The 68,400-nt window shown below is 32.1% G+C and overlaps 2 protein-coding genes and 1 long non-coding RNA gene across 3 annotated transcripts; 1 reads left to right on the top strand and 2 right to left on the bottom strand.

The window, feature by feature from the left end:
• Positions 1-4,767: 4,767 nt before the first annotated feature.
• On the bottom strand, positions 4,768-9,465 carry LOC132731096 (uncharacterized). Its single transcript, XR_009625833.1, has 3 exons — positions 9,173-9,465; positions 5,538-5,691; positions 4,768-5,266 (listed from the first exon to the last, which is right to left on the bottom strand). It is a non-coding gene; the product is annotated as an uncharacterized LOC132731096 (long non-coding RNA).
• Positions 9,466-27,620: 18,155 nt separating this feature from the next.
• Positions 27,621-41,710, top strand: LOC132731098 (uncharacterized). Its single transcript, XM_060717212.1, has 2 exons — positions 27,621-27,873; positions 38,215-41,710. Exon 2 carries the CDS (start codon positions 38,220-38,222, stop codon positions 39,660-39,662), a length of 1,443 nt encoding a protein of 480 aa, XP_060573195.1. The 5' UTR covers positions 27,621-27,873; positions 38,215-38,219; the 3' UTR covers positions 39,663-41,710.
• A 3,589-nt stretch (positions 41,711-45,299) lies between these two features.
• LOC132731097 (actin nucleation-promoting factor WASL-like) lies at positions 45,300-53,730 on the bottom strand. Its single transcript, XM_060717211.1, has 9 exons — positions 53,616-53,730; positions 53,235-53,324; positions 52,688-52,760; positions 50,474-50,518; positions 49,980-50,125; positions 48,887-49,034; positions 47,084-47,914; positions 46,618-46,797; positions 45,300-45,572 (listed from the first exon to the last, which is right to left on the bottom strand). The coding sequence occupies exons 3-9, from the start codon at positions 52,701-52,703 to the stop codon at positions 45,493-45,495; spliced, it is 1,446 nt and encodes a 481-aa protein (XP_060573194.1). The 5' UTR covers positions 52,704-52,760; positions 53,235-53,324; positions 53,616-53,730; the 3' UTR covers positions 45,300-45,492.
• Between the last annotated feature and the right edge of the window lie 14,670 nt (positions 53,731-68,400).

Below are 68,400 nucleotides of genomic sequence, written 5' to 3'. Positions count from 1 at the left end.
TTCGGAGGGTCCCATGCTGCACATTTTCCTCATTGTGACATTTGGCCACTAACAGGGAGCTGTGAAACTACATGATTTAAGCTCAAGAGTTTTATTTACATTGCTATGTAACATTGTGAAATTCAAAGACAAATTTCAATATAGAGGGGATTGAGTATATGTCATGGTTCAAAACTGTCCACAATTTTAGGGAGATAGCTCAGTCGGTAAATTGCAGAACGGTATTCCCAGGGTCCAGGGTTCAAGTCCCTGTCAGGCTGCACATTTTTCTCACCCTGTGACATATTGATGAAAAGAAATCAGAAATAGACAATTTAAGAAAATTCAGCAGCTGAAGGGTGAAATAAATCTATGATAGAATGGATGCAGAAGTTCAGTGGTAACACTGTATTACTAAACATCCAGGGGTTGCAAGTTTGATCCCTGCTATCCAAACTCTCTTTCAGACGCGAATTCAAAATTGAGGCACTTAACTCTTAAAATTTTCATCTAGACAGTTCCAAAATTGAACGGCCAAGTCCATTTAGAGAATTCAGTAAAGGTAAATATGTTTTTTTTTTAGGATAACAAGCAATATATGTGTCATGGAATGCAAAAATGGGGTTTCTTGACCAAATTTTTGATTTTCACTTTTTTAAATTTTCTGAATCTATGAAATATCAGAAGTAATTCCTGAAAATTTGAAGGTCGTGTCTTTCTTATTTACAAAGTTATACATAATTTTGTGTGTATGGTGTCCAGTAAGTAATTAAAGATACACATAAAAATCTTTGATCTTTGTGATGTTTAAAGGTGCATGAGGAAAAAAACTTTTGAAGCTAAAATGAATTTTGTGAAAAAATTGTTTTATGTTATTAAAGTTAATAAATGTTGTCGAATATTTTTGGAATACAGCCACCATAATTAAAGCATTATTTACATTATGTTGCCTAGCAACGGACCTATTCCTGGGTTCTTCCTGGCCTTTTTCATGTAAAAAGTTATGTGCTAGGTTTATTTTATAACACTTGCAAGTATCAATACGAAATATATTCTTCTTTCACATTTCCAAATGGTTCTATTGCATTTCTACAGAGTTAACAGGACATATTACTGTTGAGAGATATCATAATACAACTCCAAAAGAACTAAACACAGTGTCCATTTATCATTCATTTATTAACTTTATTCAGATATTTACTCTGACAGCAGACAACAGTTTAATACAACAGTAAATGAAAGATGACTCAAGTATAACATCATCAAAGGTAGTAACACTAAATAAAGGGCATCAATACACAAATGCAACATGAAGGAAGCTATATTCTGTTACCTAGCAACCATGGAAAATCCTAAATTTTTGTAATTTATTTTGTAAATATACAAATTTCTTGGTAAAATACAGCTAAAAAAGCAGCATAGATCTAAATAAATAAATTTTCAATAAAATTATAGACAATGCCTATTAATTACTTTTCAATAATTTTCCATTGAAGATATATCATACAATCCATGTTCTGTACACTTGACTAGTGTAAGTAAGTCATGCAAATTTTAGCAGAAACTCAGTATTTTGCCATGTATATTGCTCTGTATGTTTTACAATAACCAATAAGCATTTGATCAAATCACTGTTACTTTCCATATTACATAAATATATATATCTGCTGTATAACTGATTTACATAATACCTAAGCAATAAATAAAAATTAATCAGTGTTGCCAAGCAACCACAATATCTTCCATAATTTCCTTTTAAATTTTACAAATTTTAAGTTTGATTAAAAAATATCTCAAAAAACCATGAACAAAGCAGCATGATTACAAAAAACAAATTACAACTATTAAAACTGCAAATACAATCTTAATAATAGGTCTTGGATCAAAGTATCCTTAAACTCACTTTACTATAGGTTTTGAATTTATATAGATAATATACATAATTTCATAAAAGTATGTTCAGTAACATCTGGTGTTAACTACACTGTTTCACAACAAAGTAAGGACTTTGAATTGACTAGCATTATATTTAATTAAAATGACATAAAGATAATTCCTACAAAAAAATGTTCCTTACTTAAAACTGTCTCTGTATATAATTAGGTTGCTAAGCAACCAATGAATATTTTTTTTTATAAATTTCTAAATTTCCAAATTTTTACAGGCATACAGGAGATTACAACTTAGTTACAAAAAAGCAATTTGTGTTATTATAAAAAAAATGAAAACAATCCTACAAATAATGTGTAACTGAACTTAATAAGGTATTCAGAGAACAGCCTGCCTCACCATTCCTTAATAATATAAATTAAAAATGATACTTCTAATATCATGTTCACAACATTTATTTTCAGGTACATTTAAGGTTCTATATTTTGATATTTTATGACTTAGTGGTGATTATTTTTCAATTATAGAGTTACAATGAGATCAAACATATAAAGTATTTTTATTATGATGCACCTGTTTAAAATCCTTCCCAACTGAAGGGGATATTGGTTGCCTAGCTACCATTGAATATTCTTTGATTTTGCTGCTTCTTTTAACAATTTTAAGGATTGGTGATAATTAATACAATGTGATTCTACACTAATATCAACATAAAAATTCAACTGACCTACCATTGTTATAGATAAAGTATTTTTCATATTCTACAACTATAAAATGTTTAAAATTTGACAACAAGTACTGAAGCTTAATGTTACTTTACATTTTCATACAGTCATTTTCAATCTAGATCAAAGCTTAAGATCAGTTGACAGTTGATCAATTCATAACATGCATAGGTTCAATAGAATTATATAACTTAGAGTAAAATGACAAATGTTGTATTACACTAAACTTAATCTGATAAACATTTTGTAAAATGATGGAAATTAGTAACTGGTATACTGACATCCAAAAATAATATAGGCAACCATTCATTAATATCTATACATCAATGATCCACACACTTGTAAATATAGCATTAGTCCTTAGAGCACCAGTTATGCAACACACTTGCAGTCATATCTTATGAAGCATCTACTTGTATCATAAGCTATATTTGAAATGAAGAAAATAATGACAGTCCATACATGACCACTATGTTATAGGAACTCCAACTAGAACTATCGCTGAATGCGATTCATACCCCCACCAATGTCCTTGACAGAAGACAACTTGGAAAGGTGGTTAAGGGAATAACTTAAGTGGCACAAATACATAAAAAGAAATTATCTCTGGTGAAAAAAAGACTAATTGTACAGGTAATAGTAAAAATATCTATTATCAAATCATGTTCGAAACAGTTACAAATAACCTTTCATTTTCCCAATATACTAAACTTTTATAAGTCAATTTTGACCTTCAAGTGTGGCCTTGACCTTCAGCTGGCACAAGGGTATGATGGGTTCTGCACATCGCCCAATTGGAGAGAACATTTGAGTAAAGTTTGAAGAAAATCCTTCCATTAGTATAGAATTTATAGAGCGGACACAACATATTGTCTAGTATTGATTGTATGTAAATTTAAAGACTTAAAAAGGGGGATAACTTTGTCAAAATGCAATACAGAGTTATGAAACTTGACCTGCATATCGTAATTGTGACACCTCATATATCTTTTAAGTTTCAAGCAAATACCTATGCTAGTTTCCGAAATAATTTCAAGAACATGTTTTAATCTAAGAACATTTTCTAAGTCAATTTTTGACCTTCAAGACTGACCTTGACCTTTAGCCTGCACAAAGGTGACATGGATTCTGCACATAACCTTGTTTAGGTGAACATTTGAGAAAAGTTTGAAGAAAATTCTTCCATTAGTAAAGGATTTATAGAGCGGACACAACATATTGTCTAATATGTGATTGTATGTAAATTTGAAGATTAAAAAGGGGCATAACTTTGTTAAAATGCAATACAGAGTTATGAAACTTGACCAGCATATCTTAATTGTGACACTTCATTTATATTTTAAGTTTCAAGCAAATACCTTTTCTAGATTCAGAAATATTCAGATATATGTTAAAATTAAAGAACATTTTCTAAGTCAATTTTTGACCTTCAAGTGTGACCTTGACCTTAAGCCGGCAAAAGAGTGACATAGGTTCTGCACATAACCTTGTTGAGGTGAACATTTGAGCCAAGTTTGAAGAAAATCTTTCAATAAGTGTAGGACTTACAGAGTGGACACGACATACTGTGTAATATTTGATTGTTTGATATTTGACCTTCAATTGTGACCTTGACCTTGAGCTGACACATGGGCAACATGGGTTCTGCACATCCCATTGTTGAAATGAACATTTGAGCCAAGTTTGAAGAAAATCTTTCAATTCGTGTAGGACTTACAGAGCGGACACGACATATTGTGCAATATTTGATTGTTTGATATTTGACCTTCAATTGTGACCTTGACCTTAAAATGACACATGGGCAACATGAGTTCTGCACATTCCCTTGTTGAGGTGAACATTTTAGCCAAGTTTGAAGAAAATCTTTCAATTATTGTAGGATCTACAGAGCGGACACGACATACTGTCTAATATATGATTGTGTTTGATATTTGACCTTCAATTGTGACCTTGACCTTGAGCTGACACATGGGCAACATGGGTTCTGCACATCCCCTTGCTGAGGTGAACATTTGAGCCAAGTTTGAAGAAAATCCTTCAAGTGGTATAGGAGTTATAGAGCGGACACGAAAATGGAGACGGACGGACCGACCGACCGACCGACCGACCGACCGACGCGACAAAGCGAATCCATTATAGCCCCCCCCACATTTTGTGGTGGGGGTATAATTATACTCAAGAGTAAAAGACTGCTCTTTCTCTTTCCACCTTTTTCACATAATTGTCAATATCCAACTTTATTTCTGTTTTCGGGATAACTGGTTTTGGCCACACAGTATTTTATCTATGTCAGATTTGAAGAACTGCCCAATTGTTCAAATAGATACTAATGTCTTGCTGCATCATTACTGTACTTCAGGTAAAAGACCTCTGGGAGGCAATTGTTTCAGTAAATACATTTTTACTTCCACAGAGTTAATATATTCTTTACATGTTATAACACTTGGCTCCATTGCACTTGCACAAAAATGGTGGTATTTTGATAACAGTTTGAGGGGTTTCACATAAGAAGTGACTTCCTAGGGATTTTCTGGATCATCTATAAGCTGTAGGATCTTGTGCCCATGTCTTGATGACTTCAGGACAGTACATTTAGGCAACCTTTTGCATTGTTTTTCACTTTCCAGATATAAAAGTACCAAGCATGTTGAGACTGACACTTCCATGAAGTCCTAAAATACATATAAATTGGAAATTTAAAAAGTTTGCATAGGATATAAATAGTACTAAAGTAAATAATACTTAAAATTAAGATTATATTTAACTGAATATTCTTTTTGCAACTGAAAGTACTATGGCATAGGAGAAAAATAATAAAATTCATGGCAAAGGAACACATCTGACAAGAAAAAAAAATATAGAAATCTACCTTGATATTTTTAAACATGTTTTTACAATATGCACATGAAAAAATATGTCAAAAAATGTTATGGGCAAACTAACCTGATCCCTCTACACAAACACCAAACACATGGAACTTTCTTGGTGTCCTAAAACATATTGGACCAACCGGTTGAGAATGATGGGGAAAAATGCACTTGTTTGGCATAATCCCAAGGGTTGGAGTACTTTAAATCATAAGTGCATGGTGAAGTGCCTGAAATGTACAGTAGTTAAATTTATAGATTATGTTTTATTGATTTACAGATTTTACAATTTATAAAACAGTCAGATTTTCCTGAGGTCCTAAAATTTTGCTAATAAGGCACCTGCAGATATGATTCCTTAAATATGTATCCTGTCTAGAAAGCTTGTCATAGGGCTGTGACTTTTTTAAATTCAAATATTAGTTAAATCATTTCAAACAAGTTCAGGCTTAGGTATTCATTGATGTGCTTCTAAATGTGAACAAACATTTTGATGTGACATCAAATGCCTTACAGAAACATACTGGTCAGAGACCATCAACCGGACACTTTTTGAACATTTTTCCATACTGATTTAATAATTTTTAACCTAGATACCAAAACATTTGACACAGTTCAGCTAGGTTGTTCTCCTAACTAACAAACTTGTTTGTTTATTTCTGATTGTATTGACACTTGTATCTGAGGCTCGACAAGGAAGGTATCAAAATTACCTAAATTGTCTACACTACAGTACCATGTGTCCGGATCGACAGATATGTACATGATGTGATTTAATTCAAATAAAAGCATGGGTGTTTTGATTTTTTATTTGTAACATGATATATAATATGTCAGCAACAAATGCTGAAGTTTTGGATATTCTATTATTTACTCTGCAAATGATTATAGCTTATATATGAGGTCAGGCATTGCTTTCTTGACCCCCAAATTTCAATGTTAACATTCTTGAAATAGACATTAAAATATTACCATTTACAGAGGTTCAAATAAATTTATTTACTTAATTCTAAAAGAAACATGCACTTAATGTTGATAAAAAATGTGACTGACAACCACTGAACAAAGAAAATACTGAATTAAGCATTTTCGGGGCCGTCCGGAATTGGTGGTTGTCCGGTTTTGGTGGTCCCCAACCAGTAGTGTAAATACATGTTAAGTGTAAGCGTTACACTATAGTCTAGTTGTGTCAATAAAAAACAAGAACCGGTTGAACCGGGTGATGCTCCCCGAGAAGGTTCTGGACACAGGAAAGTATAAAAAAAATGAACAAAGGGCAATAACTCCAAAATTACACCAGGCTTTGTTTAGGTTCTTGAAGCGTTGCAGTTCTATCCAATTATATCTAGCTACCTACAAAGTTTCATGTTGATATCTCTAATAGTTTTAAAGTAATGTCCAGGACAAAAGTCAAAAAGTAAAAATAAACAAAGGGCAATTACTTCAAAATAAGGCAAGGCAGAGTAATGATTCTTAAGCACTGCACTTCCACCCAATGAGACCTATCTATCTACAAAGTTTCATGTTGATATCTCTTATAATTTTAGAATAATGTCCCAGACAAAGTTCAAAGTGTCAAAATGAACAAAGGGCAATAACTACAAAAGTAGGCAAGACAGTGTTACAGTTCTTGTGCATTGCAAACTTACTCAATGAGATCTATCTACCTACAAAGTTTCATGTTGATATCTCTTATACATTAAGAAATATGTCCCGGACAAAGTTCAAAGTGTAAAAAATAAACAAAGGGGGATAATTCAAAAATTAGGCAAGGCAGAGTTAAGGTTCTTGTTCACTGCACACCCTACTCAATGAGATCTATCTACCTACAAAGTTTCATGTTGATACCTCTTATACTTTTAGAGTTATGTCCCGGACAAAGTTCAAAGTGTAAAATTAACAAAGAGGGATAATTCAAAAATTAAACAAGGCAGAGTTACGGTTCTTGTGCACTGCACACCTACTCAATGAGAACTATCTACCTACAAAGTTTCATGTTGAATACCTCTTATACTTTTAGAGTTATGTCCCGGACAAATTTCAAAGTGTAAAATAAACAAAGGGGGATAATTCAAAAATTAGGCAAGGCAGAGTTACAGTTCTTGTGCACTGCACACCTACTCAATGAGATCTATCTACCTACAAAGTTTCATGTTGATACTCTTATACTTTTAGAGTTATGTCCCGGACAAAGTTCAAAGTGTAAAATAAACAAAGGGGGATAATTCAAAAATTAGGCAAGGCAGAGTTACGGTTCTTGTGCACTGCACTTCTACTCAATGAGATCTATCTACCTACAAAGTTTCATGTTGATACCTCTTATACTTTTAGAGTTATGTCCCGGACAAATTTCAAAGTGTAAAATAAACAAAGGGGGGTAATTCAAAAATTAGGCAAGGCAGAGTTACGGTTCTTGTGCACTGCACACCTACTCAATGAGATCTATCTACCTACAAAGTTTCATGTTGATACCTCTTATACTTTTAGAGTTATGTCCCGGACAAAGTTCAAAGTGTAAAATAAACAAAGGGGGATAATTCAAAAATTAGGCAAGGCAGAGTTACGGTTCTTGTGCACTGCACTTCTACTCAATGAGATCTATCTACCTACAAAGTTTCATGTTGATACCTCTTATACTTTTAGAGTTATGTCCCGGACAAAGTTCAAAGTGTAAAAATAAACAAAGGGGAATAATTCAAAAATTAGGCAAGGCAGAGTTACGGTTCTTGTGCACTGCACACCTACTCAATGAGATCTATCTACCTACAAAGTTTCATGTTGATACCTCTTATACTTTTAGAGTTATGTCCCGGACAAAGTTCAAAGTGTAAAATAAACAAAGGGGGATAATTCAAAAATTAGGCAAGGCAGAGTTACGGTTCTTGTGCACTGCACTTCTACTCAATGAGATCTATCTACCTACAAAGTTTCATGTTGATACCTCTTATACTTTTAGAGTTATGTCCCGGACAAAGTTCAAAGTGTAAAAATAAACAAAGGGGAATAATTCAAAAATTAGGCAAGGCAGAGTTACGGTTCTTGTGCACTGCACACCTACTCAATGAGATCTATCTACCTACAAAGTTTCATGTTGATACCTCTTGTTGTTTCAAAGTTATGTCCCGGACAAGAAAAGGGGACGGACGGACGGACGGACGGACGGACGGAAAGACGGACGGACGGACGGACGGACAAGGCGGCGACTATATGCTCCCCCGAAATTTTTTCGGGGAGCATAAAAATAGACCTATGCACTCATTCAATACCCTCCATTTATTGAGTCTGGTTATGAGAAATTATGGAAAATGCAACATCTCCATATTTCTAATTTTAAAGATCTGAAAAAATTTAAACAGCTCAAACAAAGGAGCCAGAGATATATTTTCACTTTTGGGATACAAATTTTCAACAGCTCAAATTTTTATTCATATTCATGTCTACCGTACTGTCTATAGTATGCATGGAAGAAAGTAAAGATTAAAATTCTTGAAAATCTTGAATTTCATCACTTTGATGATTGTTTTATCTAAGAGATTAATAACATAAATTTTGGTATTAATTGCTTTGAGTAAATAATTACTTGGCTGCCATTTTCCATGTTGCTATCAACAAACCGTTGTCCAGGAACTGCAATTGTTTTACTTCCGGGTATAATTATTTTCCGATAAAATACATATTAAAGCAAAAATACTAGAAATAATAAATACTTACCTAACCCGAATAATCCAGTTTTATATAAGTTTTGTCAAAGCAGACGTTGTCAGTGTAGAATATTCTTTAAAACACCGAAAAACATCGAATCAATTCACCAATATTTTATCAACAATCAATGTCAGATGACGTAATCAGTTGTCCTCGTAAAAATCTTTTCCCGTGATAATTTTACTTGCTGTCATAGGATGAACGGTAGCAAATTATTTTTGCCGTTGATTACTCTGTATGAATCGGGACCCCATGTGCTGACAAGTCATTTATTATATACTTAAGCGCTGTTTTACTGCCAGATGAACGGAAAAAAATGAGGAAAAAAATGGCGTCAAAGATCTCGCAATTTCTCGATAACGACGTCAACGTCAAGAAGCCCCATTTTTGCATTCCACTACACATATAAGCAATACATAACATCACATTAAACCTGACATTCAAAATAAGAGCACATCAAATTAAGCCATGGCAATACAAACAGAATGCAACCTTGTTAGCAACAATGATCAAAAAATCTTTAAAGAAGGGAACAGACTTTGCATTCATGAATTTTTTTAAAACATGTTTATATTAAAAATCCTCACTATAACAAGAAATTGTAACAAAACAGTTTATTTTCAAATTGTAAAGCTCCATATTGTACCTCTTGTTTCTCTTATTATATGATAGATATATTATCCTGTTTATTTCTGAATTGAAATTTTAGATTCCAAAAAATGTTTTTAACAAGAGGGCCAAGTTGGCCCTAGATCACTCACCTGACCCATTAAAATCATCTGAACAATTACTTAGATAAGCATTCTGACGGGTGAGTCAAAAATGTGACCACTAGAGTGTTAACAAGGATTATCCATATTTGAGCAGTGTGACCTAGTTTTTGACCCAAGGTGACCCATATTTGAACTTGACCTAGAATTCATCAAAACAAGCTTTGGTTTAACCATATTTATTTTAGCTTGATTGTGAAACAAGTTCTTGCAACTTATATTAATCACTTTCGAGTCCGCTCTCTGGAACCAACCAGTACTGGTGTCATATGAAGAAACATGGTCGTGACCCGAGTAGGGCTCGAACCCATGATCTCTGGGTTGAGCGGCAGATACCTTAACCACTAGGCCACGGCTCCCCTTTCAGACCAATTTCCAGGGTATTTGGATCAAAACAGTGGCCACTAGAGTGTTAACAAGGTTTTTCTATTTTTAGCTCCTGTGACCTAGTTTTTCATCCGAGATGACCCATGTTCAAACCAATCCGAGCAATCACCTAGACAAGCATCCTGACAAAGTTTGATGATAATTGAGTCAAAATGTGACCACTAGTGTTAACAAGGTTTTTCTATTTTTAGCTCCTGTGACCTAGTTTTTTATTCCAGATGACCCATGTTCGAACAAGTGTGGACAGACGATGGACGACAGACGACGGACATTCAACGATCCTAAAAGCTCACCCAGAGCTAGCTTAGGTGAGCTAAAAAAAAACATAAAATATACATGTGCCACAAAAGCAGAAAAAAATCCATATTGGGCTTTCATCCACTTGCTTCATGACTGTAAAATACATTACAGTATGTACAGAGTACTCTACCTTTATTTAATGTATACTAAGAAAGTACTATTCTCCCTTGAATATTTTTATTTAAATATAAAGATTTTAAATGACTATGTTCAAACTTGACCTTAAACAGAGGAGGATGAAACATGAGTTCTTTACACATTTATTGCCTCCTGAGTTAACATTTCTGAAAATAGTCTTAATGTTTCTTCTATCAGTTCATAAAATACAGAGCTGACAGAAAACATTGAAATTTACACATATAATGATCCACAAAGAGTTACACGAGTTGACCATGGTCCATGGAAGCATAAACCTTTGTGCGGCACATCGTCTCTATGGTTAACATTTCTGTCAAATAGTTTCAATTTCATCCCATTCAAGCTGCATCAAAGATGAAATACAAATTGTATTGAAATTCATAAATAATGACTAAGTGCAAAGTAGTTTTTATATCCATCTTGCAGTTTAAAAGGTATAAAGAAAGATAACTTATTTAGCAACATTTCAGACTTGCTATTGTGTTACTTCCCTTTAATTGATATATCTTAAATGCTATGTAGCATATTATATATATGAAATACAAACATTATGAGCCAAAAATTCTTTCAGGCATATCAAAACACTTCAGTGCATGTCATGATCATTAATACTGCATATAATCTGAGAAAATGAAAAAGTACATGTACATGTAATTTATGTAATGTTTCTCTCCCAGGGGAAACTGTACAGGATCACCAGTAAATGCTGTATACAAAATGTATTTTAATTTTGTTCCGATACTTGCAGTTTTTGATATGGATTTCATTTTTAAAATCTGCTTTTACTTCTATTTTCTTACCATGATTTATATCAAATTTGTAGACGATGATGATCACCTATGATTTGTTGCAAGACTAATTCTTAGTGCTGCTCAAGAACATTAACTCTTTCAATGAACAATGTAGCTTATGTTGGGCTGGATTGGCTTTGAACCATTCAGAAATAATTTGATTGTTAACCATACGATAAAAATTTGATTATAGATAACAAAATGTTTGCTTCCAAGGAAGGACACATTCATCAATGATAGACCTGATAAAAGACAACATCATCATATACCACAGCAAAATTTCAAATTGGTTCATCAATGGGTATAAAGTGTACATCACAGTCAAAATCTAAGACACCATTATAAGACTCTGCATATCTATATAATGCCAAAAAATCTGGTTTATGGCGGCGTAGCCCAGTGTTTAACACTTCACACTAGTAATGTGAGGATTGATGGCTTCTGGTTTCTATGAGCAAGAAACTTTACACTCTTGGTTTAGTACTGATTGGTCCCAGGTATGGATTAGAGATTGTTTCACTCATTGCTTGGAAATGGTTGGTTCCAGGAACAGGTTCCATATAAGCTTATAGCTTCCAACACACAAACAAACTAGATTTTGTATTAAGTAAATCTGGTTTCTCCAAAACTAAATTTTTCATAAAGTAAATATGGTTTCTCCAATGTCAATGATCCAACAAGGTTTCACTAATTTGTGTATTTCTTAACTTCATTCAATAAAACACAATTAATTTTGCTACCGGGCTTGCACAAGTGCAACTGTGAGGATACACCTTTGTAAGATGAAACACAAGGGCCATAATGACCCTGAGTCAGAATACATGTTTTGATAAAAAAAGTTCGACAAGAAAATACAAGAGCCGCAGCTGCATGGCTGCAACACTCAACTTTTTTACTTTTTTTAAGGTTTAAGCAAATCTTGAAAAAGAAAGTAATGAAAAAGAATGAGTTATTCCTTTTTTAAATTTTGACAGGTAGGTCTAGTCACACTTATTGTTTTGTCCAAGTAAGAATCATTGCCATAATATGCATGGTCCGAATTCATAGCTGTACATTAAAGGACAAGAAAATAAGTCACTTCATCAAAATCTAGGTCATCTGATATTAAAGTTCAGTTTTACATCTAAAACTGCCCGTGATATAAATTTCATAGCTGTACATCAAGGGAAAAGAAAGTAGGTCACTTCATAAAAATCTAGGTCAGCTGAAAGTTCAATTTTTAATTTACATCTAAAACTGAGCGCAGGGTCTAAATTTCATAGCTGTACATGAAAGAACAAGAAAGTTGGTCACTTAGTCAAATTATCTAGGTAAGTTGATATCAAAGTTCAATTTTACATCTGAAACTAAGCACATGGTCCAAATTTCATAGCTGTACATCAACGGACAATAAAGTAGATCACTTGTTATCTAGGTAAGTTGATATCAAAGTCACTAGTGACACTAGGTACATGGTCCAAATTTCATAGCTGTATATGGAGGGTCAAGAAAGTAGGTCACTTCATCAAATTATCTACATCAGCTGTGTTTAGAAGTAGGTCACTTCATCAAATGTAGGTCAGCAGATATCAAAGTTCAATTTTACATCTAAAACTGTGCACATAGTCCAAATTCCAAATCTCATTGCTATAGGATAAAATAAGAGAAATTCATTAATTTGACCTTGATAGTGAATTATTCAAATTTGTTTGGTAGAAAATCTTGTTTTGTTCCAGTATAAATCAAATCTGTACATAAAAAAAAATTATGACCAAGGTCATTTAAAGCTTAAGGTCAAGGTCAGTTCAACCATTTAGAAGGTCTTGTCCAAAAGGTTGATTTGTCCAAGTATGAAGATAATCCATTGCTTAATAACCAAGTTAAAGGCCAATTAAAGCAAAAATCAGTGAAAATTCAATAAACTGACCTTCAAGGTTAAAGTCATACATGAGTCAAGGTCAATTTGAGTTTGTTATATCTTCGGCTTAAAGATGATGTGTCCAAATATGAAGTTAATTCCTTGCAACTAACAAAGTTATGGGAAAAACAAGAGAATTTCATTAATTTGATCTTGACGGTAAAGGTCAATTAAAGGTACATGTCACATCTAAATTACTCAATCTGTTTGTTTGGTAGCAAGTCTTATTTTGATAACTTTGTCAAATCTACCTACTTGGCAAAAAAAATGTGAGAAAGGAAACTGTACCGTTGCTTGTTAGTCCTACAGCATTGAAGTAATTTTAGTGGGTTTGGAACTTTTCGTCAACGGAGACAAACTGTGCAAGAAGCCAACAACAATGAACAATGTCTTCCTTTATTTTCTACTTTTTTCCTGTGTGGACGCCATGTTGATGTTGTTCTTTTTTCCGAATTTTGTGACATATAGCGGGAAAACCGAAGAACAGTAAAATAAATAGTTCCCAACATTGACTTCTCTATATTTTGATTTTTAACAATATTTAATGTTAAAAAGTTCAGTGTAAAATTATACAAGACAAATCAAATTATTTATCTTAGAACAAAAGTTTTTGGAAAATTTTAATTTTATCTGGTTTACACAAATTACTCCGCTTGTATTAGGTTTAATAGTACTAATTTAGTTCTGTCTCAGTTTGATGTAGGATGAACGGCAGTAAATTAAATTTGCTATAGATCTAATAATATTTATCAAAATATATATTTAAATCATAAATTTCTGACACTTGCAGCACATAGCCAGGCCTATTTTTAAAAAGGAATTACTACCCATGTTTTGAAATGACATATAAACCACCAAAATCACATATAACAGGACTAGGTAGTATAATGAGATTAATGAGTAGAGTTCGTTATAAAAGAAAACACTTTTCACGGTAACAACAAATGGGATATAAATGTAAAAATACTTGTACAATAACAAACTAGATCTATATTTAAGACATTGAAACGTGTAAATAATAATCTGGACGAGAGTCCATTGCTTTTCCTCACATAGACTAGATAGGCGTTGAGGTGCAAAGATTTTGGATTCACAAATTTATGATGAGACCAATATGTTTCAAAAGTTGCCACTGCACTTCCATGCGGCAAATCAAAATTACAAAAGGGTGCCACGATGGCCCTGAGCCCATCATCTGACTGGAAGTAGGTAATTAGATGAAGGTCAAAGTTTATACTACGGCATGACATACCTTTTAATCTTGGGATGGGGAATGTTTAAAGTAGAACAAATGCAATGGTTGTTATTTGGGTCAGCACTGTGGATTTTATATTATAGTCTCAGATTCTTTCAGAACAGCAGTAGACAATTTTGTGATCTGACCAGTGAGTTTCTACTGTACCTACAGTAGCATCAATATTTGTTATTAACAAGTCTAATGTAGTTAAATAATGAGTTGTAGTATCATTAAGATTTAATCATAGCTTAAGCTTATCATACAAATACTGCAAAACACCCAGGGCCTATGGCACTTTAAAACATCATCAATGTTAAACTCACCCAGAAATACAAGAGGCTTATAATATACCAAACGTGGAAAGAGTTTCTCTGTCCGCACAAAGCAAAAGCAGAAACAAACATTGTTTTGATTTATATAATACCACAAACTTGCATTTCAGCTAAATCGCTTGCAACATTCAGAAGAACAAATCCAAATACTGGCAGATTTTATTAAGACATCATCTTTGACAAAAAAAAGTAATCAGTGTGGAAGTCTTTCAGATGTTGATGTAGTACATTGGTCATTGGGTGTTAAATAGTATCCCTGTATCTGATAAAAAGTATCATTAGCGTTGTCATGTAAACTACATGTAGTTTCTGCCAGTCCAATAATATCACAAGACAAAAATCCCTGATCATGTTTCACATCAATGAAATGCTTGTTTAATGACCTAATATTGTTGAATGCAATTTTAAAATCCATTGCCTGTTCATTAAATTTGAGAATTTGAAGCTGCTCTCTACTAAATGCAACATAATGAACTTTTCGTGTTTACCTTTGGGATAAGACAATAAAGACACTATCAAGTGTTGTTCCTTGTGCCCTATGAAGTGATCTCCAAGCAGAAGGTTATACTGAACACTGGATTATTTCAAAAGCTTTTTGATATTATGTGAAGGTCTTTGAGATATCAAATGTTGGTGTACAAATTTATATATTTGTTCGTGATAAAAGCCTCATTTTTTATATTTTAATCTAGTTTCACAACCAGCTTTGAAATCACCAAATTGTACCCATATGATAATAGGACGTTGTGTTTCCCTCGATATATACCAAATGAATTTTACAACATATAAATTTTATGCACCATTTGCAAGGCCACCTCCGGTATTTGTATCGACAGTTAAATTATACAAGAATATCCAATGAACAACGATGATAAGCAGTCCTATTTGTATCTGTGGGCAATCTTTTGATAGCCTCTTCTTGTTTATTCTTGGATAATTTTGGTGAAACAATTATACGAGTAGAATCATGATACGGAATGGACACTTTTTGATTGTTTGAACTGTTTAGAAGTGTGTCCTTGAATATATTCATGTAATACTCGTAGTTTTCAGCAAATAAATTTGGGGAGTTTACTTTGTACATGTTAGCACTGGATTCAATTTCATAACCTTGCGTTCATTGAACGCCGCCTTTCTTTGTTGATCTTGTTTATCATATTTTAAGAACCATTTTATCTTTCATTTATTTCTGGATTTTTTTTGTACTGTTTGAGATATTTGTCCTTGTCATTTTCACGTTCGGTACGTTACGATACCGAAATCAACTTGATGTAGAGGTGGTCGCTATATGTTTCCGTAGAAAACATTTCGGTATATGAGACAAGGTGCTTTGATATTATTATTACCAAATTGCTTATCAGTTGTTCCAAAGATGTATGCAATTTTTTGATGTCCCGGATACTTAACTAATATTCTACTTATTGAAAAAGTGTTTAGTCATGATTTTATGTTGATCGATTTAAAATCATCTTAAATTTCATATCTGTAAACAGCATAAATTTATGGAATGACTGATATATATTTATATGATGGAAAAAAATTGAACACTTTATACTGACAAATTTCAATTATGAAATGTTGTAACTTGTACGAATATATGACATGTTGTGTATTACTGTATTAAGTAAGGTGTGAAGTAATTAAGACAGGAGGTACAGTTGACATACAATGTATGTTAAAGATAAAAAGATTATATAATGAACCATCGGTTTATTTTGTAATAAACATTTAAATAAATGACTAAAATATAAAAAATATTATAATAAAGAGTCCCCATAACCACGGATTTATATTTAAATCCGTGCCATAACATATGTTAGCGATTTGTTAATATATAGTTTAACTGTTCAATAAAAGAAAGACACAAACTTTCCAATTTCCAATTTTACTGCCTGATACATTATACAATTTTTATTGAACATTTTTAGAGCAGTCGAATTATATATATCTGTATTCAAATTTATAATAGAAAATCATAAACTTCCGGTTGAAGTTAGATATTTTTTCTTCATAAAACATAAACATGTACAAAATTTATAATTATCTTTAACTCATATTACAGAGTATTATATTTTTCCATTATAGTCCGATCATAGATTTTTAAAAATACGATTTGATTAGAAAATTGTTATGCACGACAATCACATGCAGTAATATGGCAGTATCAAACTTTTTCTTAAATCATTATATACATTGCATTCTAGTATGAAATGGTATTCGTCTTCTAAGACATTACATGAAAAACATTTTCTATCATTTAAAGGTGTACTATTTGGTTTAGTCCATCTACCTGATTATGTCTATGAGATGATACTCCTTAACCTAGTGAGATCTTTACAAAACCGTTCAACATTGATAGTATTTAGATATGGTTGAAACTTAAAAACAGAAATATGTCTATAAAATACAGCTCTACTAGTTTTCTAATCTACTACATGTATCTACTAATCAACATAATTTAAACTTCACAACTGATTTCGGTAATGCTAAACACATAACGGGTTGTTTAGAACAAAGGGAAGTAACTCAATAATTTACATTTTTTGTTAATAACATCATTAAATAAAAATATTTTCAATAGATTTTTTAACTGAAAGTCTGTTTCACTAATTTTTCATCAAATAATGAAGAATAATAGCAGTATTTTAACTAGGTTGGTTTTTACAAGTTGATTTTCGGTAATGAAAAGTTGATTTCGGTAATTTTCCCGAAATCAAGTTGATTTTTGGGTATCGTAACGTACCCTTTTCACGTTTGTCTAACACATTTTTGCGACGGACGCGCCCTCAGGCGCTTTCAGAGCTAAGTCATCTTACACATGGGGTTTCGTCGGCTACAATCGCGCAAAGGTGTCCTCAACCGGATTAACAGCCCAAGAAATAGTACATGAATTTGATCCTTTAAAACTCCCATACTTTGTCGGGATATCTTAATATCTTCCATATTTAGCCTTTTCAATTTCAAATTAAGTTATCCAAGTTAAAATATGAATGTATATGATTGATAAAAACGTTGTAAGTCCAGTAGTATTATTGCGCAATATGCAAATTACTGCCGAAACGATTTACGCTGTCGAAAAAGTAGGACAGCAAATTATACTATAAATAAGGTGTAAGCTCTGAGTTTCCAAGAATTATTAGTAGGAATAAATATATCTACATTATACAAAACATTAATCAAAGTTTTTCGTGACTCTAGAATAACTCGCGCATTAATAAAAGAAGAACTATTTTTCGTGACTCATACCGCGGTTTAGACTGAATATTCAGCAGTTATTAATAAATTAGAACAGTTACAATGGTTAGTATAAATATCTATTTTTGAAATGCATGTAACAAGAAGCGATTTCAACACTTTACCAAAATGTAGTCTTTCATGGTTATCTTTATTGAAGGAAGTTATAAAATCAGTTCTACTTCGATTCTTGTGGTTTGTTAACAAATTAATTTCTAGTTCACGATATGAGTTAACCTTCGCTATTCTAAAAATAGATTCTGCTTCACTTATGCTGATTTATGGACAGGCGATTAGTACACATTATACATGTAATAACCAGCGGATTACATGCAATACAAATGACTTATATTTTAATTATTGTCTATATGCCCACTATGATAACACGAAGCAATTCTAAATAGATTCTCACATGTATAATGTATTATGCTTGAAGTTTATTTGCATGGTTTTTTTTTAGAAATATTTCGTTGTCAGTTTTTTCTTCTATTTACATATCATTTCTAAATCGATAAGGACACTGATTTACAAGTTTGACCAGAGTTTTTAGGCATAAATTTCATTCTGTATTTAATGCTTGAAAGTAGAAAATCTGAATTATAACAGTTTGGGACACAAAATATATTGCTCTACAAATCTCGAACTTGTATGGAACAAATTTTCTCTGTTATATATTTTGTGTTCTGTTATATATTTTGTGTTTTGTTTTATTTAAAAAAAGCCTGAATGTCTCTCCGGTTGCATGTCCGTCGCATTCAGTGCTGCAGCACTTTGATTTGTAGAGGTGGTCATGGATAACCAAAACAGCATATCCGATCTTGATTTTTTTTCTACACGTTCTTGAATGTTTGTGAATTTCGATGTCTGTCAATGCCCCGCGTATTTAAAGTACTGGTTGACATATACTGCTATCTCTTCATTTGAATCTAGACTTTTAAGTCTACAACTTTTCTAACGCTTCTAGTAGCCTTTTCGCATATTTTTAAAACTATTGACGATAATTGCTTGAAATTTTCAGGGCAGTTATTTAAGAAATATATCAGACAGTGTTTGGTGGAAAACAAACAACAGGCGTATGTGTATTTTGAAGATTTTGAATTATATTTGATGCAACACCCACTTTAGAAAGTCGCAAAATTTATAGGATAAATACAATAACTTATAAAAATATAAGTCGTATTTATGAAGCAGACGTATTACTGATGTGTGGTGCACGTTCAGCAGTGTTGCAACCTGTAAATGAACAAAATTATATACTATAAAAACGTCTGATCGAAAATGAAATTATAATGACTGGCAAAATATAGATGAACGAACACTTAAAACATTGCAACTGGAACCACCGTGGATTAGAGCTCTTGCTCTTTCTTGGTTTTACAGTTTTTGGCATTTCAAAATATAAAAAAAATATTTCCTAATAACTGCTGCAAATGTCAATGAATTTAAACGTTTATTTTTAAATTAATTCAAAATTACATGTATTACCTACCAGTAAGCACACAAGTTTCGTCTCTCAAAAAATAATAATAAAATCGATGCCCACATGAGCAATTAAACAGTTTCTGATCGTTTTTTAGGGGTCATCTACTGGTCAAGTCAATTGCACCTACCAAGGTTGAGGGCCAACAGCCCATGGGTTGTCAAGTTATTGATCTGAAACCGGTTTCTTAAATGTAACCTTGACCTTTGACCCCTTGACCCCAAAATCAATAGGGGTCATCAGCTTGTCATGAACAATCATCATACCAAGTTTGAAGTTCCTAGGCCTAAGTGTTCTTTAATAATTGATCGGAAACCGTTTTTAGCTACAAGGTAAATGTGACCTTGACCTTTGACCCCAAAATCATTAGGGGTCATCTACTGGCCATGAACAATCATCAAACCATGTTTGAAGTTTCTAGGCCTAAGTGTTCTTTAGTTATCACTAGGAAAACGTTTTTACCTACAAGGTCAATGGGACATTGACCTTTGACCCCTTGACCCCAAAATCAATAGGGGTCATCTGCTGGTCATGAACAATCATCATACCAAGTTTGAATTTCCTAGGCCTAAGCGTTCTTTAGTTATCACTCGAAAACCGATTTTACCTACAAGGTCAATGTGACCTTGACCTTTGATCCCAAAATCAATAGGGGTCATCTACTGGTCATGAAGAATCATCATACCAAGTTTGAAGTTCCTAGACCTAAGTGTTCTTTAGTAATCACACTCGGAAACCATTTGGTCTACGGACCGACAAATGCAAAGTAATATACCCAATACTTCTTTGAAGGGGGGCATTATAATGTTAAGTTCTGAAATGTTGGCTAAATTTGTGCCTTTGAAAAACAGGGTTTCGTTGAATAATGAATAAAATCTGTTACTTTTAGACTTATTGAATTGTAAATTTTATATCAAACAATGGCATCTGTATTGACCAATATTTCCTGATTTAAAGTTATTTCGAAAATGCTACTGGTAGCGTTAGAAAAGTTAAGTGTACATTTAATTTACGGAGCAATTTCTACCCACACAATCATATGAATATGTGGAGATCCATGTTGTTGGGATTCAACCCTTTAATAATCACTTTACCTAATAGTTAATGATCACTTTTAAGAGCAGAATTCTTTGGTCAAAGAAACTTGAACGAGTAACTGGATGTGATTGAATCAATTTTATCTTTTGTTCTCATGTGAGGTTTTCAATTTGTTCATTGCTGTACTTATCTTTTTCATTCAGATTTACATGAACTTTAAGATCTGTCAATCAGCATAAGACAAGGATATAAACTAAGTTGGTATACTTAACTGTCTAATCATTGCATCAACATCTTTTTTTCTGGATTCTAAGTATGCTGGACTGTTTCTCAGCTTTTTGAACAAATAGTCATCATATTTTTCAATTGTATCCATGCATTTCCAATGTTTCGACTTGGCAGCAGATCATCTGTTTGTAACAGTCTGAATTTTTTTTTATTTTTGCACAGTCAATTATTTCACCATTACAGTCTTCAAAATCAACAGTGCTCAGTGTTTTACATAGCTTAATATTTTCTTTACAATATTTGTGCAATGCTTGGGAGACATCATAACTAGAACAACGAGTATCATTCAATGCATATATATTATTATCAGTGTCACACTCCTGAACGATTTCCTTTATCCATTGCTGATCAAGGTCAATATTTGTATTTTTATAAAGAGCGCTTTTGTTCATCAGCCAATGTAAAGCAACAAGTCATATGACAAATTCTTATTACACACTGTGCTATAGAGATCGTGAGGTGGTAAATATAAGCAGAAATGTTCTTAATTACTAAAAAAAATAATACATTTGATGATAAAAATTCATAAACATTATCTTAATCAGTTCCAGAATTATACCAATTTATCCTGAGTCAATAGTATTCACGTTAAATTCTAAACAGTGGACATTTATGTTAAAAAAATCAATATCCATCAAGGAGTGAACACAATGAAATATTAAACATCATTTGTAAAAATAAATCAGAACTCATGGAAATTTAAAATCATTTATTTGTATCAATAACACAAATTGTATAATAAAATACATTGCATTTCTAACCAAAAAAAAAATCCTTAAAATATTTATCATTAAAAGTATGAAATCCTATCCCCAAGAATAATAGCTGCCTGGATTTAAAAATCACTTACTTAGTAAATTAAAACTGATCCCGAGATAATCATTTTACATATTAAGCTATGAATCTATATACCTACAGGGTATTAAGTTATCAGTATTGGAATAATTACCTAATTCACAACATACACATATATTATAACTCTATTTACCTGCTTTTCCAATAGGAAAGTTTCATGTAGCCATTTAAAGCTCATATTAAGTGAATATTTTGTTTATAAGATTAACCATTTAAACTAATGGAAATAATGGCAGATTGACGTCATCATTGTAAGGCCACCATGTAGATGCTCTGCACGTATATACTGACAATATATCCTTTACGTCAATGCCCCAGAGTGGGTTATGTACAGTATTGGAAGAAGAAGAAGAACACTTTACTCTCGTCTGCTTAATTGTAATATCTGTTACTGAAATCCCTTAAAATTCATTGGACATTTCAGTAACAAAATAAAAACATGTCCTTATTGCAAAATTAAAGCGATAAAGTTCATAGTTAAGACCAATTGTATACTCTTACAGCATCTGTCCAATCCAATGATTGACTAACAACAACATTTGCAACACAATTCTTATGTAAATTTACAAGTCCTGATATCTTCAACAAGATAGACACTATTTCCATCACCTTTTCTTATATATACATGGTTTTAATTCTATCTCTTCAATAGTTTTATCTTTACATTCAGCAGTCTTCCTAAATTCCATCGTAACAAACATCTTGATCCTGAAATATTTTGTTATATCAAAATTATAAGTATAGGCAAATACTGTATAGTAAGTATTTCAAATACTGTATAGTAAGTATTTTAACCTAAAACTATGTGAAGAAAATGGTACTATGCAATAACAAAGCAAGAGTATTATATGATAGTTTACATAATTAATTCAGTGTTATGTGAACATTCTAGAACTTTTGAAAATGCTTTAAAGAACTATTTGATTTGTGATTTAACATTCTTGATATTATGATAAGAACAGTTGATCCAAATATTGATTCTACATTTTTCCATTTTGATCTGATTATTTTTGAATTTGTATTCTTATTCAATAGAGGTTTATTTCTTTTAAAAAATCTTGTTTGTTTAGAAAAAAAATAAATAAACAAATGAACATATTGTGTTAACTTCACCGTGTTGTTGATCCTGCCACATTTGTGCGTTGAAAATAGAGGAGTTATATTATTTTGTTCATTTCAAGTTGATTCCAATCCATTCAATTTTTGAGAATATTTGGATAAACTAATAACAGTTCAAAGGATAATAGCTCTTGATCAGTAGACAAAATCATTTTTGTTAGCTTTTAATTTTTATTACCCTGTCATTATCCCCTGCCATGATAATAGCAAGTGACATATGACTGTGTTTCCCCTATACGTCTGTACCTGCCTGTGTACGAAAACCTTGTCTGGTCTGTCATGCATCAAGAGATGTGAAAATCATTTGGCACAAATGATGACAATAATTGCTTTAATACATTTGTTAATTATTTACTAAAGAAACATATTAACATAGATAGTACGATGATATTTCACTTTTATTAATAAGTGACAACTATAAGACATACACAAGGTAAAAATCATAGGTTAATAATTAGAACAAAACTCACTCCTTATGACAGTTTATAGACAATAACTAATAGATGAACCAAACACACACACAGATACACAAGTGACTATCAAAGGACTGTACTGAATTGAATACATGCGCCTTTGTTATTTGGTAAGGAGAAGAAAGTATTTGTATTTGTAATAGTCAGGTGGTCTTAAAATCTGATAAAAAACCTTTGATATCAGAATAAATTTGTCATAATAGCTAATGTGATGGTGAGGCGGGCTCTATTGTAACTTGGCGCAAATGTGTAGCATGATGAGACAGTGTGTAATGCAATAGAGCAATAGAGCAATAATCTTAGCTCCAAAGTCAAGGTCAGACTAAGAGGTCAAAGGTCAGCAGTTAAAAAATCTTGTCTGGTTCATATCTCTGTCATGCATCAAAGGATTTTGAATTTGGAAAAAGTGTTAGGCATAATGAGTCCTTGTTTAATGTGATGTGATAATCAGTTCTTTACTTTGGCAACAGAAATAAATGTTGCTTATGCGAAAAACTATTGAACATCTATTTTTCCAGTTCTACGCTCGAGTACAGATTAAAGGAAGAGATTTGTGCTCTTAATTCCTTAAATTTTGCTGAAATTGACTTTAACTTTGTTATTAGAATAATGGATATTGTATTCATACTTGAACATAACAACTCTTATTACATTACCCTTAAGTAGGTCAAACTCAACTTGACCTTGACTTTTGTATGACCTTGACCTCTATGATGAAATAATTGAATTTTGCTAACATTGGCCATAAATTTGTTCTTAAGGGATTGATTTGATTCATGCTTTGACAAAATAAAACTTATCACAACCACCATGTTAAACAACTTGTGTTTGACCTTAACCTTGAAGGTCAATTTATTGAATTTTGCAAAAATTGAACAGTATTGTATTTTTAATAGATTGATTTGATTCATACTTGGACAAAACAACACTTGGTATAAGACAATTATTTAGCAACACAAATATGACCTTTACCATCAAGGCCCAAGTGTTGAATTTAGCTCAAATTTACGATTAGATGTATTCATTTTCGGACATAACAACCTTGAAATACATACCTGCAAGTAAGTCAACCTGCACTTGACCTTGGCATTTATGTTAAAATTATTGACTTTTGCTCAAGATGCCCATTACTTTTTAATTTGGATGGATTGATAAATACTTGGTTAAACCAACACTAGCCTTACAATTGTCATGTTAAGCAGTTCAGGTTTGACCTTGACCATAAAATGACATTGACAATTATGGCCAAATCATTGAATTTTGCAAAAATAACAACAGTTTTGTTATAAATAGACATATTTGATTTATATTTGGACTTTACCAACACATTGATTAAAGTCATCAAGTTGCAATTAAGTTCTGACCTTGATCTTTAAAGTAAAATAATTGATTTTTTCACAAAATTGGTCAAATCTTTGTAATAAAAAAATATTATCATTTATGAGCTATATTTAGACATAACACTTTGGACAAAAACTTGTTTACTTGGAAAAAACAACACTGGGCCAAACTTTCAAATTGAGTAAATTTCACCTTTGACATTCACTAATAATGGCCTCTGATACAGTTAGTTCTATACATTTTGTCTGTATTGCTTGGAGCTAAATGACCTCATTGGTTATTTATTAACAAAAAAAGGAAATGTCCTTTGAAATGATATCTATCTGTCTGTTCATCCATTAGCAATTTGGTATTGATGTAAGCTCTGAATCTTTTGAACTGATAAAAGAAAATCGAAACCACTTTGCAGAAATGTTATGGATTGGATGAGAGGATGTGCAGAGCAAATGTTTGGACTCCTGGAAACAAGGTCAAAGCCACTCTTAGTCATAATGTGTGCATTTCAACTTCATATCTTTTCAACCTATGGATAGAAATTAAATCACCATGAGGTAATGTGTAGCGCACAAGTTTTGGCTTCTTCAGCTCAAGGTCACATTGAACTCGTTCAAATTTCCTTAAAGGCAGGGTTGGGGTTCTAACAATTGTTATGCCCCTTTCAAAGAAATGGCAGTATATTACTTAGCATAAATTTGTCTTTTGGTCTGTCCATAGACCAAATGGTTTCCGATCAATAACTAAAGAATGTTTAGGCCTAGGAACTTCAAACTTGGTATGAGGATTGTCCATTACCAGTAGTGACAGATACGTACAAAGCAGAATTTATCAAATCTACAGAAAGGTCATGAAGAGAAATGAGTGATACATACCTGATAAAATGCAACATAACGAAAGTTTTGGTAAACTGGAAAGTTTCTTTTGTAATAATAATAAAAATAATAATTACTTAATAAGATTGATATTAGAGGAATTGACTAAAGTTAAATATGCAGGGAAATTGGACGGACGGAGAATCTTGTGCTTGTGAAGTGTGTTTGTTGCATTTTACGCCTTTTCCCAACAGTATTAAATTTTCAGTCATATAGGCGGGTAGTTTCTTAACCATCGTTCCTGGAGAGTTACACAAATACTAGACTACCTTCCTCCGTGTAAACTACCAAAGCATCTCCCGAGGATCAAACCCAGACATGTGTATTCCTCCAAAGTAAAGATGGAAAAGTAGAAGTAATACCAGATCTACATACGTCTCAGGAGGAAGCCGATACCAGAATTATGCTACATATGCAACATGCGGCTAAAAATGATGACAAAGCAATAATTTTACTTTCTCCTGATACTAATGTTATGGTATTACTTCTAACGTAAGCAGTCTATCAACAGTTTAATACTATTTGACACTGGTGCGGCTAATAATAGAAGACTGTTAAAAGTAAACAAAATCATTGATAGACTAGGAGAAGATCTTTGCAAAGCATTGATTGGGCTACTTAGTTTCACCGGATGTAATACCACGAGACAAAAGTTTAGACCAAATGCAGACATACTTACAATTACCTATGCTATTGACTTGCGTTCAATACCACCATTTCTTTACAAATTAAAGATGCATATTTTTAGAACTAATTACTAAGTGTTTGTGTGGTGAAATGCCTTTTGTCAATTCCCAACTATTCCAATTCCTGATAGATATGGGTGGAATACTAGTACAACCGGAGGTCTCACATATACATTGTACCTGGACAGAGGGAAATATACTACTACCAGAATTAATTGAAATCATAGCAAATAAAAATGCATGTGAAGTGAAGATGATTTTAATGAAGAAGGTGATCCGGAGGAAATTGAGATAGAATTTAATATAGATGTCATTTTCGAAGAAGATTTCGAGTAATAATTAATATGTGACAAAAAGCTATTTTGTAAAACATTGGAAAAAAGGGGGGCGGGTAATTTATATCCTTTAATAGCATTACAATTAAACCCAATTGAACAACAAAAAGTCTTTTTAACTTCTATAATATTTATACAAACAATTTTTTTTATAATTAAGTGATTTTTGCTTTTTTTCAAACAAAACCACAAAGTTTATATTAAAATATCAATAAAATAACAGGTAAATGGCGGCCATTCTGAATTTGGTGGCCATTTTGAAAAGTAATAACATCAATTAATTATGAAGTAAATCATTTTAGAGACCTTGTCTATGATCTAAAACAAAAACTGACCCCATAACAATGCATTTGGTTAAAAAATTAATGGTTATTTCAATTAGGCTGTTTAATAAGAAATTGTGACAGGGGCAGATAATTCACATTGGCTTGTGTCTTAATGGTAAACGTTTCAGTCAGACAACAAGTTGCAAATGTCTTCCTATATGTTTATTTTTAAAACTGCATGGGTCCCATAAAATACCTTTTCCATTTCTAGTTCATACTCTAATTACTATGTTGTAAAAAATACGAAAGGACGGCGCTATCAGCGTCAATGTTCACGCAGTTTAGAGAAATGCCTTGTTTTTGGTTGAAAAATAATGTTGATCATTAAAAAGGTTAATGTTTAGTAATACGCGTTAACAAAAATAATTGCAGGCATGGGAGACCAATTATTTTTTGTTTATACGTATTATTAAACACTAACCTAATTAAACCTATACATAATAACAAGCACCTGTCACAAAATTTGTCTTTTCGCTGACAAGACCGTCTAATTAAGACGGAAATGTAAAGAGAAATATGTGACTCTTTGTTGTTCCGTTTTAACGTATCTGTTCGACATACAAATTTTATTAACAAATCTTTATCTGCTATATATTATTTATAAGAATGACTTGCAAATGACACCATGCCGCTGATGAAGAGCTATTTTTATTTTCAATTCGTTTGTAACTTAAGTCAAGCAGAAAATAATACGGAAGAAAATGTTATGGTATCACGTGGATTATGACGTGTGTGAGCTAGTTGTTATAAAATATAAAACGGTTCGTTACTTTCGTCGCGGTGCAATATTTGTGGAATATAAATTGTATAAGAGGTATATTTTACAATTATTATTTTTGTTTCGATTTAATTAAAGTGACTGGTTTGTATTAATCCGGTATCTTCTATGAGACATCCTCTACCATTTCATTTTTATATCATTTAATGTTAGAAAAAAGTTCAAATGTTTCAAGCGTGTGTCTTTTTTCCCGAGCTGCTGTTACATGTATCTGATTATACTTTATGCGAGTCTGCCATTTAAAGGTTTTCAAATTAAGCTACAAAAAATATTTTTATAATTGTGTTTATAAAAGCATTGTAATATATAAGCATTGCACATTTTCTGTGATATTACTAGAAACTTTATAAAGGGCACAATCAAAGTTGCTGTTGTCGTCTATGTTTCTTAATTTATCCAATTAATACCAATAATTCTGCTGTCCTTTCTAAGAGATAAAGCCCAAATTCAGTATTGTCGTTGCTCTTATGTACCGGTACATAATGGTGACAATTGAAAAAGTAAAGCGGTTGCAAATATTCTTGTTATATTTTCATCTATAGAATCAGTGTCAAAACATAAAAAAATGTGATAACTTAAATTACACCACACATTTATCTGTAAGTCCAATGTGGATTTAATTGTTAATGTGCAATATAATTCAGTACACAGTCATGATCATGATCGTGCAATGTATTGTCACAGTGGCTGTCTTGCGAGAATATGCAAATCAGTGTATACCATGATAACCAACACCTGTCATAAAATCTGTCTTTTCGCTGTCTAGACCGTCTGATTAAGAAAGAAATGTACAGAGAAATATGTGAACATTTGTATTTTCGTTTTTACTTTAAAAGTAGGAGGAATGTGTTCGACATAAAAATTAAATTATTTTTTTTTTGTCTGATACATATTCTTATAAGAATGAGTTGCCAATGACACCAAGCCATTTCGGTAGGTTATGATGAAGAGCTGTTTTATGACAATATTTGTATTTTATGTTTAATTTTAAATTCGTTTTTAAGTTAAGTCAAGCAGAAAAAAATGCGGAAGAAAATATTATGATATCACGTGGATCATGACGTTTGTGATCAATACCGTTGTTATATAGCTGTTGTACAGAATATACATTTCATTACATTTATACGCCTTGGTGCAACTTTGAATACAAATTGTGTTAGAGGTATATTCTAAAATTATTTTTTTTTTTAATTATATTCAGTTGACACTCTGATTAGTATTAATCGTGCATCGTCTGTGAGGCATCCTCTACCATTTCATTATCGATATCATCTAAAATGTTAGCGAATGTGTTTAATATTTCAAGATTGAGTTTTTTCCTGCTAATATATACTTAAATTTAAATGTATTCAAATTTAGCTAAAAGAAACTATTGTAATTGTGTTTTCCAACGTCGAAGGCTAATGATTTTAATAATTATTGACGTGTTATCATATTTAGGGGGGGGGGTTATCAAGAAAAAGTTATAGTTCATATTAAAGTAAACTATTTAAATTTCCTAGCATATGCTATGTGTATGTGCTATGTGTATTATAAGTATGTAAACGTTATACTAAAACAAAGAAAAGCAGTGATTTAAACAAAAAATGTTAGCGTCAAACTAGGGAATATATTAAATTATGTTGCTTCGGTAATTCAATATTCTACATTTTGTACGGTGTTTGATGCTCAGTAACTGAAACATAAATGCTACAAATATCTGAAATATGATTTTATTGTAATCATTAACAAAAAATAATATTTTTGTTCGACATGTTTGTTATGAAAATATGTCAGCATTTGATTTTTTTTTAATTTTGCACATTATCTACTACTAAAATTAATTTGTTGGGAGTCAATGGTTCTATTTTCTTGAAATTAAATGTTATGTGCAGTTTTTTTTCTTAAAAATTAAATGCCTACTACAATTTTGGTTCAATTAGTGGCTTTAACAGAATTGAGATATTGAAAGAATGGGGTAAATTAGTTGCTTTTCCATAAACGAAACCTATCATGTAAAGTAATTATTAAAATGTTACAAATTAACTTTAAGTTAGTTATTTCAAATGTATAATAAATTATAGTATTGTTTTACTCTAGATGTAGAACTTATGAAAACATAAACATTATTTTCATCGCTGTAGAAATTTCCATTCTGTGTTTCTCTGTTGATATGCGAAGAAATAATGAGGTTTGCATACCGAATTCACAGGTGCTTAACGAGTTTCTGAAATCCAGATAATGATGTTACGAATATCTATTGAGATTATTGCTAAGATGTCCCCACATGATATAACTATCAATCATGACTTTTATATGATATAATGTTTGAAATGTTCCAGCATCCTGCATTCCCCGACTTAGTATGTTCTTAATTTTGTAATGCTCACCAGAACTACTATTTAACAAAGATATCATTAACTTTTTGTTTTCATAAAAATACAGGTGTTCAAAATGAGAAATTCTTTTTAAAGAGACAGAAAAATATTGTTATTTTCCATTTTATATTTTATCACAGGAGACGGCCGAACATTTTTTTCAAGAAAGATGAACTGCAAATACTTAAAAGATCAACACCATATTGTCATAGATATTTCTAAACATCCGAAAATACTTGGATTAGAAGTGTTTTATAAAAGCAGACTGTAACAGATTCTAAAAAAAATATGAGTGTCTATATAGTGGGCAAATTGTAATTTTGGTAGGCCTAAATTGTGGCTTTTTGTTTTGTTTTGTTTTGGGTTTTACGTCACATCGACACATTATAGGTCATATCGCGACGTTCCAGCTTTACTGGTGGAGGAAGACCTCAGGTGCCCTTCCGTGCATTATTTCAGGCACGAACGGGCACCTGAGTAGAACCACCGACGTTCCGTAAGCTAGCTGGATAGCTTCCTCACATGAAAGAATCCAAAGTCCCTGTCGGGATTCGAACCCACAGCGGTGAGGGGCAAGTGGTTTGAAGTAAACGACCTTAAATTGTGGCATTAAAAGAAATAATGATTTTTAATTAATAGCAATACATGTATTTTGAACTGAAGAAATAATGTAAAGTATGTCTTTATATCAGTTTCCGGTAAGTGATGTCCTGTCATTGCTCCAGGCGCGGAGCTTTTTGTGTTTACCATTTATTTTGTCCATAGACCCGATTTTGATCATTTACTCCTTTTGAGTTACTACTATCGGATACAAGATAACGAAAATATCCACCAGATTTCATTTACATTATGTTATTTGAATGGTTCCCGGTTTTACTTATTTAATGTGCATCTCATTGCTTACAGGCGCGGAGCGTATTTATGTTTACAATTGTTGTGTCCATGGACCCGATTTTTATCATTCACTTCTGTCGATTTACTACTTTTGTATACAAGATAACGAAGTTTCCTCTAAATTTTCTTTACGTTATGTAATCATATGTAGCAGAAAGATTAGTATTCAAATGCAGAAAAACGATTCGTCACATAAACATTCGCTGCGTGTTGAACAACTACTGGATGAATCACCACATGTGGTTTTTACGAAAGAAAAATGAAATTAATAAATAAATATACATATAAATAAATAAATAAATAAAATAACATAAAATAAAATAAATAAATAGATGTATTGTAACAGTCATGTCGGCATTGCCATTGCCTTCCACAAACGTGTACCTTGAGCATTTTGTTTAAAGATATTGGTGTATTGTCTTCATACTTGACCACAACAACCCTTCTGATAAATCCTTCAAGTAGACCAGACTAAACTTGACCTTCATTTATAAATGACCTTAACCTTCAAGGTCTAAGTTCTGTTTGTTTTGTTGTTTTTTTTTGTTTTGTTTTTTTGCTGATTATTACTATTAGTGTCTACAACTTTGTTATTTCTTCAAATTTGAACATAACAATCCTTTAGGATAGACCTTTAAGTAAACAAGACCTTATCCATAAATGACATTGACCTTGAAGGTCAAATTATTGAAATTTTCATCTTTTTTGGCTGTAACATTAGAATGGAATGACTTCATATTATAACACAACATTCTTTCGGATAATACCTTCGTGTATATCAAACTCAAATTGATACTTGACTCTTTAATTAATACCTTAACCTTGAAGGTTAAGTTTTTTGCATGTTTAGTGATTTTCTAATACATGTAATTGACTTAACTTGTTAATAAATAAATGAATTATCTTACACTTTGACAAAACAACATTTTGGACAAGACCTTCTAAAAGGTTGAACTGACCTGAGCTTTCAATCACCTTGACCGTGAAGGTCAAAATATTGAATTTTGGTTTAAAAATGTCATAAATGTATATTTATGTAAGGATGTTATTTGGACAAAACAAGACTGGCAACCAAACAAACATATTGAATAATTTTGATTTGACCTTGACCTAGAATTAGCATTGACTGTCAAGATCAAATTAATGAAATTATCTTGTTTTTCTGTAACTGACTGTAACTTAATTTTTTATAAATAGATTAACTACATATTAAGATACAACATCTTGTAGGTCTTAGGACAGTAGAACTTATGTATGACCTTGACCTTGAATGTCAAATTATTTTATTTTCACTGATTATCGCTATTATTGGCTTTAACTTATTATTATGAAAGGGATCATTTTCATACTTTGTCAAAACAACCTTTTTAAAGTTGAACTAACATTGACCTTGAGGTTTATTTGACCCTGACGGGCACGGACAAAGTATGGAATTTTGGTTAAGTTGTCATAAATTTGTGATTATGTACGGATTTGATCTTATGTGGACAAAACAACACTTGTGACCAAACAAACATGTTGAATAATTTAGTTATGACCTTGACCTTTAAATGACATTGACTGTCCTGTATAATGATTGAATTTTGATACTTTGTCATTTATTTTCGGAAAGAAGTCATACTTGGACAAAATAACAAGTGATACTATACAGACATTAAAAGATGACAAATGAAAAACTTATTTTTCTTCTTTAATTTTCTTTTTAAAGATGAATCCAAACCGTTTATTTGTTTTTTTTTAGAAAAGTAAACATATGTTGAGCGTAGTCCCTGCCGGCGGTGGCTCTTGTCGTAGTTAGATCATTATAGATTTGAAAACAATATTGCGATTTCAGTCAATATAAGGAATAGCAAGGATGAAAGCATAATTCGTCGGTGGATTTGAAGAAGCATGACGTACACATTATATACTATATAACATACAAGTACATATGCTGTAACAATGTGCACTATTTTTAATGCCAAATAAACTTTGTGCAGTTTTGTACTGCATACATATATATTAAGTAAAATAGAAAAAAAATATGACATACACATTAACATTTTCAAGGTATTCATAAAAACATCTCTCTCTTCTATCGATATTAAGGTTTTATATTTTTTAAAAATAACTTTTCCTGGATTGTCAAACCTTATTGCTTAATTAATATGTAGACTGATACTAGGAATCTTTCACCGGCTTACGATACACAATAAATGTATGTTAAACTTATTAATGAAGAACAAGACCATCATAGCAGCTCATTTCCTTAAGGTAAAGAAAATGATCTCCCTAATAGAAATAATTAGAAAATGTTTACCTTTTACTTTCTATAATGAAATGTAACTGGGCTTTAGTGTAATGTTAGGAATAGTTATAGATACCTTACGGAATATAATACTCATTTGACGGGTTCTAATAATAATGTTCAATTATAATAATTATCCAACGAAATGTAGACTGTTGATACTTTGCTCAAAGATTTTATATGTAGAAAATAGGGGTTAAAAGTTGATTGAAATTATATATACACATATTGGTTTCCTTCCACATTCTAAAAACAGAATTTGGTACTTTTATCGACATTTTTTATAAACATTATAAATAAAATTTAAAATGATACATATATATTTTCTTTTGAAACATTATTCAAAACTTTATAAGAAATATATTTGTAAGAACCTTTCTTTATGTACACGAATTCACGATTTAACTTTACGAATTCACGATTTTAGCTTCGAGAATTCACTATTTAACTTCAAGATATCATGTTTTGGTGTGTTTTTTATGTTTTATTTTCTTACAATTTCTGCTTCCCCGACATAAACTTTTGGAATCCGCGTCATTTACACATTATGAATAAAGATATGCATGTATATTGCTTATCTTTGGGTAAATGCTGTTATGGCAGAAATGTTTTGAACTCTAGGACGTTCTTACTGTATATGTATAATTTGTATAATTTGAATAAGAAAATGAACAGACGATTTTTAGAAAGCTTCATTCGCTCTGATCAGTCAAGATAATGTGGTCCTTTCTTAAAGAAACTCTGCCAGTTTTTTTATGACATTCTGTATCCATACTGTGTGTTTTCCTGTAGTAAATAAGATTATAAGGTAATGTATCTTCTCTATGTGCACTCCAAAGATGTTTAATTTATATTTATATTTAATTTATATATTTTAAAAGAAACTGTATAGTAATTAAAAGTATCTTCAAATATAAAATTTGAGCGTAAAAATTGAAGTGTTCTTACCTATTTTTCGAAAAGGACATTATCAGATGCTTCATTTAACACTTGATTACTTTTTCAAAATATTACAAATATTAAAATTTCTATGCACTTTCTGACACAAATTACGCAATAGATAAAGCCCAAAATCAGCATGTGTCATTGCTTTAATACGTGCTGGTACATAATTATGACTTTTGAAAAAGTAAACTGGTTGCAAATAATCTTGTTCTTTTTTATTTACAGAAGCAACGTAGAAACATAAATACGATTTTGTTTACTAACATTACACTGCACATGTAGATGTTCGCCAGCCATTTAGTTTGATAATATGCAAAAAGGCGAACTCATTATACAGTCATGTAATATATTGTCACAGTGGCTATATCATGTCTTGGAGCATATACAAATCAATGCATACCATGATTGCACGTGTCACAAAAATTGTCTTTTCGCTTTCTTGACCGTCTAATTAAGACAGAAATTTAAAGAAAAAAAGACTCTTTGTAGTTTCGATTTTACTTCATTAAGTAGCATGTAAAAATGTTCGATTAACTAATTTTTGCCAACTATATATTTTATGCTAATGAATTACAAATGACACCATGCTTCTTCGGTAGGTTATGAGAAAGAGCTATTTTTATGATAATATTTGTATTTTATGTTTCGTTTTACATTCGTTTATAACTTAAGTCAAGCGGTAAATAATGCGGAAGAAAATATTATGGTATCACGTGGATCATGACGACATTTGTTATTGGAGAGGTCATCAGAGGAAGGTTGTCTAGTACTGGTGTAACTCTCCAGGAACGATGGTTAGGAAACCACCCGCCTATTTGACTAAAATACTGTTGGGAAAAGGCGTACAATGAAGCAAACAAACATATTATATGACCGAGTGAACCGTGTATTGGTCCGGTATATCTAAATAACGCAAAAGGAGATTTTTTGGTGCAAATGGCACAAATTGTATCTCAAGTTGGATTTTCTTCTAATATTGTGGTTGGAGGCATGCAGCTTTATATACTGTTTATTCCAATAAACAGTATATAACAGTATAACAGTATATAACAGTATTTACTGTTTATTCCAATCAAATGATATCAACATTTTTTATGTAAACTTGTTTGATTAACATACTTTATACTCGTTTTGGAAAATGTAGAGGAAATGCTTCCTTATATTTAACAAAACAGTGACCGAAAATTTGCTTATTGAACTTTACAAGAAACTTTTATTTTGAAAATACTTTTAATATATATATAATTTTTCTACAAAGGGAACTGAATTTAAAATACAAATGTAAATGATATATATCATTTAATTTACATTAAGTAATTTTACAAATTTTTTTGTAGAAAAAGTATCCCTAATGCGCCAAGAAAAAAGTCCATTTCTCCGGCATATAATCTTTTAAAACATTAAAAAAGATGAAATGTAAAACAAACTTTCATTGCAATATATATAATAAATTCTATTTTGTTTAATAATTGTAATTTATAAACATTCATTGTGTCTGTTATGCAAAAATATCCCCAAATATTTTCGAATTAAACAAATTTTCGACAGCAGCAAAAAGACCTCTCGCATGCTTCTTTTTAAAGAAGCAAACTTGTCAATACCGTCGTTATATAGCTGTTGTCAAAACAAAACGGTTCATTACTTTTATACGCCGTGTGACAACTTGGAATACAAATTGTATAAGAGGCATATTTTACAATTATTATTTTTGTTGTGATTATATCAAATCAATTGGCCATTATTGATACAACTAATATTCCAAAGCTTGACAGTTCATTGAAGTTATGTCAGATATAAATATGATAGATTTAGACACACATACAAATATTAGTGTGTAACAAATTGCCTTGTATCGAAAACGATTATGCCATCCAGTATGACACATACAAGGGAAATAACCATGCCATTTATGTAAACAATGTTCAAAATTTGTGTTCCACAGGAATGTTTATGTTTATATAAATGGAGTTACCCATTATGGCCTCAAACAATGTATTTGGTTGATAATATCCACTATCACCCTGACCATCATGTGCGACTTATCTTTACACACAGCACATTTATATCAGTGTTATGTGTCCCGGGATGATATAAGAAATATTTCCTGGCCCTGAATGGGGGACTTAATCAGAACACATTATAATGCTCTATGTTTTATATTGAGGTAAATTTATCAAATGCACAAAATATACCGAGAGGGTTCGATCCCTGTTTGCATACTTTGCTGTTTTAATCCCTATTAAAATAAAAAGATATTATTTCACATTCTTTTTCAAACACTTGTATACTTTACAATTAAAAAAGTTTTGATATCTCAGCCATTTTATGGTAAATAGATAAAAAAAAAAAACAACCCACTAAACTCAAAGATCTTTGATATTGCATTCAGGTTGCGCACCTGAGAATTTTATTCATATTTACAATATTTCAATATTATACAGCGTCCCGTTAAGTCGAACATACAATGATGAAAAGTTGAAAATATGGTTATTAAAAACGGGAAATAACGTAACAACGAAACCATGGTAGTGAAGAGTCGAAAGGACGGTGTTGGAAACACGAAATTGTATCGAGTTTTCACCATGGTCGTTTCATCTTCGAATTTTCAGTTAGTTTGACTAAAGTAGCTTTGTTGAACCATTAAACGTCTAGAATTTGCATTTCTATTGCGGGCGCCAGGCGAAAACTAAAAAATTCGGCAAAGACACAAATACAAAATGTTCGTGTTTTCGTATTTTCCATCCGCTGGTCACGAAAACGCGAAAACACGACTTGCGCCCCGCGGAGCGAAAGTTAGACAAATGTTGAGTTTATCGTGTTTTCGACCGGCGCCCCGCAGAACAAAAATACGAGATGGTTCAAATCAGTCACTTTATATTTCTGTAGGAGGAGGTTATTTCGAAGGGATGAATATATAATCGGTTTGGAACGATCTCTTTTTCTGTCGCAATAATATAACTAATTAATTATATGAAAAAGTATGGTTGCATTTTCGGTATGTTTCAATTAGGTATAGCTTGGTTAATTAAATAATGAATACACTTGTTTCAGTTCTCTATAATTTCATAAAGGGGTTTTTGCAAGTTTCATTTTAATTGTTCATTTCATATTCTTTCTAAAACATTATATGTCATCTAATAGTAAATGATGATAAACAACGATGAAAAAAAGAGATAATCAACGAATTTTATGTAATGAAATAATGAAATTGACATCAGTTACATCTCATAATTGTATGTCACTAGCATATTATTAAGTGCCAAATAGGAATGGTAATATACCAATTTACAATATACATATGTTTATTGCACGATTCGTGAATATACTATTAACTATTTGAATACAAACCAAATATGAAGTTCAATATAATGTATAATCATAAACCATGTTGAATATAAACTTGCAAAGGTTTTTTTATCTTAAATAACTTAATAGGTGAAATGTTTGTATATATTTCAATTAGTGGCTTCCACTGATTAGAGATATTAAAAGAATGGTGTAAATTTACTTCCGTAAACGAAACTTATCATGTAAAGTAAATATTAAAATGTCGCAAAATTGACTTTAAGACGGTTATTTCACGTGTATAAGAAATTATAGTATTGTTTTACTCTAGATATAGAAGTTATGAAAACATACATTATTTGTATAGCTGTAGAAATTTCCATTCTGTTTTTTTTTTTCTATTTTGATATGCTTAGCAACAATGATACGACGACAGGCATTTTTGGGTTTTGATGTCTTCAACACTGTTCATAATAATATCTCCATGTACATTCAATAAGAAATAAGGTATTCACGATTTTTGTACATACCGAATCATAAATGGTTACACTATTATATATTTCTTTCAAAATAATTATAAAGAAAGAGATTTAAAATTTATATTTGCAGACAACATGTCAACACAGGCTGTTAAAGAATTATCTGTCGCCACACACACTGCTATGGATTTTCTTGGTTACTCTGAGGAAATGATCAAATGGAGAGCTGAGATAGTAAAGCATTTAACTTCAACAGTAAATAACAAGTTACAAAATTTAATTCCATATATTGGGTTCAACTGTATGGTCGCCGGGAGTGTAGGAGACGGCATTGCAAAACTTCATGAAAGTGACATTGATGTTATTCAAGTATTTCGCAATTTCCTTTGTTTGGACAATGCTCAGGTAGAAAGTGAACTTTGTATAATTCAAACGATCACAGCGGATTCTCCACCGGGTCATACAAGACTTAATCCTTTAGAACTTGATTCTAATACAGCTGCAATGGGTTTGTTATGTTTCGTCACTGAATATGACTTAAGTAGAGGTCAGGTGTTTCTTGTAAGCACGTGTGTTCGTAATTTCTTTGAAAGCGGTTGTAAAGCATTAATTCCATATTTTCAGCTTCATGGCACAAACAGAGAACTTCGGGAACAACAAGGACCGTCAATTCCTTCGACTTTACATCTTAAAATACCTTTGATGCCGCATATAATTATGGCATGCGATGCTGACTTTGTGATGGGATTGCCCTATATACCATCTGCATTATTTGATCCTTGGATTAAACGTGACAGATATTGGCCACCACAATCTGTTTGTCAGGACATCATGGATACAGAGGCGTACGTTGTACCAGTAGGCGCTAGTTACAGCGAAAATCAGATTTACGAATGGAGAATTTCTTTCACAACTGCCGAAAGTATTCTGGTGTCTAATCTCAATCCGGTGCTATTAAAAGTTTATATTATATTTAAAATGGTTAACAAGTATTTGATCAAACCAAATTGTAATATTTTAAGTTCCTACATGATTAAGAATGTTATGTTCTGGGTGTCAGAACATAGTGAGCCAAGTTCGTGTAATTCTCCTGAAAGATTGATAAACCTTCTACAACTCGCGCTGGCTTTTCTACGAAACTGTTTACATTCTAAATTTCTACCTAACTATATGATACAAGAGAGGAATCTACTCCTTGGGAAAGGAAAACCACGTGACTTTTCACAACTTAAGTGTATCATATCAAATCTATTAGATACAGATGGCTTTTTCGTAATGGAGATAGAGAAAGTTAAAACTCAAATATTTTCTTTCAGAGATTCTAAACAATTATCTGAAATGCGAGATGCATTCGAGATAGTACATATGAAAATGCATATAAACATTTTGAATAAACTGTCACTGGAAAATATGTTTCAGCCATCATTATTATATGACGTGGCTTTAGAAATGTACAAAAATCCTTTGTTCTTCGATTTGATGTTTAAACTTATGAATTTTGCGAAGTTAGATATAGGATCTTGTATTGCTAATCCGGGGCAATTTTTCAAAGTTATCACTAACGTTTTGTTTTCATAACAAAAGTCTTGTCTACAAAAAGAGAAAGTCTTACAATGGAAGAGAAAATATATCAACTTACTTCCCATTGATTTTATTGCAACACGTAGGTCGGTCAATTCTTTGTTCAAGAAAGAAAGAAAGAAAGAAAGAAAGAAAGAAAGAAAGAAAAAAAGAAAGAAAGAAAGAAAAAAGAAGGAAGGAAGGAAGGAAAATTAAATAGCACATCAACTGAAAATGTTCAAGAAATCTAGGGTATTTAAATGTAAATTTCTAAACAATAAAAATGCTTGGATATGAAGTGTTTTATAACGGAAAAAATGAATTATTCGATAATGAATCGAGTATTGTTTAATGGTTAGCTTTAAGATGCACTATGCTCATCCTTGGTTAAAATATTTTGATTTCGAAATTTATTGCAATGTATAAAATTCTTATGAATATGTCTATTTGAAACAAAAAAGAATGAATTGACTTTGCATTGGAAACTGCGATTCTTATTAAAGGTCTTGTAAAGTTGGTCTTTCTTAAAACACTGTCAGTTTTTTAAATGACACTATATACGATATTCATATTGTGTGTAGAATTTTAAGCGTAACATATCTACTTATAGACTTACATCGTACATGCTGGAACCGAGAAAAGTGTCTGGATTTATTCCAGATTTATACAAAATATTAGGTCGGTATGGACAAACTTCGTTATTACGAATTTACATGAACACTGGAACTATACAATCCTCATACGCATGGAAAAACACGATCAAATCAGCCATTCACAAAACTGTTGAATTCGAATGGCGCAATAGAATATTATGCGATGCCAGTCTATCTAGTTTCTCCCACTTGCACTCAAAGTATGAACCTTGTATGTTATGGAGATTCAGTCGCCAGTATAAAACATATCAGATTCAATGTGTTTATGCATTCAGACTTCTTTCTAAATTTTTATCAAGAAGCTATGAAGTAACGTGTAATAAATGTGAATTACCCACTGACTATATTGTGTTACATCTTGTTTTCTTCTGTGAGAAAATGGAGAGTATCAGATCTACATTATGGTCTAACCTGTCACATATGTTAGGCATGCAACAATTCGAAATGTTTTGTTCCCTTTCACCAGAATCACAACTTTTAGAAATGTTTAGTGGTTTTGATTCTTTTGACATGAACGATAGCCTGAGAGTATCATGTTTTAAGGTGTTCCTAGCCCATGGCTACCCGAACAATGTATAAACTGTGATATTAGCATATGGAGAATAACTTCATTGCATTATGAATGTGTACATAAATATTTAATACTGAATGTTATATATTTTCAATTATTTATGTTTGTTTTATGAATTTTCCTATTATTAATGTACATTTTTGTGATATCATTACTCTTTGTTCACAACACAACTTACACACCTTAATGTTACGTTTTCGGTTTAAGGTTCACATGCAAGTGTTGTTTATATTAAGAATTCCCCTTTTTCCACTATTGCTTAATCTAAATCATAGACAATAGTCAATAATTGATAGTTTGCGTTAGTGCCCTTATTCATATACAAAACAACAACAACTGGCCTAGCTTAAACACATCTTAATCGTCTTCATAATTTCGTTTCGGTTAAGGCTAATTACTCGATGTGTTTTTGGCAATCATTTATATATATTAAAATTTATTTTTCCCAAAATTATTCATCGTCTCTCCTCAAAATTGAAATTATTGTAACTTAAAATTACTTAATTGATTTGAATTTTACCTCTGCCTTCACACACTAAACAACCTCAGTTCTGATGCTTTTGATATCTACATATGAACCTGATATCTATGCAAGTAAGTAGCTTATTCCTTTTATTTTTCTTTTTTTTTATATATACAATATTTTCACTCAATTGACATTTGTTTATAGATATCACAGATTAATTGCATTAGTTATCTTTTAGTATGAGTAAATATTTAAATGTTTGTACATGTTATAATTATGCCTTTTCTTTACTAATTTATATTATACATAAAAATCTTGTATTTATATTTGCTGTATATATAATCCTTTGTACTAACTGTAATATTTATTATGTAAATGCTCTTCAGTTATGGAGGAAATAAAGAAAATGATAATAATAATTTATCTATAAGACTTTTACTTATGAAATCTCTTAATACTGCAATATATTGTATGGCTAGTGTTTGGTGACACAATATAAGTTTTACACTTATGTATGTTATTTGCCACCATGTAATTCGTCTTAACAGCCTGATACGAGCCAATTCTATGAGTGTCTAATTGTAAGTTTTGGAATATGACAGAATTGATGATGAGAAATAATGATTTGATTCTTGTTATAAATCACATGTTTGATGGAGAGGTTGTTGATTTACATGTAATCTGAAAAAAAGAAATGTACTTAAATTTGTTATCGATAGCAATACATGAATTCTAAACTGAAGAAAACATGTAAATCAGTTACAGTTAAGGGGTTTGTCGTTATTGATTACAGTATAGCAGAAATTTAAGCACATGCATTTGATTTTTTTTTGTAATGAGAAATACTGATCTTTTTTAAAAGAGATATTCCAAAAGTTTTGTTCCAAATTATATTCCAGTTCATTCTATACTATAATGGCGTTTTAATGCTTCTGGTTATTCTGACAATTGTGAATATACTGATAATGATAAGAACTCTTTCAGATCTAGTACTTCTTTGTGTTCTTCTCTCGTGGGGTGGGATCTCCCCTTTTGTAGATTGTATTACTCTTCACTGTGAAATATTGATCTTATTAATTTACCTAGTGCTCCTTTAATGTTAGATGACATTGTTAAGTTGCTATGTGATAATGTTTCGATCTTGAAAAAGGTCTTATACAGCAAACAGATAAAGAAAGTTCACGAAGAGAAATGAATAATGTTATAAAAGATTCTTTGCATAATAACTTGGATCACAAAAGAGTAAAGTATGGAACTATGAATAAAAAGAAGGGTCGGAAATATTGGTGGATCGATACTCTCGCTAATTTATTAGATTATTAGAGTTATGCTAAAAATCATTTGTTGCAATGCTAAGAAGAGGGCACCCCAGGGGAATCTTAGGGTGTTAAGTGCCGTGTGGTTAATGTAAAATGTTGCCCCGTACTTCACTAAGTGGTGTTATATTTTTCTGGTCGTTTGATCCAGCACATTTTAGTGCTGAAAATCGAGTACCACTCAAACCATTGCTAGAGACGTGGGGATGTACACTTTTTTCATTATTCCTCATGTACGGACTCAGTCTAACCGAGTGTGCAATTTTCATGTAAAATTGATGTGGTTAATGCTTTAAAGGGATACTCTTTCGCCAGATTTTAATAAATGCTCGTAAAACCTTAGATCAAGAGGTTCAAGAGAAATAAACAAATAATTCAGACCAAAACCATGATTAAAGTTGGCATTGCTAAAACCAAGTTGAAACCCATCTCTTTAGAAGTTGTTTGCATTGATGGCTTCATTTCTTATGATATTAATTTTGTTCTTAAGCCGTGGGAGTCCTTATAGTAGTATCTTTTCTAAACAGATTCATAAAATTCATGTAGATAACGCTGAAAAATAGAAACACTTCACAAGAACAAGATAGAGATAAGTTGACCTTTGAATAAGCACAGTTCTATATAACAGACCCAATAAGCTACTGATAAATATAAACTAGCAAACAATGTGGTGTAAATACCATTCTTGTGGATATAAGACTTTAGTAATAAAATAATAATTGCATTTTCTTCTTGCATATTCTATAAGGAGTTATACCATCAGAGTGGGGAAGAATTAATAAACCCTTTTCATAAATCATGTACTTGAAATCGAAATCCACTATTGCCTTATCTTATTCTTTATACAAATTACATATATACTGCAACATTGAACTTTAAACTTTATACACCTTCTGAGTAAAATTAAATCTTAGCCGGTGAGCAGAATGAGTTAAGAAAACATAGATGTACCGATTAAGTTGCCGTTGCCGTCTCCAAAAACTTTAACGTTTATCATAACTTTATTAGTTCTTAGTTTATTGTCTTCATGCTTGGCCATAACAACCCTTAGGACAAGTATGATGACAAAAGTAGACCAAACTAATCTTTACCTTCATTCCTAAATGACCTTGACCTACAAGGTCACCTGTCTAAATTAATCTTGATTTTTGCTATTATTGCCTGCATTTTTGTTATTTTGGAATGGACTGTCTTCATTCTTTAACACAAAAATCTTATAGGATAGACGTACAAGATAATTAGAAAAACTTTGACCTTAACTCATAATGACTTGAAGGTCAAATAATTGATTGTTTTTGCTGTAACTGGTTATAACTTTGTAATCATTCAATGGATTGACTTCATATTAAGAAACAACAGTGACTTCTATTCCTATCGGTGACTTCTACAGCAACCATTGACTTCCATAGCATCTAGTGACTTCATAAAACAACCATTGATTTTCTATAGCAACCACTGACCTTCCATAGCAACCGTTTGCTTTCCTATATAACCACTGACTCCCATAGCAGCCACTGACTTCATAGCAGCCATTGACATTTCATAACAAACTTTATATTTCTATAGCAAAATTAACTTACCAAAGCAAACATTCTCTTTCCAGAAGTACCATTGACTTTCCATAGCAACTAAAGTGATGGCTCCAATAGCAATCTTTTGCTTCCCATAAAAACAGTTACTTCCATAGCAAACAAATTTTTCATAGCAATTATTGAATCTACTAATAAATTGCATAGCATTCATTGACTTTCAAGGAAACCACAGATTTTGTATATCATCCAGTGACTTCTTTAGTAACAATTGTTTTCCCTTATAATCACAAACAGTACTGTTTTTACACGTGCACTTTTTCAGATAAAAATATGAACTTTGTGATATCAGTTTAAGATTAAGATTTTATACTGGTTGAGGAAGACCTCTGGTGCCCTCCCATGCATTTTTTCAGGCACATTATGGCACATGAAAAGAGCAACCGACGTTCCGTAAGCTAGCTGGATAGCTTCCCATATGAAAGAATCCAAAGTCCCTGACGGGATTTGAACCTGAAGCGGTGAGGGGCGATCGTGTATTTGTAATTCTGAGGTAAAATATTAATAAGACATGTTCTTATTTGTGATGTAACACTTGCTGAAAAAAATTATTATACCGGCATTTCTTGCATTCAGTTTTTGATTGTTCCAAATAAGTCGACTGAATCTAAACTTAATGGATTGAAAAGATGTTAACGTAAATATTTAGAACATATTTATACATGGTATTTATCTTTGGAAATTAAATACATGTTGTCGGTTTACATAAAATACAAGATAAAAGAAACTACACATCGAGGTTCCTGTTGTAGTCCTATAATAAATTACCTATTTCATATAGAATATGTTTTGCAATACAATATTAAAATGCACGTAATCCAAGCATCTCTTTCAATAAAAGATGCGTCGAAAACAACAACTTAATTTGTCTGCAATCTTATACCGTTACTCAAGATGTTATTGTTAATGACAACGAAAATAATTTGTTCAATGCTATCTAAGCTTTATCTAGACTTATCACTTCAACAATATACGTAAGTTGTAGAAGAAGCAACTGGAAAAACAACATTAAGTCAAACTATTTGACAATTTGTTCATTATAAAATCAAACATGTAAAACTGAGCAATGTGGGATTAAAATGAAATAATTTTACAAACTAAAAACAGAAATTCAGTATTTAAATAAAGAAAGTTTATAATCATAAGATAGTGAGCGACGCCACGTGATACTAGTAAATCAAGTACACTATATACAATGAATACATTAATTTTAGCAATAAATACGTCATGTATTTCACTGTCCAACTATATCTTCACTCTTGGTCAACTTTATCATTTAAATCATTCCACTCATCATCGTCATCATCAAACGTGTCACTGCTTAATTCATAATCTGTAAAATAGAAAACAGTCAGATTACATATCACTGGTAATTTCATATTCTGTAATACAGACAAAACAAGCAGGTACATGTATCAGAGGAATACTTAAAGTATATGATATAATATACAGAAAATAAGAGTTCATTACTTGATTTTATGTTTGAAATAAATGAAACGGACACTTTACAGATCACTGCTTAAAATATATTATACGAAAAACAGAACACTAGAGTTCAATGCTTAATTCTAAGTTTTAGATAAAGAAAACAAATAGTTTACAGACCATTGCTTAAAGTATGTTACATGAAATGCAATAATCTGGAATAGAGTAAGAACACACAAAACGACAAAATAGAAAATGTTGCAAAGCTCTGTTTGATTTAGCCAAACTTTTAAACACGAACATGGTGAAATTATTTTACATATGTGTTTCATGCGGCGTTTATCACGGAACCTTTAATGTGACATTTTCGTGCAATTCCATGAAAAGCGACGTATGGTCCTCAAGTAAAAGAAAGCGTGAGTCTTAAACCGGGAAACCGATGGGCGAAACTAAACAAAATAGAATTTTGAAAGGGGATCAGAGGTTAAGAAGCCTGCATACAACCCTGAAGAAGTCTAAAGACAGATTAAAATAGCAGGCACCATATTCTAATGGTGATTATACAATATTTAAATAGGAATACCGTAACCACCCAAAATAAAAGAAGAAACTAAGAATACCACAAACATATGCACACAACAATAATGTCAAGGATTGAGTTCACCGCTTGAGTTTTAGTTTGAAAGAAAGAAAACGGACAGTTTAATGACTAACTATTTATACAATTACTCAATACATAACATGTCAAATAGGAGATAGTTTCATTATTTATTTACAATACATAATTCATTTTCCATTGATGTACATATAATCTGTAAATGTAATTAACCCTTTTGTAAACGCCAGGAGACCTTACTTTATCTGACTTGTAAAATGTATTCATGTATATCTTGGTTAATAAAATGTGATATGTCCATTACGTTACGCCTTTTTTATTGTAATAAGACATGTACCTGGTGAGAGATTTCTTGTTACACCAGGAACTTCCCCAGCATTTCTTCGTCTGGTCACATCTTCAGATGTCTTTCTCCTACCTGGTACTTCACTTTTATTTGATGGTTCACTCGCAGCTTCAACATCGTCATTGATATTATCAGATACGTTTTGCATGGTAAAATCAGGTGGTTGTTGATCTACGGAAAAAAAGAAATTAATATATTCGAATAAAACTGACTCTGTCGCGAAAGCCAGATGTATGATAGCAAAAAAAGCATTACTAGTAAAGATATGTATATATTAGCTAATTTGTTAACCTATCAACTATTGTTGCACTTGCCGATCTGGTCTGCGCATCAAAGTAAAGAAATCAAATTGTCGGTCAAATATAGAAATTTGACAGCAAAACTACTCAGTTATCGAAAGAGATAAAAGGATCAATATTTGTCTGAATGGTCTAAAATAATTAATGAGTTATATTACCATTTTCTTGTGCCGTATGAGTCTTGTTCATTTGTTGTGCAAGACTGTCTTTGATAAATTCGACGCCACCTCGCTTATCAATAATATTATATAGAAAGTCGGTAATCTCTGCAGGGTTTTGGAGAAGTAACTGCATTATTTGTTGTTTGATTGGGTTACTTTCACCTGTTGCTCCTTGATTTGTTTCTTGTAAGGAATCAGCAGCTTCTGTATCTGTGTTACTAGGGGATGACAGACGATGCCCAGCTCTACTAGGAGGTGGCGGGGGAAGCTCAAATGTATTTCTAGAGGGCGGTGGAGGAAGCCCAAACTTATCTTTGTTACTGTTGGATGGAGGTACAACTTTACTAGGGGGTGGCGGCGGGAGTGACCCAGCCCTGTTGGGTGGAGGAGGGTACACAGCTTTACTAGGGTTTGAAGGCGGGGGTTGCCCAGCCCTGTTGGGTGGAGGGGGAGGTACAGCTTTACTTGGGAGTGGTGGCGGGGGTGCACCAGCCCTGTTTATGTTACTAGGAGGTGGTGGCGGGGGTGGACCAGTCCTGTTTGTTTTACTAGGAGGTGGTGGCGGAGGTGGCCCAGCCCTGTTGATGTTACTAGGAGGTGGTGGCGGAGGTGGCCCAGCCCTGTTGATGTTACTAGGAGGTGGTGGCGGTGGTGGCCCAGCCCTGTTTGTGTTACTAGGAGGTGGTGGCGGGGGTGGCCCAGTCCTGTTTATGTTACTTGGAGGTGGTGGCGGTAGTTGCCCAGCCCTGTTGATGTAACTAGAAGGTGGTGGCGGGGGTGGCCCAGCCCTGTTGGGTGGTGGGGGTACTTGCTTTTTCATCTGTTGTTCTGAAATAGACCAGAAACGTATTCTAGCAAATAGTTATAACAATATTTGCGGATACATGTACATCAACACACATCTAAACCACTAAGGTTCTCATTCTGTAAAAAGATCATATTATTGTGTGTAAAAGGGAAACCGAACATTCGTCCGTACACGTATGAAAATATTGAAAGGAAATCTATATGCCTTCATAAAGGGTGTGTGAAGAGGACAAAAGTGAAATACAGTGAAATATGTACATACAAACACTGCGAAATTGAAAAAAAATGATTAGAAAATGTGTCCTCCACAGTGTTACGATCTCATTATGAATATCTCATTCACGAGAAATGCATTTCGAATAGCTATTGACAGTCCTGTACTACAATATAAGGACAAACCTAGTTTTGTTTATTTGTTTGTTTGATTGGGTTTTACGTCACACCGACACAGCATAGGGCATATAGCGACCTTCCAGCTTTACTGGTGGAGTCAGAACTCAGGTGCGCTTCCGTGCATTATTTCAGGCACGAACGGGCACCTGTGTAGAACCACCGTCGTTCCGTAAGCTATCTGGTTAGCTTCCTCGCGTGAAAGAATCCAAAGTACTTCTCGGGATTCGAAAGTACAGCGGTCAGGGGTTTGAATTCAACGAACTTAACCGACATAGTTTTAAAATAAGCAATCTACTTTTATATATGTATTTGTGATGTTGTTCTCTTTTTATCTCTATGCTGTGTTTTTTTATTCAAAGACATGATCTCTAATTCATTTAATGTGTTAGCCAATTTATATGACTAAACTTTAGTTTACTTTTACAGTAACTTTGATAGAAATCAATAATTATTCTACTTTGCCATTTGACGGATTTAAATGTTTTCTGAAACTCTGCAAACATAGGAAGTATTCTTTTAATAAAAGATAATCCATGTTGGCCCCGAACTAATGTATCTTTTCCTTTACCCAGTTTTTCCGTTCTGAAAAGGTTTCCTTACCTCTATTTTCTTTTGCAAAGGCTTCCGTTCCGCCATGATTTTCCACAAAGTCATAAATAAACTTCATTGTTTCGTTGTCAATGTGGTCATGATCTGTAATGCCAATTTTCTCAAACAGTGACCTCATATCTGGATCTAAATCATTAAACTGTAAAAAAGCAAGAATATATTAATATCGGAAATCAGTCGTTTTAAGAACAAAATACTAGTATTTTCTTCAGATGAAATACTCAGTGTTTTAGATATTATCTAGAAATTTGTTTGAATGCAAAACTTTTTTCTCTATTCTTTCACAGCATAAAGAGCAATAACATCAAATTAACCCTTTTTTCCGGGAGGGGGGATCAAAAGTATTCTTATTTTCTCTTTAAGATGTACAATGCAATCATTTGATAGGTCAATAAAAATGAAATTCAAGTGAAGTGAAGCCGGAATTTACACAGTTGATACGATAATTATGAGATACACAAGAACATTCTATAGTTCTAATCATTGTCGAGATCCTAAACATTACTGTAACATACATGTTTAGTTTTGCATGTACATACATTTTGGGAGAAATGGAAAAAGATATTTTCAATTGTTAAGAAATAGTGGTTGATGTTATAAAATATAGGTAACTTTGTTGTACTCTACATTTTATAAGTCATAACTCTGGTCTGAAATATTTGCTCACATAAATAACGAAAGTCTTGTCATAGAACAACACGCTTACAGTAATCAATTATGTCAGATTTACTATCAATATATTCTACATTCAAGTCAGTTTTGAATATTTACTAACAAAGCACCTCATTATTTATTATAGCATCACCTCATAATGGTCTAGTATGCTTCTTATCACTAGGTAGAGAGTGTCAAATTTAAAAAAAAAACTTAGTTTTTATAAGTAGGGACACAAAACGCTCAAATGGATTGAACCAAAGGAGCAAGTTGATAAGAAGGACTTTTTAACCAGGTTTTCATATTTAAGAGAAGTTATGATTCAAGTTGAGGGTGGGGGTATTGTTGCCGGGAGATAGACACTACAGCATATAACCTTTAATTATATCTCATACAGAATATTCGGAACACGTGAGCTATATCAACTTACATGTAATCCAGTATCAGGATTCCAGCCTATAACCTGCTTGTGTCTTACATTTGTAGGCTTTCCAATATCTTCTTTTGTAAGTTTTCTCTTGCTTTTGTCTGATGATTTCTTGGTTGGCCCGGTATCTTCACTTTCAATAGATGTTCCTGATTTAATACAAACAGCATTATTTTTTCATAATAACGGATCAACTTATAAATATATCTTTAAAAAAATATAAAAATATACCTTTGCATTTCTTTTCTGATTCCATGTGCATGTATATATAATAATATATAATAGAAAGTTTACTTATTTTCAGTCTATCAACTCTTAAAAAACAAAGTTAAAAAAACACTGTTAAACACAGTGAACATCTCGAGAAATGTGTTAAATTTGAAACTGCTAACAACTTTATGATGATTGTAAGTTGATTAACTACAACAAGAAAGCGTTATCGAATATCTATGAAAAGATTGAAAACATGTTAATTAAAGTGGGACATTGAGATTTACCTGTCCCAACACTGGTACGAATTATATTCCGACGATTTCGTCTGACTGTAAGTAGATAAAATAGTCTTTATCAGTACATCATTATAATAACAGTAGAATGGCAACACACTGAAAACATTTTAAAACATTTTTTATTATGTCAGGTTTGAATGATAAGCAGTCTTATATTGTATATTAATTAAAAAACACATTTTTAAAGTTTTCTTGACCTAAGAAGTTTCTTTCAAAGTGAGCATCAGTCACATCAATAAACTAGAAATGTGTCCATAGAACACGGGTGCCCCCACCCCGCCACTGTTCTGTCAATCTTATAACTCTAGGTCAAATATTTTTTGAAAACTAAAAATCGTATACTAAGTAAAGGGCAAGAACTTTACAAATTCTGAATAAATCCAAAAGCAAACCCCAAGGTGCATAAGTACACATGCTGACCAACATTCTTGTAAACTTTCAGGCCTACAAGTGAAATACTTTTTGAGCTATACATGAACAAGTTGAAAATTGCAAATTTATACTACTGTAAGTCAAGGGCAACAGCTCTAACAAAACTGAAAAAAAATCTACATGCAAAGTCCCAGGTGCATAGCTTCACAGTGATGAGAATCATTATTCCTGTATTTTAGTGATGTTGATCATTATTCCTGTAAAGTTGGTTGATTCCAACTCAAACACTCAAGGAACAAATAACAGCATAATAAAACAGTTTTTACTAAGTCAAGGGAAATAACTCTACAAATACTGGATAAATCCACAAGCGAAACCCCAGGTGCAAAACTTAATATGCTGAGCAACTTTCCCGTAAGGTTAATGACTATGTCAAATCCTATTTGAGTTACATGCGACACATATTGGCAATAACTCTAAAAATACTAAAAATATTCAGACGAAAATACCCAGGTGCACAACAACACATGCTGATCAACATTCCTGTAAAGTTTCATGACTCTATGTCAAATCCTTTTTGAGTTACATGCGACATAAGTTAAAAATTGCAAAATTTTACTAAGTCAAGGGCAATTACTCTAAAAATACTAAAAATATCCAGACGAAATACCCAGGTGCACAACTAAACATGCTGATCAACATTCCTGTAAAATTTCATGACTCTAGGTCAAATACTTTTTGAGTTACATGCGACACATGTTGAAAATTGCAAAATTTTACTAATTCAAGGACAATAACTCTAAAAATACTAAGAATATCCAGACGAAATTATACAGGTGCACAACTACACGTGCTGATCAACATTCCTGTAAAGTTTCATGACTCTAGGTCAAATACTTTTTGAGTTATGTGCGACACAAAAGTGAATGGACGGACGGACGGAAGGACGGACAAGGGTAAATCTAAATGCCCGCCACTAAAGTGGGGGCACAATGTATGAGAAGGTGTAAATGAACAATGAAACAAATAGAACTCAATATTTACAATAAAAGCAAAATGAAACAAATAGAACTCAATATTTACAATAAATGCACAATGAAACAAATAGAACTCAATATTTACAATAAATGCACAATGAAACAAATAGAACTCAATATTTACAATAAATGCACAATGAAACAGATTGAACTCAATATCTACAATAAATGCACAATGAAACAAAAAGAAACTCAATATTTACAATAAACGCACAATGAAACAAATACAAACTCAATATTTACAATAAATGCACAATGAAACAAATAGAAACTCAATATTTACAATAAATGCACAATGAAACAAATAGAACTCAATATTTACAATAAATGCACAATGAAACAAATAGAACTCAATATTTACAATAAATGCACAATGAAACAAATAGAACTCCTCAATATTTACAATAAATGCACAATGAAGCAAAAAGAAACTCAATATTTACAATAAATGCACAATGAAACAAATAGAACTCAATATTAACAATAAATGCACAATGAAACAAATAGAACTCAATATTTACAATAAATGCACAATGAAACAAATAGAACTCCTCAATATTTACAATAAATGCACAATGAAACAAATAGAACTCCTCAATATTTACAATTAATGCACAATGAAGCAAAAAGAAACTCAATATTTACAATAAATGCACAATGAAACAAATAGAACTCAATATTTACAATAAATGCACAATGAAGCAAAATGAAACTCAATATTTACAATAAATGCACAATGAAACAAATAGAAACTCAATATTTTCAAGGTGAACTCGTAATGAGATTAACTTACCTTTGAGTTTTTCCATCAACACCTTTTTAAAGTTGTCACCCTCATGGTTATCAAGAAAAACAATTTTGTTACCCTAAAACATAGAATAAGAGTTAAAATAGTTTGTAGTATTAGTGGACTACATGGACGACAAAGGCGGTTTTGACTATTCAATATATTGTTTTCTTTCTTTTTTCATATTTTTAATGTGAAGTGATAAATTGTTTTGTATTTCTCAGTTAAAAAAGCAAAAAAAAAAAAAACATGTAACATTTTATACTTTAGTATTTTACTTTACAACTTATTTCTAAATCTTTTCAGAGAATTGTAAACAGTTTGCATATAGAAATTCTCCTCGAGATGTCATATATTGAGGCACAAGTTGGCTTAATACAAGTAAATTCAAACAATCTGGTGCTGAAGGAAATAAGAGGGTAGAAGCAATAGAAATAAAATGAAATTGACAAAAAATTATCCAGTTATTTTTCCTTTTCACATCTGCAGTAAATAACTAGTATAAGTATTTAGCTTAGAAATATGAAATATGGTTGTCGATTAAAGCACTTACAGCAGCTGTAATGGTAAGAATGTTGTCATTTGTGGTAATTTGCAAGCCTCGAGTTTGTTTTATATCAACTTCCCATACCAATGTTTTTTCCTTTTCTTTTTTTAGCCCCTGTGCATATATTAGCATAATAATTAAATGTACAAACTTTACACATCATCACAAACATTTGTCGTCTGTATATAAAAAAATCAAATGATTTGTATCGACATTGCTCATAAACATGTGAATTTTGTTACTTCTGATTAATATGAAAAGTACTTGCCTTTTTCATACTACATTTAGGTCTAAGTTTATATCAGTATTATTTTTATTGTATATTCATATAAAAGGCAATTTCAATTTTGGAATTAAACGATTTGATCATAATTTTGTTTAGCAAACCTTTTCGTCATAAAAGCGGATAAAGAATGAACGCTTGTTCCAGTCTTTAACAAAGCAGACGACACCGGAAGTCTGTTTTTCCCATTTATTTCTTTCGTCACTCTTACCACATGTAGTTCGGTTTTATTTGGTGGAAAATTTGTCTGCATATACAAAGTTTCTTTCCCCTTTAAAAAAAAAAAAAAACCCTTAAAGCTATTAGCAAAACGTAAAAGTTTTGTTAATTTTAAAACCCTTAAAACCCTTTTAAAATATTTAAAATAAAAGAAATTTTATTAAAATCTCTGTAATTTTTATTTAAAATGTTTTTTTATTTGAATATAAAATAATATTATGTATGGAAAGTTTGCATTCCTTAAACAGGTCAAATAAAATGGGTTATTTTTTTAAAAACAAGGGGGCCATGATGCCCATTAGATCCCCTCCCCCTCCCCCCAAATAAAACCAAAAACCCAAGAAATTTGTCTTAGAAAAGGGAAATCCAGCCCAAAATTTTTGTTTTGGAAAAGGGGAGTCAAAAATGTGACCTCTATTGTGTTAAAAAGTTTTTTTCCATATTTGGACAGTGTGACCTAGCTTTTGACCACAGGTGACCCATATTCAAACTTGACTTAAACTTGCAGACAAATTTCAAGGACATTTAAATAACAACAGTAGCCACTAGAGAGTTCACAAGATTTTCTATTTTTAGCTCCTGTGACCTTGTTTTTCATCAGAGATACCCATATTCGAACTCCTCCAAGCAATAAACTAAACAAGCACCCTGACCAAGTCTGAGGACAATTGAGTCAAAATATTACCATCAGAGTATTAACAAGGTTTTTCCATATTTGGGCAGCGTGATCTGGTTTTGGCCCTAGGTGATCCATAATCAAACTTGACCTAGAAATCATCAAATCGACCTTTCTGATCAATTTCCATGGTATTTGGATCCAAACTGCAGCCACTAGAGTGTTTACACGACTTTTCTTTTTTTAGCCCCTGTGACCTATTTTTTGACCGGATACCACCCTTACTAGAAGTCATCAAAACTACGTTCCTGGCCAATATTCAGGACATTTGGATCAAAACTCCAGCCACTAGAGTTTTAACAAGCTTTTTTCTAGTTTTAGCTCCTGTGACCTAGTTTTTGACCAGAGATGACCCATCTTGAAATTGACCTAGAAGTCATCAAAACAATCTTCCTGACAAATTTCCAGAATATTTGGATCAAAACTGCAGCCACTAGAATGTTAACAATATTTTTCTCTTTTTTGCTCCAGCACCGGAGATGACCGATATTGCAACTTGACCTAGAAATCATCAAATCAACCTAGCCGACCGATTTCCACGAAATTTGGATCAAAACTGCACCACTAGAGTATTAAAAAGTTTGTTTTTTTTAGCTCCGGTGAACTAGTTTTTGACCGGAGATGACCCATCTTCGAATTTGACCTAGAAATCATCAAAAAACGTTTCTGACCAATATTCAGGATATTTGGATCAAAACTGCAGCCACTAGAGTGTTAACAAAAATTTTCTATTATTAGATCCTGTGACCTAGTTTTTGACCGGATATTACCCATATTCGAATTTGACCTATAAAATATTAAAATAACCTTCCTGACCGATTTCCAGGAAATTTTGATAAAAAATGCAGCCACTAGAGTGCTATATCAAGTTCCTGTGACCTAGTTTTTGACCGGAGATGACCAATCTTGGAACTTGATCCAGAAATCATCAAAACAACCTTCATTGCAAATTTCCAGAATATTTGGATAAAACCGCAGCCACTAGGTGTTAACAAGCTTTTTCTATTTTTAGCTCCTGTAACCTAGTTTTTGACAAAAGGTGACCCATCTTCGAACTTGTTCCATAAATCATCAAAGCAACCTACCTGACAGATTACAAGGAAATTTGGATCAAAACTCCAGCCACTAGAGTGTTAACAAGTTTTTTTCTATTTTTAGCTCCTGTGACCTTGTTTTTGACTGGAGACGACCCATCTTCGAACTTGACCAAGGAATCATCAAAACAATTTTAACCTTCCTGACAAATGTCCAGAATATTTTGATCAAAACTGAAGCCAAAAGAGTTACAAAAAATTTCTATTTTTAACTTCTGTGACCTAGTTTTAGGCCGGAGATGACCCTTATTCAAACTTGACTTAGTTCAAACTTGACTTAGTTCTAAGTCAAGTTTGAATAAGGGTCATCTCCGGCCTAAAACTAGGTCACAGAAGTTAAAAATAGAAAATTTTTGTTGAAAAAGCTTGTTTACACTCTAGTGGCTGCAGTTTTGATCCAAATATTCTGGAAATCGGTCGGGAAGGGTTTTTTTGAGGGTTTTAACATTCAACTCACAAAAAACCCTTTCCCTGCCCCTTTTCCAAATATTTAATAAAACTGACCATTAGAGTGAAAAACAAGCTTTTTTAAATTTTAACTAATGTCCCTAGTTTTTGACCGGAGATGCCCCTTTTCAAAGACCAAACAACTCTTTCCTGACAAACTTTCAGAATATTTGGATCAAAACTGCAGCCACTAGAGTGTTAGATTTTTTTATATTTTAGCTCCTGTGACCTAGTTTTTGATCCGAGATGACCCATCTTTGAACTTAAACTGTATTTAATTGAGATAAACATTCTGACAAAGTCTGATCCAATTTAAACTGTGACTGATAGACTGTTAACAACCCAATTGTTGACGATGCACGACGACGGACGCCGGACATAGCCCATCACTATGTAACATTACCTTGACCACTTTGTGGTCAAGTGAACAGTTTTTTAATGACATTGTACGTGTTTATTCATATTGTGACCACTTATATAGTGTGTAGGGTTTTAAATTCAAATTTTAAATTTTGAATTCACACAAAGTAGATGTGTGAATTCAAAACATATCTATTTTACACTTACAAAATGACTTTATAGCAATTATAAATATTTTAAAAGAGAAAATTTGAACATAGTAAAAAAATCGTTGTGGCAAATTGCTATATTTGCATTGTATTTTATTTTTTTATATTTTGTACTGCTTTTACTGAACTACGCAGAACTTTACCTACTTACTGCACTGCACTATACTGTTGTGAACTGCATTGTACTGTACTGCACTGCACTGTACTGCACTGCATAGCACTGTACTGTATTGCACTGTACTGCACTGTACTGTATGACACTGTACTGTACTACACTGTATTACACTGTCCTGTACTGCATTGCATTGTATTGCAATGTATTGCACTGTATTGTATTGGACAGTACTGTACTTTACTGTACTGAGACCATGAGAGCATTTATCAGATATTTGTAGATCAGGCATTTGTAGGCAAAATGTCTAGGAAACGGAAGTGCTTCATGTCAGCCGTGAGACAATTGTCAACAAGACAGTTACCTATTTTTTGCATAAAAATTGCAGAATCGATGTTTGCCTGCATCCTAGGTTTGGTATGAACAAGACAAATTTCTTGGTATAAAGAACAAGGCGCGTACTTGGTATTTCAACACAGCACATTAATAATATGAAGAACATGGTATGAAAAAGTCATGGCACATACTTGGTATGAAGTTACGAACAACAAGCCACAAGCTTGGTAAGAACAATACTTGTGCAAACAACATGTTAACTTGTCAAAGTATCATGCACATGTCATAACGATAATTCGAACCATAAATTTGAACAATCTGCGTTTGCACACCATGTCATTCAATTCAATTTTTACAAGGTTTTAAAAAGTACATCTTTACACATGTTCATCACTGATCTTTAATAAGTTAACGTTGTGTTTTCATAAGTCTTCACGATACTTTGACATGTAACCATGTTGTTTGCACATGTCATCATAATAATTTAGTTCATACAAATTTATTTTAGTTCGATTGTGTTGGAATGTAACACTCTCGAATCCGTTCCTGGAACCAACCAGTACTAAGCAATGAATGTAAAGTTTCTTGCTCAAGGAAACAACGGCTTGCCCCTGACAGGGTTTGAACCCACGCGGTCAGCAATCCTTAGATAGTCTGACGCGTTAAAGGGACTCCACTGAGGTTTTTTGACGTGAAGGGACCGAAAGTATTTTTTCAAGATTTTTGTATAACTAGATGTTATGTCTAGACCAATAACTCATGTACAAAATTTCAAATCATTTACACACACTTCGTTTCCCAGAAATAATCAATTTTATTGTGAAAATTGGCCCTATAATATTTAATGAAAACCGTTTAAACGCTTTTCACTCAAATCGGCCAAAAATCGCATAAAAATCGATTATCAATTTTTAATACCGTGTATATTTATATATCATTTATTGCTTGGTTTCAAATTTAAATGTATCAGTTGATTAAACAAATAATTTCACAATTTATTATTTAAGGCTATTGCACCTTTAACCACTCGGCCACGCCGCCATTAATATAATAATAATTATAATAATTTGACAAGTTAACATGCTGTTTGAAAAAGTCAGTATGGTCTTTTGACAAGACATGATGTGAATTGCACATGTTAACATGTCACAAGATAGAAATAACATTGATCACATGTTCCATAATTCAGGGTAAGCTATTCTTATTTCAGTTTCGCTTTCTCTTCAAATTATCAAAAATGAAAGAGGTCGACGGCATCGCACATCAACAGACTCGGGGACAATCACCATTTTGGTTTTATATCTTTTGAATTTTGTTTGAATTGTCCTCCTTTGATACTTTTACAAACAAATATTTTTTGCGTAATTAGCATGGTTGAAGAAAACTATGTATATACATGAATGTAAATATATGAATGTAAAAAATTACCTGACATCTGTTTCCAAGGCCGTTAAAGATGATTTCGTTTTCTTCATCCGTTAATTGTCTTGATTTGACATTTATCAGTTTCGATGCCATAGTTTACTATAAAAGAAAATATGTACGTCAGTTCATCATTTATAGCTGTAAAATTTTCAACTTTCGTTCAATTCCTACGATATGTAAAGATAAAATATCCTGTGTGTAAATGTTTAACAAATGAACGCACTAAACCGGAACTACATTGGAATTGATATCTATTGACTAACGTATTATATGTAAACCTATATTTAGTGTGCTATAAGCTTCTCAAAAATGAAAGCAACCTACTTAAATATCCAGTGTGGGGAATTCCCCAATTAGAACACATGTATTTAGAATTCCCCTTGTGTGAGTTTTAATTAAGATAAAGCAATAGATTCTTTATGAAATTCAGAAATACCTTTTTTTAATACAATGTATCATATCACACAAACGAACTATAGCTTAACAGAATCAATACTTCCAGAAATACATCATGTGACTTACAATGTCAGGCATGATGTCATAATTCAATAATTTCTCATTGGCGTAGCTGACTGAATTCTTAACCCATTACGCAATATACACGCCTTTTAACGCCTTTTTCACCTTTTTTTTGTTGTCTCAAATGGTGAAAAAAAGCCTTATTTAAGCCCCCAACACATGTTTTTGTTAAAGAAATGTTTTAAAAAAGAGACCACTTTTTTGGCGCAGCCCCCAACCAAACGATATATCAGGGGGTTGGGTTGCCAGAAGGGGGATGTGCCACCTTGTGTTTGGGGGGTGGGGGTAAAGGGGGCGGAGTCCCCCTCATCGCCAAGAAAATTTTGGACTTGTGAGAGGCTGTAAATGACCCCAGATCGATTATAAGGTAACGTGTAACCAACGCTTTGAAAAGCATCTGACTCTATCTCAATCCATTGAGAAAGTTGCAGCACTTTGAAAATCAATTTTTTGATGGGAAAAAAATCAACACGCAAAAATAGTGATTTTTGCCAATTTTGAGATGTCCCCTCGTAACCATGGTAACAGAAAACTTAAGACTGAGCATGCTATTGCAAAGGCAATGGTCCAATCAACCCTTGTGCCATGTATGATTAGTATTTAAGCAGTTCTTATAGTTTTTTGAACTTGTAACAGGAGACTTTTCAATGAAAACAGCCATTTTTCACAAAATGCTCATGAAGTATAATGGACAACAATGGCCAATTGGCACATATGATCAAACATGGGTAATACTAAAGTTTGCTCTCTTATAAGCCAATAGTGTTCAGTAAAATGCCCTTGTATAACCTATGCTGTTTTATAATTAAAAATAAGGCTATCAATTATTACATTAGCGCCGATCTGTAACATAGGAACTCGGCATAACCGGACCGCAGATTGTGGCACATACTTTCGATCGTGTAACGGTTTTTAAAAATGTTTCTTCTACATTTAAATATTGTTTAATATTATCCGAGTGTATGGCCTCAAAAATACATTATCAATTGAACCCAATCTGTAACATGTACTTTTAAAATTTGTCTATGACCACTGTTAACAACACTGCATCTTTACACTGCTGGAACAGATTTTTTAAACAATATAGAGATACATGTATGCCAGGCTGCACATCCTTGCAGACTCTTTCAGAAGTTTCAGTCTTGATATTCCCAGATTGATGGACAGTTCTAATAAAATGAAATCTTTATAAACCAATTCAAGACATATTGTGAAAATAAGCCTTCTTTTCAATTACAATAAAAAATGGCACATTTTTAAAATCTGCCCTGTAATAAAAGGGAGGACAACTCTTTGTCCATTTCTCATAAGAGAAGGGGTGATCGTGTAATGTGTGTAATTGGTCGCACGGTCGCTTTCTTTACTTGTCCTCTGTGTATGTATGTGGTAGAAAATCTCTTATAAAATGACAACGTTTCCAAAGAAGTTTTTGTATGGAACTTCAGGTGTAAAATCTTAATGTTCTTAAAAATTGTTGAAATCGTAATGAAGAGTTATTAAACTCTAATTAGGACTTTGTTGCTTTTGTTAAGTGGTTTTATAAACCTTAGTTTAGGACTTTTTCGATGTCTAAAAACTATTTAGGACTTCGCATGTTCTAAACAGAGGTTTTAAACACTTATAAGGAGAAATATAAAAGTCTTATTTTGTGTTGGTATAAAAAAAGCTTTTCCATTTTTTATTTATAGTTACAAAGTTGTTATTATGTTTATTATCCTTTTTAGTTTACAAATTTATTAAATTTAAATTGTAACGGCACTGCAATAGAAGCGTCCACATCCATTAAATACCTTGGGGTAACTATTGATCAGTACCTGTCCTTTGGTTTTATGGCAGACGCAGTTATTCAGAAGGTTAACGCCAGATAAAAGTTCCTTTGCCGTAAGAAAGATTTCCTTACACAGCATACCAAAAAACTGCTAGTCAATTTCTTAAATCAGTGCCACTTTGACTATGCCTGCTGTGTCTGGTATAATGGTTTAACTCAGGTCTTGAAAAATAAATTACAGACAACACAAAATAAAATGACGAGATTTGTTCTAAACCTTGATTCCAGAGTTCATATTGGCCCTTGCCATTTTAAACCCCTTAATTGGTTACCAGTTTGTAAGAGAGTTGAACAAATTATGTTATGTCATGTTTTTAAGGTTAAAAAAACCAAATGGCCCAGAGTATTTAAGTGATTGTTCTGTTTCTCAGGAATCTATGCATTCTTATTGCACCAGACTGAGTAAGGAAGGAGGGTATTGTCTTCCTAAGGTTAAAAGTTCTGGGTTAAATCTTTTAGTTTTATTGGTGCTAGTGCTAAACTCTGGAACTTCCAACTTGTATGACTGAAACTAACAAATTTCATCGTTTTAAGGTAGTCATCAAAAGTCACTGTAAGTGGGGTATTTTTTAATTTCTTGCAAGAAAATGTTATATGTTTTCATTTCTTTATTGAATTATTTTTCGGCTCATGTTTACTGTTTCATTTTTTAAAAATTTGTTTTAATTTTTTTTATTAAGACTTTAAAATCCATCCATCCATCCATCCATGTAATACGGTTTTTTATCTCTACTTTTTAGGAAAAATAAAGTCCTAATTAGATTATTTTTAATTATAAGTGACAAAAGTCTTATAAGGCTTTTAAAACTCTAAACGCTAAAAAAAAAGTAAAAAGTGGTAATGAGGCTTGAAAAATCCTTATAACGATTTCAACAATGTTTTTAGAACATTAGGATTTTGTACCAGACTGCTCCGTGCCAACTTTTGCAAACGTTGTTTTATTTGAGATTTTCGGCATACGGGTTGCTAAATAAAAAAAAACGTACATGTATATACAAATACGTTTTATCACCAAGGGGCTCTTTGGCATAAATTGTGGTTGTCAATTTATAATACCGACTAAGATGACTTCAGTTTTGTACATCACAGTCTGATAGATAGCTAGTCCCTAGATCACCTACATCACGTTAATAACTTAATATTGTGACATTTAACGGTAATGGAAAATGGTGAGACATTTGACAGTAGTGTTGCGACATTTAACGGCAACAGATTGTGAGACATTTAGCGGTGGTTGTGACATTTAGCGGCAATAGTGCGACATTTCGCGGCAAGTGCGACATTAAGCGTCTATGCGACATAATTATAACGACGCCACAGACACTATGATTTTGAACATGGGAATTAACTCTTATTATCACGAGATTAAACATTGTAGCAGTTATTTCCCTTCAAACTGATAAGATTTTGACATAATTACTTACTTTATTGCTCTAATAAATAATCGAATCAAATTATCAACATGTACTACACCAACTTCACCAAATACCATAACATTTAGAATAGACTTTTACAAATTGAGTAACCTTGTCAAATATTTAAACTGAATTTTTAATAATTTCAATGTTAATTATTTTCTTATCATGCCCAGTTAAATCAGCATGTGTAATTTCAGCAAATATATCTGAATCGCCAGCATGTAACTCACATAACAATCTATAGTAGTATCATCGTATGAATCACTTTTAATGGAGCCTATGATTACATATTTAACCCTAAACACATATTGTCTTCAGGATAGTCAAAGAACCACCAACAACATATAAAAGCCTGCACCCTGCACTCTGGGTTCGAATCCCGCCAAAGAGTTTGGATTATTTCATATGAGGAAGCTATCCAGCTAGTTTACGGAACCGCTCGTACCTGTAAAACATAGTCGGGAATCAACAAATAAAGTTGGAGATTGTTGTTGTTGTTGTTGTTGTTATTATTATTATTATTATTATTATTATTATTATTATTATTATTATTATTATTATTGGTTGGCTTATTAAAAAGTTTGCATGTTAAATTTATAGAAATAAAAACCAGAATACACCGGTAGCTATTAGAGCATGATACAGAGATAGACGCTACTCACCGAAAGAAAGTAGGGCTGAATTTGAAATACGTAATTTGTCATAAAAATGTAAAAAATGTAGTATTGTGACTTCCATACAAATTACCAAATCTACTAGTATAACTGTACTAGTAGCCAAATCGCAAACATGGCCATGTCTAAGCTAAATGGCCTATGAGTAATTTTATAGAAACTGTCACAGGACATCAAAAATTAAAAAGTTTTTGAAAAATGAATTATGCCGTAATCATTTTTGTGACTAATGGGTTTTGTTCATTTGTAACCAATTTAATTTAGTTAAACCGGTAGATAATAAGGATAAATCTGAAATCCAGTTATCTTGAATAATTTTGTTTAGTTTAATATCATTTTATCTACTGAGTCAAATACTTCAAATTCCATAGATTGTGTAAGGACAGACAAGGACATTACATTGACCAATCATAGTGTAGATAGTCAATATAATAGTCAAATTCCCGACTGACCTTCTAAATGTATATAATCTTTCCTAAGTTCGGCTTTTCTTTTTGATGTGTATCTACATAATCCGGGCATTTATAATGACATTGCAAAATGAAATACAACAAAGTTTATTTTTATAAAGATTTGTTACATCATAATATAATATCCTTACAGATATATGGAGTACGTTTTCCAATCGTGTGTACACTTTATTCGAGAAAAATGGCGCCAACAGTTTTTCTACGTTGTTAATGAGCCGCAAAAGAATCTTAATTTTTAATGCAAATTTTGCCTTCTATACATGTAGTGATATGAAAAAATATCATACTTATCAGCATTTTGCCATTAAAAATTCAAATATAAAACAATTTGAGGCCAAAAACTATTTAAACAAATGAATATGAAACAGTCAAATCATTGTAATTTTGTGTTTCTTCATGTAACTTATTTAGAGGTCAATACTTGTTTGCTGCTCGCCATTATGCGATAATGGCTCGATGATGTAAAAAATGGTCTGAGGGCCGCAGGCCATGGATCCGAGGGTCATAAATGTGTGTTTATAGGCAACAGCAAGTTAAACAACACCGCAAGCATATATAGGTACATGTTCATATCGATAATAACTCATGGCGGTACATTGTTATCGCCAGTGACCCGTATCACGATAATATATTGTATAAGCAATGATCAATATCGCGATACATACCGTTTTGGTAGTGATCCCCTATCGTGATATATTTCGTATTGGCAGCGATACACGATACAAATATTGTATTGTCAGACATAAAATTGTATCTGAGGCATTTCGATAAGGATGAAATTACCCTTACTTAAGAGTAAAATATATCAAGTATTTAAAAGCATTTATCATAAGTTTTAGCAAGATATCAAAATCTATGTTGAATGTCTGTAACACTGTGCTTCCTATAAACCCAAAAGAATCTCAGAGTTTAATGATCTACATCTGATCGTCCGTCCGTTCGAAAGCAATGTTGTGCCCGTTCTTTATTTTTTGAACTGATGAGAAGAATTTAAAACCACTTGGTCTTGGAAAAAATAATAACATTTTTATTATGACTATTTCTTGTTATTTAATATATACCGCACAACGATAAAAGAGACGTATACTTTAATCAGCTTGTCCTGTACGATTTTCCTTGTCAAGAACATTGAGGCATCAACTTGAAAATTAATTGGTGAACAGATCTGAAAAAAGTGCAATGCCTAAGAACCATTGGGTTGTAAGTTTTCATACTTTATTTTTGTACGCAGCATAACTCTAAAATTATTGGAGGTATCATCTTGAAACTTCCTAAATTGATAGATTGTATGCAGAAATGAAATCATCGTTGTCTTTTGTAATTTTTCATAATTCATTTTCGTCCAGAGAATAACCAGTATCAGCTATAATACCCTGCTGACAAAGTGTTGTGACCGGCGGGGGCGGGGAGGGACAGGCGGGGTCTATACAGTTCTATGAGATTCCATAACTGGAAAATTAAATTTGATTACTCAAATAGATTTGTAAAAGTGTGTGTATTGCCCCGCCTTTGCGATCTAGATAAATCTGAACATCCTATTCTACATGCAACTTCAGATGGATTCGAGTTGACAACATGTTAAAGCTACAGAATTTTGTAATCCAGCTAGATTATCTCCATGAATGTACAGAACACGATACACAGTCGATGATCATGACCTTGCCAGATGACTTCTTGTAACTAACGTTATATGGAAATGATAAAAAATGTCTTTGATGTATTCGTTAGATTTGCGCCATTAATTTTACGTGGTGTCATACAGATGGTAGTTGATTTAAGATTATTGTTAAATAGATAATATTGTCCGAGTTTGTTATGGGCTCATTATAGGCCTAAATGTCAATTAGTTAGTCTTTGAAAAATAAGATGTGTATCTTTTATTATCTCGATTTCTTTCATGACATCAAAACTTAATTGATGAATAGTTGATAAGTTTATGATAATTGATGTTTTCGGAATGTTATGATAATGGGTTGATATCTCGTTTAAGATCATCAGCTGGTTTGTTATCTTGAATTCAAAATAAATGTGAGAATATACTATAGTATATCAGTTTTATGTCTGTTTCATAAGCTTCATGTCACTTTGAAATAGATTCTGCTTAGAAGATGTCATTAGAAATTTAATAAATACCGATAGTACAGTAAAAAACTCTGCAAACAGGGTCATTCATGGTCCATTATGATGTATTTGTACATTAACCGTTTAATTTTTACTATTTTTTTTAATTTGTTTTTGTTTTTTGTGTGCTTCTTTTCGCATCTGGAAATGGGTGATACAAATTGAGCAATGGAGAAAGTAGAGAAAGCAGAATCCCTAAAGGAAACCCAACAGGGCAAAATTGAAAATGTTACAGGCTCAGTATTACTGTTGCAACGTCAAAATAAAAGTTATGTAAACATGTAAAGTTATAGAACTAGGTTTGATTGAGCCTGTTCATGGACAATCTGGAAAGTGCAAGTTACCGTCCGCGCCCCCTAGCAACGGCTTAAGCAGAATTCAACATTCAAACACGAAAATGTTTTTTTTTTTAATTTAGAAACATCCGCAGATGTGTTCATAAGGCGGTTATCATGGAACCTTAAATGTGACTCAGTAGTGTCATTCCATGAAAAGCGGCCCACAGCGGTTGCAAAAACAGCAACAACAAATAGTTGAAAATCTCGCTCTCAAATTCATGGAGTCTGTTTGTGAGCGATAATGGAATGTTCACTTTTGCTCCTGTCCCCTAGCACCGTTTTAATTAGAAATTCTAAACTAATGTTCGCAAATAACCAGATAAATATAACAATACTTAAACACAGAACTTGCAAGTCATTTCAAAGAACATCATCTTTGCGTTGTGGTCTATGTACGAAACCTTAAGATGTATTTCAAAATATTAAAATCAATATTACATCAAGTAATAATATATCAGACAAAGTTTGATGAAACTTGGGATTGACTGAGTTATTAGAATGCAGCAGTAATTATTTTTCTTCATTTTTTTGTTGTTGCAATTTCAAGAAACATAACTGGAGTGTGACTGTTGATTATCGCGATCGGTTTACACACCACACAAGTCATTGCAATCTTGTTTGGTGCAGCAAAAACAACAACAACAACAACAAAAAACAACATTATCTGGATGCAAACTATCAGTTTATAAAAACATTGTAACCGTGTTTGCAGTAATAAATTTGAAATTAAACAGTTCACTATATGGATCTAGTAATAACTTCAAGCTTAAATAGTTATTCCTTATCAATACTGGCATCACATATGACAAGGTTCATTAACTCTGGCACCTTGAAACTTGAAGTTTTGTGTGAATAATTTTTTTTTTTACTTTACAGTGGGTCTTTCATATTCTGCAGTAGTTCAGGGATTTACTTCACACTTTATGTTCCTTATCACCCACGTCGAATATAACAACGTTACTTCCCCATTTGGTATTATTGTTGTTGATTGAATAGTGTATTATTTTTACTTGGTAAGATTTCCTAGAGTTGTACAATGTCCTAGAGTTGTAATTTAAGATGTCCAAGAAACTCTAGTTAACATTCATCATCATCGGTATCCCATATAAAATAAATCATAACTATGGCACCTGTAAGAATTTTCATTCTTAATTTTGAATTGTATATATAAATATTTATATAATTATCAATAGTTGGCCATTAAAGAATCACCAGGACTCTGTCATGAGTGAAAAGTTTGATTCAACTAGACAAAGCACAGATACATCCATGACTTACTGAAGTTATTAAGATAAACAAACCAAAACAAAACAAACAAAAACATCATGTAGTAATTTGTATTGTTTTATTTTTTGTACATAATAAACTAGCACACAATAAATAAATGACATAACATACAATGAAGCAAGTCTAAACTAACATGCTGGCCACATTAAATGTTGCCCTCTACACATGCTATTATACAGATATATCATTATGTAAGCAAGATAAATTAATTCACAGCGAAAATCTTAAGGCTCTTGTAATATATTTGATAAGCAATTTAGGTTATTGCATACCTTGAAAATAACTTATAAACTCCAATATTTTACCACGATTATTACTCATTTTACATTTATTTATAAGAAGGAAGTATTCTAATTAGGAAGAATCAGAACAAAACAAGAGCACCGCATCTGGTGTTACAACTCATTTGTTAAAAATTCTCAAGTAAATAAGGACATAACTCAAAAAATATTTCTTTCAGAATTAAAAGAAAGAATTATGTCTCTTGTGTAACAATTGAACAATGTCATGATGAGTAAATATTCCAAGTTTCATGTTTATACTTTTTGAAATGTTTAAAAAATGGGCTACATTAAAGTATTTGCACAACAACGATGCATCAGCGATCATTACCGCTGAAGTTCTTTCTTTGAAACAGAAGAGCTCACTGTAGTCTCTCTTTTTATCGCACAAAAATATTACCTATAAAATATTTATTGTCATCAATTGTTGTTGATAAAACTAACAGATGATTATTTGTGTAATCTTGGCAAAAATATGTCTTACTTTAAGATTTATATAACAAACTTTTAACAGAAAATTGTACAAGTCAAGAGAATTAAAATGGCACATGACAAATTTTGGCTGCGTATCAAGGATATGACATAACACATTTAGTGAAATCATTTCAACACAAGTAAACAAAAAGAAAAAACAAGGCCATATAGTCATTAACGAGGTCTCTAGTTTAAGGCGAAAATTGTTACAAAACCATGGCAAAATCATTAATTGTTTCTCAAAATGAAGGCACGTTTTGGCAACAATATCATTTGTGTTACATTTTTTTGCACTGATATGTATTTTGTTTACTGTTAGAAACACTTTGTGCCCATTTGCAGTTTGTTTCTAGGCAAATGAAGCCTTGGTGTTCTTATTTTTTAGCATTAATGAAAGTATAGGTCCTCTTGTTAAATATTTTACAGCTTTGATTGTAATAGCTGAATTACAAAATCAAGAACTCAAAAGTCACACATAAAATGTTCTTGGAAAAAACATGAAAATACTTCTTTACTTCCAAACTTAACTTGTATATATTGAAACCCATATGGAAACTATAACTTTTTTTTGGAGAATGATTCATGTGAAAATATAAAAAAA

This window comes from Ruditapes philippinarum, unplaced genomic scaffold (genome assembly GCF_026571515.1).
Source record: "Ruditapes philippinarum isolate M1 unplaced genomic scaffold, ASM2657151v2 ctg4339_1_1_1_1, whole genome shotgun sequence".
Lineage (NCBI taxonomy): Eukaryota > Metazoa > Mollusca > Bivalvia > Venerida > Veneridae > Ruditapes > Ruditapes philippinarum.
Note: the sequence above shows the minus strand (reverse complement) of the source record. Positions and strands in the feature narration are given on the sequence as shown.

Bases quoted from the DNA above. Each gene is read 5' to 3' on its own strand.
- LOC132731097 (XM_060717211.1), bottom strand. The intron at 50,126-50,473 runs GTAAATCTCAAT...GTATTAAATCAG, and splicing joins TCGTACCAGTGTTGGGACAG to GAACATCTATTGAAAGTGAA. The intron at 45,573-46,617 runs GTACATGTCTTA...TCTATTTTACAG, and splicing joins AACAAGAAATCTCTCACCAG to ATTATGAATTAAGCAGTGAC.
- LOC132731098 (XM_060717212.1), top strand. From the start codon at position 38,220: ATGTCAACACAGGCTGTTAAAGAATTATCTGTCGCCACACACACTGCT.